The 72089-nt window shown below is 36.6% G+C and overlaps 1 protein-coding gene across 1 annotated transcript; it reads left to right on the top strand.

The window, feature by feature from the left end:
- Window positions 1-15837: 15837 nt before the first annotated feature.
- Ndfip2 (Nedd4 family interacting protein 2) lies at window positions 15838-65363 on the top strand. The gene is made up of 8 exons (XM_070002771.1): window positions 15838-16200; window positions 44473-44638; window positions 46476-46609; window positions 52963-53056; window positions 55511-55635; window positions 58727-58793; window positions 61626-61731; window positions 64374-65363. Exons 1-7 carry the CDS (start codon window positions 15853-15855, stop codon window positions 61727-61729), a joined length of 1038 nt encoding a protein of 345 aa, XP_069858872.1. The 5' UTR covers window positions 15838-15852; the 3' UTR covers window positions 61730-61731; window positions 64374-65363.
- Window positions 65364-72089: the final 6726 nt, after the last annotated feature.

Below are 72089 nucleotides of genomic sequence, written 5' to 3'. Positions count from 1 at the left end.
ATCCCAAGGTGGTTCCCTCACTAGATCTCACCAGTTCTTCGATGTCTCTGAACAACCTTTGCCTGTTTCAGCTTCTGAATGCCTACTATTTCTGCTTTGGTCCAGGCAAGCATGACTCCTTCCAGGAAAACTGGATTATCTCTAGTGTGCTATAAGACTATACTGTCCTGCAATACTCTTCCACCAGTCATTCAGATAGATTATGGTAAAGCCATATTTTATTTTGTCACATTTCTTTTTTTTTTTCATTTAATTTTATTTTATTTGTGAACATACTGTACAGAGGAGTTACAATTACATGGGCAGGATAATGCGTACATTTCTTACCAAGCATTGCAGCCTCCTCCTTTGTTTACCCTTCACATCCCTTCCCAGCCTCCCCCCTCCCCCCCAATCCCAATCCTTCTCCTTCGCCCCCTTCCCCCACCCCTGCACCGACGTTGTAAAGCTCGTTTTGGACATGACAACTTGTACTTCTCATTGTTGCAACAGGTCCACCTGTATCCTTAAACAACTGGTTTTTCCCCATCTCCTCCACAAGTTTTACTGACATCAAATATAGAGAAAGCAGGGGTTATACTGTGGGGGAGGGACATACAAAGCAACAAAGAGATAATCTTATAAATGCGTTAGAAACACATGCATGAAAAAAAACATTAAAATACATATCTAAGGGTTCATTTTCCTGACATCACATTATCTGACCTTTTCTGCTTGACTCATACATATACTGGATATTACAAATAAGGGAAACCATGGGACCTTTGTTTCTTTGGGCCTGGCTTACTTCACTTAATATAATTTTTTCCAAGTTTTTCCATTTCCTAACAAATGGGGCAATGTCATTCTTTCTGATGGAGGCATAGAATTCCATTGTGTATATATACCACATTTTCTTGATCCATTCATCTTCTGAGGGGCATCTGGGTTGGTTCCATATCTTAGCTATGGTAAATAATGCTGCAATAAACATAGTTGTGCTGGTAGCTTTAGTGTGGTCTTGTTTGTAAACATTTGGGTAAATGCCCAAAAGTGGGATTGCTGGGTCATAGGGGAGTTCTATGTGAAGTCTTTTGAGGAACCTCCATACTGCTTTCCAATGTGGTTGAACAAGTTTACATTCCCACCAACAATGAAGTAAGGTTCCTTTCTGTCCACATCCCCTCCAGCATCTGTTGTTGTTAGAGTTCTTGATTTTTGCCGTTCTAATTGGAGTGAGGTGATATCTCAATGTTGTTTTGATTTGCATTTCTTTTATGGCTAGGGATGTTGAACATTTCTTCATGTGTCTATTGGCCATCCTTCTTTCCTCTTCAGAGAAGTTTCTCTTTAAGTCTTTAGCCCACTTATTTATTTATTGGGCAGTTGTTTCTTTGAGGATTTGTTTTTGGGGGGTTTAATTTTTTGAGTTCCAAGTATATTTTAGATATCAGACCCTTGTCCGTTGTATGGCTAGTAAAGATCTTCTCCCAATCCGTGGGCTTTCTATTGATCTTGCTAGCTATGTCATTTGCCCTGCAGAAGCTCTGCAACTTTATGCAATCCCATTTGTCCAACCTTTCTTTGATTTGTTGTGCTTCCGGGTCTCTATTCAGAAAGTTTCGGCCTGAGCCAAGGAGACCTAGGGTTTCTCCTATTCCATCCTGTAATGTTTTCAGAGTGTCTGCTTTGACTTCAAGGTTTTTGATCCATTTGGAGTTGATTCTGGTGCAGGGTGATATATAAGTATCTAGCTTTAGTTTTCTACATGTAGTTAACCAATTTTGCCAGCACCATTTACTGAAGAGGCTGTCTTTCTTCCATTCTATTGTTTTAGCTCCCTTTTGGAAGATTAGATGGCTATAGGTCTGTAGGTTCATTTCTGGGTTTTCAATTCTATTCCATTGGTCCTGAGGTCTGTTCTTATGCCAATACCAAGCTGTTTTGATTACTATGGCTTTATAGTAGAGTTTGAAATTTGGTATTGATATTCCTCCAGCAGTGTTCTTTCCGTTGAGGAGCGTTTTTGCTATTCGGGGTCTTTTATTGTTCCATATGAATTTTTGGATTGCCTCTTCTATTTCCTTGAAGAATGAGGGTGGAATTTTGATAGGTATTGCGTTGAATTTGTATTGCCATTTTCACGATGTTAATCTTTCCAATCCAGGAGCATGGGAGGTTTTGCCATTTTTTAAGTTCTGTGTTGATTTCCTTTTTTAAGATTTTAAAGTTTTCATCATAGAGGTCCTTCACTTCTTTAGTTAAGTTAATTCCTAGGTATTTTATTTTTTGTGGGGCTATTACAAATGGAGTTGCTTTCCTAATTTCATCCACACTTTTCTCATTGTTGGCATACAGAAAAGCCATTGATTTTTGGGGGTTAATTTTATAACCTGCTACTTTGCCAACGTTTTGAATCAGCTTGAGTAATTTGGGAGTGGAGTCTATGGGATTCTTTAAATACAAGATCATGTCATCTGCAAAGAGGGAGAGTTTTATTTCTTCTTTCCCTATTTGGATCCCCTTTATGTCTGCATCTTGTCTTATTGCTGTAGCTAGGCATTCTAATACTAGATTGAAGAGAAGTGGAGAGAGTGGGCATCCTTGTCTTGTTCCTGAATTTTGTCACATTTCTAATTTGAGTTCTTAAACAATCTCTTCTTCTCTTCAGATTAAAATCCAAATTCCTTTGCACTCTCAATAGAGCTCTTAATTATGTTGAGTACTCCTAACCAAGAGGTTAAATCACTCATCATCACCCCCCACCCCCAGAACACTTAACACTTGTAATTCCTCCAGGCACTGCTCATTCTTGTTTCCCAAGTTGTATTTTGTGAACTTTGATGCTTCTACTAGGAACATCTTTGGCCTATCTCTTTACCTCACTCTTAATCCTTTAAAATGTAGGAATTAGTTGTAAGCCTGTCTGTCCTAGCCATTGATAATGAATTCCTTGAGGGCAGAAAGGGTATCAGATCCAATTATGTCTTGTTAGTTCAGGCTGCTATAACAAAGTACTACAGACCTGGTAGTATAAACAACAGAATTTTTCTTTTCACAAGTACTGGAGTCTGTAAACCCTAAACAAAAGAGCTAGTAAATGTGGATTCATGTGAGAGCATTCTTCCCCATTACACACTGTGAACTTCTTGTCTTGTCTAGGTGGGAAGAGAGCAAAAGAACTCTCTCTGGGGCCCCTTTTATAATACCATTCTTGATGGCTCCACCCTCATGACCCAATTATTTCTGAAAAGCTTACTTCCTAATAACATTATACAGTATTAGGTGTGATTGGTTTCAGTATAAGAATTCTGGAAGGACAAAAACAGTCTTTAACACAGACTGAAATATTTTACTGAAAAGAGCCTCAGACATTATATCTGAGATTTGTTTCAAAATGCAGTAATTCAGTGAAGGATGAGGGTTGAGAGCAGACAGGTTACAGATGAAAAAAGATAATTTTTCAAACTATGTGACATTTCATGAAAGTTTATTCTTTATTTCTAGTCTCTTTACATCTTAGTATGTTGTAACTTTTTATTCTGAAAAAGAGATGAAGGAACTAAATGGTGAATAAATTTGGATAAATACACCATAACTAAATAAATACACGATAACTATATAAGAAAACAGAATAAAGAATACCAATAAAAGCTCTTGATTAAGGGGAGGCTGGGTCTGTTGAAACTGTTTTAGGAAGAAGCATGAGAACATGGAAGGGTGAAGGGGAAGCAATTCTTGGGAACACATTGTATACCTACATAGAAATGTCACAATGAACCCTCCCTCTTGTAAGTTAAAGCTAAAAAAACGCTTGTTAAAACTAAATATTTGAAATGAATACACTGGTAAGTATGTTACATATTTTTCCATTTAATGCCCATAAAAAATAAGATAAGAGTGGCATGTTACAGTTAATTTATGTGATCGTTACTTCCTTCCTTCCTTCCTTCCTTTTTTCTTTTGCCAGTTTTGGGGCTTGAACTCAGGGCCTGAACACTGTCCCTGAGCTTCTTTTGCCTAAGGCTAGCACTCTACCATGTGAGCCACAGCACCACTTCTGGATTTTTCTGTTTATGTGTGCTACTAAGGACTCGAACCCAGGGCTTCATGCATATTAGGCAAGCACTGTACCACTAAGCCACATCCTTAGTCCAGCAATTCCCATATAAAATAATATTTAGTTTATCTCATACTAGAAACAACTTTAAGTATTGTATGAGACTTTAACATTTTAGAGAAAAATACTAACCTTGAATTGATGCATAATCAAAGCATGCCATTCTGTCTATACTCATAGTACATTTCTGTTCAATAAAACTTTCAGCAATAAGAGAAAAATTCTACACAGAGTCAATACAGTATGGCACCAGTAGCCACATATGGCTACTGAGATGAGTGCTCTGTGCAAACGGTCTCTGTTAAGTGTCTAATTACAAATAAAAGAATGAAAATTGAAATTTTATTAATCTTCATTTATGTGTTTAAGTACCTTTTAAAAATCAGAGAAATTATTTTTATTAAATATATATGTATTTATAAAATCAGTTTTTAAACAAAACAGAGGTTTAGTAGTTACAAAACTTGATCTTAGGGCTGGGAAGGTGGCTCAGTGGTAGAGCGCTTGCCTTGCATGCATGAGGCCCTGGGTTCGATTCCTCAGCACCACATAAGCAGAAAAAATAAAAAAGCAGGAAGTGGTACTGTGGCTCAAGTAAGTGGTAGAGTGCTAGCCTTGAGCTGAAGAGCTGAGGGACAGCGCCCAGGCCCAGAGTTCAGGCCCCACGACCAGACCCCAAAACAAACAAACAAACAAAAAACTTGATCTTAAACAGTTTAGACAATGCTAAAATTTAAACTGAGAAAACATAACAAGTTATCTATAAATAATTATATTAGAACAAAGGCTGTCACAACAAAATACCTCAGTCTAGGCAGTCTAAGCAACATAAATCTATTTTCTCACAGTTTTCTGGAGGTTAGAAATCCTAGATAACAAGTCTTTTTTGGTTGTTGTTGTTGGTCATGGGGCTTGAACTCTGGGCCTAGGCACTGTCCCTGAAATCGTCAGCTCAAGGCTAGCAGTCCACCACTTGAGGGACAGCGCCACTTCCTATTTTCTGAGTGGTTTATTTGGAGATGAGTCTCACGGACTTTTCCTGCCTAAACTGGCTTTCAACCGCAATCCTCAGATCTCAGCCTCCTGAGTAGGTAGGATTACAGGCGTGAGCCACCGGCCCCCGGCTCTAGATAACAAGTCTTTGGGTTGTATTTTCCTGAAGCCTTTCTTCCTGGCCTGTACATGGCTTCCTCCTTTATGTTTGTGAAAGTGACATTTCTACTTTGAGTGTGTGGGGACATAGCTTGAGTTTCTTCCTTTTCCTATGCCAAACCAATCTTATCAGATTAGTACCTAACACTTCTGACCTCACTGAACCTTCAGTATCTCCATTAAACATCTTAGCTTCCAGTACAATCACTTCCGAGTTAGGGCTTCAGCACAGGAATTTAGAGGAAGACACAGTTGAGTCAATGACAAGGTTTTAATGTAGTTAGTTAATTACTGTATCTATCTTTTATTAAGATTTCATTAGAATATCAAACCAAGGTTTTTAAGTAGCTAATAATAATAATAGCAGGTAAGAGTCATAAAGTGCCTCTCATATATCATGCATTATTCTAAGCATTACTTATAATAGACATATATCAATATTAATAATTTAGGTAGAAAGAAGACCAGACTTTGTATTAGTTTAGCACTTGATAAAGTAGGCACACCATTAATATTCCCATTTTTTTTTCAATAAAGAACCTGAAACATAGAGAACTAGCAACTAACCAAACAGGAGGCTGGAATTTGGACCCAAAAATTTGACTCAAGTCCATCATCTCTTTTAAAAATAATTGTCCTAGAAAAGATTAAAAGATAATGATTAATTACTTGTTAAAACGTGTTCATAAACGTTTCTCGACACTGGCTCAGTATTATGGGAGGTATTGACTTTTACAGTTAAACGAATACAAGAATGTTAGATTGAATACAGAAAATCATTGTTTTGCCTCATCCCCATTATGTTTAGAAAAAAAGACCATATTTTTAGTATCTTCAAAAATTTTTAAACAGATTTTTTTCTGTTAAAATGTACCTATCAATTAAAATTTCTTTATGACATATTAATATTTTATATTAAAAGCACTCTAAATTCAATTTGTCAACGCTCTTTCAAAGTTCTCCTGAAAGGGTTGACCACTTTTCCCAGATTCTCATCTTGAGATCTTACTTTCAGTTGGATCTGAACATGCTTTTATTTATTATTTTAAAATCCATATTTATTAGTTATTAAATTTGTGCTTCCTGAAAGACATGATGTTATTTTTCAGATAAACAAAGTGAAACATTTTTCCCTAAAAAGGAAAACCATTGATATTCCTGAAACTACATTTTTTTTTTATTGTGAAAATACTGTACAGAGGGGTTACAATTACATGGGCAAGATAATGAGTACATTTCTTATCAAGCATTGTAGCCTCCTCCTTTGTTTCCCCTTCCCATCCCTTCCTATCCTCCCTCCACCCCCCTACCTAATCCTCTCCCCCCCCGCCCCCACCCCACCAAAGTTGTAAAGTTCGTTTTTGACATAACGACTTGTACATCTCATTGTTGCAATGGGTCCACCTGTATCCCTATGTAAACGATTTGTTTTTCCCCTTTCCCTCCACAAATTATACTGACATCAAATACAGTGAAAGCAGGGGTTATACTGTGGTGCAGGGACATACAAAGCAACAAAGAAATAATCTCATAAATGTGTTAGAAACAATTGCATGAAAGAAAAAAAAACATTTGAATACATATCTTAGGGTTCATTTCCCTAACATCAACTTATCTGACCTTGTCTGCTTGACTCAGACATATATTAGATATTGCAAATAAGGGAAACCATGGGACCTATGTTTCTTTGGACCTGGCTTACTTCACTTAATATAAATTTTTCCAAGCCTTTCCATTTCCTAAAAAATGGGGCAATGTCATTCTTTCTGATGGAGGCATAGAATTCCATTGTGTATATATACCACATTTTCTTGATCTATTCATCTACTGAGGGACATCTGGGTTGGTTCCATATCTTAGCTATAGTAAATAATGCTGCAATAAACATAGTCGTGCTGGTAGCTTTAGAGTGGTCTTGTTTGTAAACATTTGGGTAAATGCCCAAAAGTGGGATTGCTGGGTCATAGGGGAGCTCTATGTGAAGTCTTTTGAGGAACCTCCATACTGCTTTCCAAAGTGGTTGAACAAGTTTACACTCCCACCAACAATGCAGTAGGATTCCCTTCTGTCCACAACCCCTCCAGCATCTGTTGTTATTAGAATTCTTGGTTTTAGCCATTCTAACTGGAGTGAGGTGGTATCTCAATGTTGTTTTGATTTGCATTTCTTTTATGGCTAGGGATGTTGAACATTTCTTCATGTGTCTATTGGCCATCCTTCTTTCCTCTTCAGAGAAGTTTCTCTTTAAGTCTTTAGCCCACTTATTTATTGGGCAGTTGTTTCTTTGAAGATTTGTTGTTGGGGGATTTAATTTGTTGAGTTCCAGGTATATTTTAGATATGAGACCCTTGTCCGTTGTATGGTTAGTGAAGATCTTCTCCCAATCCGTGGGCTTTCTATTGATCTTGCTAGCTATGTCCTTTGCCATGCAGAAGCTCTGAAATTTCATGCAATCCCATTTGTCCAACCTTTCTTTGATTTGTTGTTTCTGGATCTCTATTAAGAAAGTTTCAGCCTGAGCCAAGGAGATCTAGGGTTTCTCCTATTCCATCCTGTAATGTTTTCAGAGTGTCTGCTTTGACTTCAAGGTCTTTGATCCATTTGGAGTTGATTCTGGTGCAGGGTGATATATAAGGATCTAGCTTTAGTTTTCTACAAGTTGAAACTACATTTTTTGAATTGGTATTTTAATCTTGCTGAGTTTGGCAAACAGGTTGTGGGTGGAAGAAAAAGTACATGGCTCACAAATTACTCCTCTCTTCCTTCATTGATTTTAAAAGCTTAGAAGCCAAAAATATCTTTGGGATATGTCATATAGATTTGACCTAAGATGACTTTCCATAAAGCAAAAGACATATTGCATATATTAGTTTGAAATCTTATGAGATATATGAAACAAACTCTTTACTTGTCTGTTATCAATATTTCTAGCTGCCAGTTGCTAGTATACATTTGTATACTAAGTATCTCCTCATTTTAGCAAATCTTCATTCTAGTTCTGTGAGGTAGTTTATTTCTATTTTTGATTTAAAAAATACAAAAACATTCAACTTGGTTAGGGTCAGCTGGCTAAGTTATAAGAGACGGAACTTTAGAATTCAGTTTTGCCAGGGGCAGGATTTGAGAAACTAGTTGTTTCAAGGTGGACAAAAAAAAAACAATGTCTATTCATGGATGATCCGCTAAGGGAAATTTGGTATATAATTCAATTGAAAATTAGCCAATGAATAATCCAGATGCATACTATAATATGAAATTAAATTTTGACACATACTACAAACAAAAAACAATAAAATGACACATTATCACATGGAAGCATCTAGAGGACTTCATGCTAAGTGAAATAAGTCAAACACACACACACACACACACACACACACACACACACACACACACACACACAAATGGTGTATGGTTTTACTTACGTGAGGTATCTTAACAGTAAATATCAGAAAGAATGGTAGTTACCAAGGGTAAGAAAAGGAATTTAGAGTTTATGTTTAGAGGGTCTCAGTTTGGGATGCTGAAAAGGTTCTAGAGAGGAATGAATGATCTTAGTTGTGGAAAAGCAATGTGATTGTCTTTGATACCTTTAAACTGTATGTTGGAAACAGTGAATTTTGTGTTTTATAGATTTTATCACAATGAAAAGGCACTAATGAAAGCTTCAGTAGTATTTGTGTCCCCCGCATCCCACCCCAACCTAGATGACAATTTTCAGAATTTGACCTTGTTAGGGAACAGGGTTGTTGCAGATATTAATAGTTAAGTTGACGAGTAGTGTGGATCACTAATACACAATGAGCGGTGATCTTATAAAATGGACAAATGCGGGAACAGACATGACATGGAGAATAAAGGAGACAATGGAAGCAGAGACTGGGTTATACTTCCATAGGCCAGTGAGCACCAAAGATTGAATCACTGGAAATTGTGGAAGAGGCATGGAACAGATTCTTCCTTTGGGATTTTTGAAGGAGCCAACCCTGTTATACTGATCCCAGACTGAAAGCCTCCAGAACAGTAAGAGAATAAATTGCCGTTTCTTTTTTTTTTTTTTTAATTGCCGTTTCTTAAGTCACTTAGTTTGTAGTCCCGTGTGCTGACAATCCCAGAAAATGAATACAACAAAGCCCAAACTAGAAACAACCGAAATGCCTACCAGTCATATATATTCAGTAAAACTTGTAAATAAATAAATGGTATATTAAAGAAGTAGAATACTATCAGCAACTAAATGAACAAATGACAATCACATTTAACATGGATAGATCTTTTACTTAACATGAATAAATCTTAACAATATAAATTAAGCAAAAGATAATGTATGGTGTTGCAAGTCAACATAATTGGTATCCTTTATACAATTAGGATGGGGTGTCTTGAAGTTCTAGAAATTTTCTACATAAAGATTTATGTTGGGGGGGCCGGGGGAGGATGGAAAGCGATGGGAAGGGGAAACAAAGGAGGAGGCTACAATGTTTGATAAGAAATGTACTCATTATCTTGCCCATGTAATTGTAACCTCTCTGTACAGTATTTTTACAATAAAAAAAGATTTATTTTAATTTTAGCTTCATAGGTTCATTCAGTTTGTGAAAAACCATCAGACTGTACTCATTTACAAGTAGTCTAGTTTCCCCTGTTTAATATTGAAATGAAAAGTTGTTAAAGTGAAATATACCCATATACTTCTCTTCTTTCACTTGTTTTATGATTTCCAGTAAATTTCATTTCTTTTTTTTGAAAATTGTTTTTAATGAATTTCTTAAGACTTAAGTTTTCTTATATGTAAAATGCTAATAACAATAGTGCTCTCTCCATAATTCATTGTGAAAACATAGTGAGACAATACATATAGAGCAAAATCACCAGTGGCATTTGGCTTATGTTAGCTATTATTATCATAATTATGATTGACAAATATCCAGTTGTTTTTCCAGTAGTAAATATCTAGTTGTTTATCCAGTAGTAAAACTACTGACACATTTTTCTGTGGTTACATACACAGTAGTCTATTACTTATTCTATGATGAGTCAATAGAGCAAAGGCCCAGTCATTTATCCTGGAAAAGAATATGATGTGTTCTAACAATAGTTTTCTATGAGGTAGTCTCTATCTTCTCTAAATTATAATATTCATTTAGCATTGTAAGTGCAAAAGTTAATTTCTCCCTCTGTCAATTACTAAAAAATTAAAGGAAAAGGGTTGTTGGGAATAATTATCCTTTGTATTTGTATGGTTACATTTTTTTCCCACTTGACTTTCCTAACAACTTGTGAGACAACTTCTGATTGTAAAGATGAGGAAACCAGCTCTGGAGGGTAAGTCACTTATCCAGCTGCCACATTGCTAAGATATGTCTGAGTTGAAGCCAAGGCCATTACAAAATCATTTAGCTACTTCAGGACCTAAAGAAGGGAGATATTTTAAGATCCAATGAACCTTTCTGTGATACAAATGTTCTTTCTAAATCTGCAATGTCTGGTATGGTAGCCACTAGACTCTAGTAACAACTGAATACATGACATGTGATTATGGTGACTTTAAAAAAGGAAGTTTTTACATTATTTCATTGATGTGTAGATGGTCATATGTAGAAAGTCTACTGTGTTGGACAGTGTGACTATATGGTTACAGGAATCACATGGTCAGGTCCCATGATCACAGAGTAGAGGCTGGGCCAAGAGAGGTAGCATTTACTTTGTATGTTTTGGTTCTCTTGTAATGAACCTTATATAAGTGGATTTGTATAAATGATGTTGGGATAATTTAGTTTTTGAGTTTTAAAAAACTTTTTTATTGTTATTATAAAGGTGATATACAGAGGGGGGGTACAGTTTCATAAGTCAGGTAAAGAGTACATTTCTTTTTGGACAATGTTATTCCTTCCCTCCCTGTCTCCCAGTTGGGACTGTTTAGTTTTTAAGTCTGAATGCATACATAATATGGTGTTTGTTATCTGTTTACTCAAGGACTCTTTTTGTAGGGAACATAATTTGTTGTATCTTTTTTCTCTATTTGAATATTAAGACTAGGTTCTTAGTTCTGGAAAGGCAGCATCTGGTATGTCATTCAGTCTGATTACCATCATCATTTCCTCCTTCAGAAACTGAATGCCCTTTATCCTCAGTACTGAAGCCAACCAGCCTTGTTATAAGGGAACCTTATTGCTAATGTTGTGTTATGTTAATGATGGAGCAAATGAGGCCTTGCTTTTATTGTGGAAGAAAAAGAACCAATGTGGTCATATATGTTTATAAACTGACAGGAGACATTTTTCTCTCCTAATACTTTACACACACACACACACACACACACACACACACACACACACACACATACACACACACACACACAGAGGAGAGAGAGAGAGAGAGAGAGAGAGAGAGAGAGAGAGAGAGAGAGAGAGAAGGAGGAAGGGAAGAGAAGGACAGGGAGAGAGAGAGAATAGGGAATGTCTTTTTACATGAAGATCAGTTAACCCAGAGAAACCTGCTGTCAAAATAGTAGGCTTACTCCTGCTTTTTTGTGGCAGGGATGGGCCTGCAGAAAAAAAGGAGATAAAGTATCTAAAGCTCTCTTTTAGAAGAGCAAAGAACAGCATTTCATACTCATGGAAAAGCAAAGATCATGTTAATAATTTATGAGTTATATTATACAATTTCAAGTTTGAAATCCCAAAGGAAAAACAACTATTGATTTGCTTACAGTTGTTGTCGCTGAGCAAAGAAAAATGAAAATGCTAAATATAAATATTGTGAAGACTGAGACACAGCTGATCAGAATTTAAATCTTTTCTACTTGTTGCTTGATGTCTCCATATACAAACACATGTAACAATATATAATTATATGTTTGTATATATGAGATAAGGCTGATAGCAAACAACAAAGAAAATTATTTTAATGTATAACTTTTTAGTACTTTAGCTTGTTCTATTTTCTATGTATTCTTCCTCTTTATTATAAAAAGAGCAGTATACATTGATGAAAGTGAACTAAGCAACTATAGGGTGGTGATGGGAGGGAGGGAATGAAAGAGAAGGCGGGCACAGCTAATACTAAGCAAAAGGAATGAAATGTACATATCACCTGATATATGTAAAGTTAACCTTGCTGTATATCACCTCTAAAACAATAACAAAAAGAGAAAATGCAAAAAACCTGTATAGCTCACAATGTTTAAATAATCATGTGATGTCAGTTCTCTGTCAACACAGATTAGGTTATAGCCTCAATTATTGAGTCAAACACAACACTTCAGTTATGATATTTTATAGATGTAATTGAAGTCTCAAATCAACTGACTTTAAATGAAAATAATTCTCTATAAGTGGACCTGCTCCCGTCAGTTAAGTGTACTGAGAAGAACTGAGGCTTCCCTAAGGAAGAACAAATTCTGAGACAGAAGTTTTACCTCCTGCCAAAGATACAATGGTGTGAAATCTAGATTTGCACTTTCCTCAGCATCCTCTACTATTGCAGAAGCCAATTCCTTGTAATAAATTCTCAATATTTATTTTTTATTGATTCTATTTTACTTCTTGAATAGACTGATAAAAAAACATTAGGTATATTTTAGATATTGTTCCAGTATACTGGCAGAGAATAAAGAAAGAATTCATTAAATAAGAAACATGACATGAGCTGCCAGCTTTTAAATTTTTAAAAGATGAATATACACATATGAGAGATTAGAGACAAAACTTTAAAAAAAACTTTGGAGTGATAAATGTGCTAATTTTTATTTACATAGTAAAATGCAATAGCTTCTTGTATTTTCTAAAATATATTTTTAGAATTTAATGTTCAGGAAATAATGACTAGTGAATTTTCAGTAGATATAGACAGAAACCTTCAGATAGAAAAGTAAACAGAATGAACGTTCTTGAAAAGGAATCTTGGCAGTTTGTCTAATACTGCATAGTAAAAATTTGGGTGGTTGTATTTAGAGATGAAATGAAGTAGACTAGGATATGAAGTCAATTAAGTGCACTATAACCCTACAGTTTTACTTAAGGTAGCTTACATAAAGATTGCTCCCAGAGAGACAAGTCAGTGCCTTGGTTTGTGATGGTCTGTTAAATACAGGTCAATAGGCTTAGTTGAAATGGACAAAAAGTACTTCAGAAAGCCTCTTTGGGGGATAAAAAGAAAAGTATTTCATATAAACGAAGAAGGTAGAATATTTAAGGAAGTCAGATCGGCTCTGTGGTATCACTGTATACATCAGTTTTCTGTTGTTTTTGTTTTTTCTTCAGTGAGACTTTCATAGTAGTAGTGTCTAGGATAAGGAAAAATAAAGTTTCCTTTTTTTGTCATTTCTTTTTATGAGGTTGTATTACATAATATTGTCCTTAATAAAAGGGAAGCTCTGATATCTATCATCACTTATTGGTGGTTTGATCTTAGAACCATTCTGAGATTTACTCTACCTATGTTTTCTCATCTGTTAAATGACGGTTTTAATCATGGAATTATAAGAATAAAATTACATGATATCTTCTCCATTAAGAAAAGCTCAGTACTTGAATGAATACTGTTGTTCTATTACTGTCTCCTCTTTTTCTTACTCCTCCTCTTTGAAGTTGTTAGATTAGCAAAATGTCCAGAGAACTTAGGAGGAGGGCAAAATTGAAAGAATCCATTATACTAACAGGATTCAGGATTCCCCCTGGTTTTATTCAGTGCTGTGCTAGTTGGAAAAAAATGATATCTTCTCTGAGTAGTAGTTTATTTCAGAAACAAATGAGCATACAAATGGTTAATGAAAACATGAGCCTATACAAAATTCAGTTCTACACCAACTTTATCGAGGATGAATGATACAGGATTCTAATTTTATTTTGCTAATACTGGCTGTTCTTTTGGCCACTGAGAGACAATTCCTTCGGGATGACATTGTGAAGGTTATTTATACCAATAAAATAGTTTATGTTTATTGTCTTGGGATCCAAAATACATTGTGCTAGATCACAGGAAAGCAAGTTTAAGTCAAATGAAGTATAGTGAAACTATTGCCTTTTATTATTGCTAGTTGAGTAATCCTTTGATATGGCAAAAAAAAAAATGAGCTGACTGCTTTGAATAAAATGTCAAGAAGGCTAGTTGGAAATCTAATTTCTAGTTTGTAATCTCTCAATCAATTTCCATTTTTATTTTTTCTTGTTATTTAAACCAGCTGGTCATGCTTGTTCAATGGCCTCCTTCATTCCAGGTATCTCCTTTGCACATTTAAGGACCTACACTGGGTGGGGTTTCAGGTGCTTTTCTTCCTTCCCTTGGGGCTATCCACTGTAGGACTTTAGGGAAGAAGGTTCAGACTATTTTTTTTAAAAAAGATACTTGGGCTGATCCTGTGGGATCACAGTCTTCAGGGTACAAAAGAAAAAAAGAAAAGAAAAGAAAATCAGGTATTTGTAGTAAAAGGTACTTTCGTTGAAACTTGCTTCGCATACTCCGCTACTTGCTGGAGAAACATGCATTGTGCCTGAGATGAACACAGGTCAAGTGTATTAAAACACTGAGATAGTATTACAATGCTCCACACACAATAATTCCTGTGTGTGTGTGTGTGTGTGTGTGTGTGTGTGTGTGTGTGTGTGTGTGCGCGCGCATGGGAATTCTATCCACGAGGAAGTGGTGTTCTGTTTTTCTTCTCAGGCCTAGCACTCCACTCTTTGAGCCACAGATCCACTCCCAAACATTGTTTTTGTTTGTTTGTTTTTATTTAATACGAGAGAGGAGTCTCACGAATTTTCCTTCCACGGGGCTGGCTTCGAACAGCCAAGCTTTTACTCTTAAACGCTGGAAAATAGTCCTACCTCATTTATTTCCCTACCCTTCTCGCATTCCAGACGCCTGGGACACAGACTTCCCTTGGAAGTCACCTGAGTAAGTCTCCAGTCTGTTTAGATTCTTAAGCTTCCATCAAGAAGGGGAGAGACAAATACACACACGATTTTCAGGGCAGAGCAAATATTTTGTATGCTCTTACAATCGTGCAACTATCCTGTGTTTGCTAAAACCTCCAGGATGCCTAACGCCGCAGGAATACACAAAGCAAACTGCGCGCCCCGAGTGACCATGGAGTGTCCACGGAACAAAATGTTCCGCTCCCCGCGGGGCGGGCTCAGCGTGGGAGGAAGGGCAAAGGTCAAGGACGGGAGTTCTCGGGTGCTTCCATTTCTCTGTGAGCCTGAAACTGCTGGAAAGACAGATAGACAGACAGACAGACAGACAGACAGACAGACAGACAGACAGATAGATAGATAGATAGATCCATCCATCCTTTACCTCCCTGCGGATTTTGAGAGCGCGCGCTAGAAAGGCGTCATGGGAGCGCTTTAGGCGGGTGCGCAGTAAGCGCAGCCACCTGTCCCCACGGATCCAGGAAGGCGTCCCCTCTTCCCCCTGTGCCCAACCCGCGCACCCGGAAAATAAAACCAATCGAGGACAGCTATTTCAATCTCTTCTTTTTTTTTTTCCTTGCCACCGCCCACTCCCGACAGGCTGACAACCTAGTCCTCACCCCCGGACTCGCCTGCCTTTCCCACCACCTTCCTCCTACCGGGCGGGAGCACGCAGCCGCGGCGCGGATGGGGCAGCGAAGGAACCAGGGAGCATGCGCGGCTTCCCCGAGCATGCGCAGTCGCGCACCAGGCGTTTCTGAGCACCGCGGAGGAGACGAGGGCGACGCGGAGATTTCCGCGGCCTCTGAGGGAGCGACAGGAAGTGAAGCGATCCCGCCGGTGGGCCGCGGCGGCGGCAGCAGCAGCCGAGGCGGAAGGGGCGCTGCGGCGACGACGTCGTCGTTGTCGTCGTCGTCGTCGTCGACGGGGGAGGCCGAGGGAGCCGAGCGCGGCGGTGACCGGCCCGCTCGGAAGCGGGATCCCGAGCCGGGCAGGATGGACCATCACCAGCTGGGGACTGGCCGCTACCAGGTGGTGAGTTCCCGGCCGCCCGGGCCGCCCCCGCCGCGGCCCCGGGACCCCCGTCCTCGGGTGGCCCCGGGGGTGGGGTGGGGGGACGTGCTGGCTGATGACTGCGTCTAGACGGAGCTGCTTCCCTCAGGTCTCGGGTCGGACCTCCGCTGGGACCCGCCGTGACCCCTCTGTCGCCCCTCCCCCTGCCCCCGCGGCCACCGCGCTCCCACCCACCCGAAAACCTGCCCACGGTTGACTTCGCCCCTGATCATTTCCGCGATCCCCGACTCGGTCTCTCCGGAAACATTCCCAACTATCCTCCCCCCCCCCCCCCAAGTGCAGATAGGAAAATAGGACTGAATTAACATGCCGGTCCGGGAAGGTAGTTTGCCGTCGTCATAAATGGGGTGGGTGGCGAGGAGGTGTAAGCACCACGTAGGGTAGGATGTGGATCTTTTGGAAACGTAGAGAATAGCTGGAGGGCTCATCTTGCCTCTGCTGTGGTTAACCTTGTCATTTTGTCCTTTTTCATTCATCCTTCCTCAATTCCAACGTATGAGATGTGTGTATATATATATATATATAAAATATACACACATATACACATATACACAGATGTGTGTATACATATGTATATACATGAATGCGTGTATATACACAGATGTGTATTTTTGTATTAGAGGTATATGTATACAGGCATATACACAAACGTACAGGTGGGAAGAGAGCCTTATTAGAAAAAAGCCTTGGTTGAAAAATAGTTTTTATTCAATGTAAGGTTTTTCCAGCTTAACCATATAAACTTCTGTAACTGTTTAAATGAGTGAGACATGTTCTGTATTCTATTGTGTGTCTATTCTGTGTGTTGTTTGTCCTTTTTTCCTACTGTTTTTTTTTTCTTTGTGCATGAATCCCAGTGGTGTCACTGGAGATTCCTCTTTGGAAATCCCATTCAACAATGAACTTGGAAATAGTTGACTGCTGTGTTGCAGCTAGGTAGTGTGTTAATTTGTAAACTTTCAGTTGAATTTAGTTAAACCTGTTTACTAGGGAAGAGGAGAAAAACTGTATTGCTGATGGTGCAACTCATGGTTTATACAGTTTTACAAATATCCATATGTTTGTCCCATAATTCACACTTTGGACCTATTTGTATACATGTTGTAAACTAATTCCTGATAATAAAGTTATAACTATAAGGATACTGAAAGATGAGGTCCCAATGTGTACAGTTTTTCATTTTTCTAAGGTAGTAGATCATGATACTATTGTCATTGGCTTACAGTATGTAAAACCTCCAAAAGATTCATATTTTAGATTTTCTGAAAATTGTCAGTATTTTCACAGTGGTTTGGAAAATAATTGTTTTCAGTATAGAAGTTCTTTTATACATTTTTTTCAGTGGGCTTTTAAGAGTTTTATTTTTGTAAATGTTAGCAAAAAATAAAATGCAGGGCTGGGAAGGTGGCTCAGTGGTAGAGCGCTTGCCTTGCATGCCTGAGGCCCTGGGTTCGATTCCTCAGCACCACATAAGCAAAAAAGAAAAAAGCCAGAAGTGGCGCTGTGGCTCAAGTGGTAGAGCGCGAGCCTTGAGCTGAAGAGCTGAGGGACAGCACCCAGGCCCAGAGTTCAGGCCCCACGACTGGACCTAAAAAAACAAAAAATAAAATAAAATGCAGTAGATAGCTATATATATCGGCATAATTGTTTCATTTTTCTATTCTTTTTAAAATTTTTAAACTTGGGGCTGGGAAGGTGGCTCAGTGGTAGAGCGCTTGCCTTGCATGCTCGAGGCCCTGGGTTCGATTCCTCAGCACCACATAAGCAAAAAGAAAAAAGCCGGAAGTGATACTGTGGCTCAAGTGGTACAGTGCTAGCCTTGAGCTGAAGAGCTGAGGGACAGCGCCCAGGCCCACAGTTCAGGCCCCACAACTGGACCAAAAAAAAAAAAAAAATTTAAACTTTTAGTTAGTCATTATAAAGGTGACGTACAGAAGAGTTACAGTTTCATTTTTCTATTCTTTCCTATTTGTTTTTCTTAGTATATGAGCTGATTTAAAATCTTTGACATAGACTTTTGCTTATGGGACTTTGATACACAAGTCACACTACTCAAAATATGTGTGTGTGTGTGTGTGTGTGTGTGTGTGTGTGTGTGTGTGTGTGTGTGTGTAGCAGGGTTTGAATGCAGGGCCTCCTACTCTTATCAGGCTTTCTTGCTTACAACTAACACTACTACTTGAGCCATGCCTACAGTCCAGCGTTCTTGTTGGTTAATTGGAGATGGAATCTGACTTTTCTACTCCAGTTTGCTTCAAACAGAGATTCTCCAGGTATCAGCCTCCTGAGTAGCCAAGATTTCAATAAGGGAGCCATTGGTGCCTGGTGCAAAATATTTTTAACCAATATAACTCTTCTTTAAATAATTTATTATTGTCTCATTTGCTTTCAATAGATACCACTAGTTTGAGACTATTTAAATTCCTCCCATAAAAACACTGGAATTTTCTTCTTCCGTTTTAAGAGATTTTCTGTACAATTTCTTTTAAAATAAAGTAAATATCACATTTTTTTGCTTTTTCCTCCCTCCCCTCCCACCAGCTGAGGCTGAGTGCTGTTTAGACTTTGAATGGAGTGAGGCATTCCTTGAGAGCAGAGGGCAAAAATCATTCTAAAGATATAGGAACTGTTTGTTTTCCTTGTAAGTCAGAGCTTTATAAAATTTTAGCATCATTTAAGTTTGTGATTGATTTTTTTTTTTACTGTCTAATTGCATAGTCATTAATCCATGTAGACTTCATTAGCTTCATTGAGAATTCACTGATTCATAACTATATCTAGGTGTATGGTATAGGAACACCTGCATTTAAGTTCTGAGTAGATGTTGTACCTAGTTATCAATCTACAGTTCTGGCTTATATGATAAACACAACTGTTTTATGGCTGTCCTTAGCTCAGCTCTTTTTAAAAACAAACCAGAATGATTAATAAACTGGAGCAATATAAGCGTATTTGGTTATTGAGGGTTAAAATATAATTGAGTCAGGAGATGGGCAAATATACTTAGGGTGAAATGGAATGCTGTGTAAGTTTATTACTTAAGTTAAAAGTTATTTTTCCAGATTAGTAATATATAGGATCATCAGAATGACAATGACATGCTACCATAAACCAATGTACTTGCTTTATCTGACTGCTGCTATCTCTCTCTATTGGTGTCCCCTCCCTCCCACCCCCATGCTGGAGATCCAACCCAGTCACAACATGTTTGGCAATTATTCTTGTTTATGTTAAGCAGTTTCTCTACACTGAAATACAACCTTCACCTCCCTTCCCCCTACTCTTGTCTTTCTGAGTTGATGGACTACAGGTTTGCCTTACTGTGCTGGCTATAAAAACTCAGCAGCTGCTGGTGGTGGTGCTGCTGTTTAATCTCTTAGGGATGCAAAATTTGTTAAGTAAACCAAAAGTTATTAGTATAACCACAGTATAGAGCTACAGTATTGTTTATTACTCTTCTAATTTCATAAAGAAACAGGTATGATATATAATTTCATTGTATTTTAAGTTATAAATTTGGTTTTGGTTGATAGGAAAAGAGCAATGTTGCCATACCGTTAAGTAGTTGACTCGAAGCAGTTGGACCACTTTGATGTTCTCTATTTTATAGGCTCATAGATCTAAATCAAACTGACTAAAATTAAATATATTGTGTATAAAAATTAAATAAGCAGCGTTCATTGTAGCAATAGTATCCCAGAGTGTATTTCAGAATGATGATAATAAGTGTTGAATAATATAATATTAATAAAACTACAAGAAATTCTCTTATAAAGACAATGGTTTAGATTTGGTTATCCTAGATCTTCCTTTGATCTTAGTGTTCTTTTTTCTTTCAAAATTGTTAACATTTTCAAAATGTTAAGTTTCTATGAAACATAATTCAAAGTATTCATACTGTGAAGATCTGAATTTTCTGCTCTTGTATCTAGAGAATTAAAGTTATCTTTAATATTAATCAGCTAGGAAGGAGGCAGCTTAACAATTTATGGTTAAAAATAAGGTTGGGGCTGTCGTGGTAGAGCACTTGCCTAGAAAGTGTACCTTCAAGGCCGTGGCTTTCATCCTGAGCACTCAAAAACAAAACAAAAATGAAACATGCATTAAAGTCATCTGGATTTATATGTAGGTTGTACTAGGTGCAATTTTGAAATGTTGACTTAGTCACTTCACATCTTGAAGACTCAGTTTCCTCATATTAGCATGTCAATATTTTGAGAATTAGGCACTGTAATATATGTAAAATTAGAGACTGATTCATGATAAATAAGTACCTTACATACAGCTAGTAAATTAGTCTGTTAATGTTTTGTGGTTGCTGGCAGAAAACAGGGCATTGCCAAGTGAGAGACAAACAGCTTTGCTCATAATACGCCAAACTGAACACTAGCACATTTGACTACTTTTCCTTGCTACCAAGTCCCAGGAGGGTAGTGGGTTCGTATAGATACAACATTAGGTGTGCAGTCATTGCTGAGGAACTGGGAGCCAAGTGTCCAACACATTTTAGTTACAAGCAGCAAACATTGTAACAAACCACAAGTATGTTAATATGTCCCTACTAGAGAGGGCAGTTAACTTGAGCTGCTAACCTTAATCTTCTTGGTTGTCTATGTAACTTATCACACAACAAACAGTTCTGTAGTTTGGATGGAAAGCTCTGCAAATGATGGGAACTCTCAGCCAGACCTGCAGGAACAATAAAGCCCTGGCAGATGGCTTCTCCCAATAGTACAGGTGTTTTCTTTTCATTTTTTCTATTTTCAAGAAGTATTGTGCCTCTTTAGGTTGTTCTAGATTCCCTTGATTGAATTTATTAATACACTTTATCTGGTTTATAGTCTTAACACACCTCTTTTTACATAATCAGTGTTACCTAGTTACATAATTGAATATTTTCTCATTCTTGTCTTGCTTTAATTCTCTGTTACATTACCACTGAACTTTGTTCTTTGGGTTCTCCTATTCTTGGTATCAAAAAGTGATCCTTCTCTTGGTGTCACTGGCTTTTTTTTTTTATTATAATGAACATTTTTTGGTACTCAAATCCTGTCCATGTCATTAAATAGCTATTACTATTTTCTTCCTCATCTGACCGTCTTTCAGTTTGTTTGCACAGCCTTACATATTTGTAGAATATAAATATGATTATTTCTTTGCTCAAAAAATAAAAAATTTCAAATATACAGAGGAGTTGAAAGAATTCTGCAATTATAAATTGTAGTTAACAGTTCATTGAATTTGTGGTTTTGTATATCTTTATTTCATTTTTGATACTTTAGCTACAGATAACCAGTGTACTTCCTTGAAAATAGGCCTTTTTTTCCCTTTGGATTAAAATGAGCATATAAGTTAGAAGAACTTTGACAAACGTATATACCTTTCTAACTCCATACTGTTTTTAAGATAACAGGGTAGGGATCAGTAGGATACAGTCCTATTCCTGTTTTTGTAAATAATGTTTTGTTGGGAGTAGGAATATCCATTTACAGTGATAGCATTGATTATTTGTGACAAAACCTACAAAATCTGAAATATTTACCTTCTGGCTGTCTTAGTTAACTTGGGCTGTCATAACAAGTACTGTAGACAAACAGGAATTTATTTCTCACGTTATTGAGGTTCAGAAATTCAATATCAAGAATGCTAGCTGATTTGGTTTCCGACTGAGTCCTTGCTTATAGATAATGGCCACTTGAATATGTGTCCTCATTTGGTGGAGTCCTCCTCTCCCTCTTCTGAGTGTGTGTGCTTGCGTGTGTGCTCATGTGCGCACGCGCACACACACACACACACACACACACACACACACACACACACACACACACACACACACACACACACACACACACACACACACACACACACACACACACACACGTGCTCTAATGTATGCATGCTTACTGAAACCAGACCTTAGATTCATGGCCTTGTGATCTCACTCAGCTTTCTTATTCATGGCTGGTGCTCTACACTTGAGCCATATCTCAAGCATTTTTCTGGTTAATTAGACATGGCCTCCCTTGAACTTTTCTGCTAGGCTGGTTTTGAACCATGATCCAAGTTTTTAGGAGCCACTGGTTCCTGGCTTTCTTACTCTTCTTTTAAATGACAGTCCATCACAGGGTCTCTACTCTTAGGTCCTTTTCTAAACCTGATAACTCCCAAATATTTTAACTTTGGAAGTTGCAGCCTCAACATGTGAATTTGGGGGGAAAAGCCATTTTTACCATTGCTCTTTTTAAGCTTCCTGATGTGAGAGGGTATTTCCAGCACCCTGTAGAGTCCCCTCATGACTTTTTACCAGGTTCTATCCCCCAGGTGATTGGTCTAAATAATACATGTACTCTACGAAACTTCAGTTGACAAATGTCAGGATAGGTTGGGACCTCCATCTACTCTGTTTTTTGTTGGTCATAGGGCTTGAACTCTAGGCCTGAGCGCTGTCCCTCAGCTCTTCAGCTCAAGGCTAGTGCTCTACCACTTGAGCTATATCGCCACTTCCAGTTTTCTGGTGGTTTATTGGAGATCAGAGTCTCATGGCCTTTCCTGCCTGGGCTGGTTTTAAACTTCGATCCTTAGATCTCAGCCTCCTGAATAGCTAGGATTACAGGTGTGAGCCACTGGCACCCGGCCTCCATCTACTCTGAAGGAGTAGTAGTCCTTGGTTGAATGTGCAGATCTTGTCCTAGTTGAGAATTATTTCAGGTATGATAATGGCCCGTAGTAGAAATAAATAAATATGTTGGTTTAAGAAATAGGAAGAAAGCTATGTGGCTGCAGCAAGGTTAAATGAATGGCTTACATTTGAATGGAACAAAACAGAATGTGTGTGCTGAAAACTGACAGAATCATTTGTAACCCCAGTTTATAATTTTTGTTTCACGAAAGCAATTAAGTCCAGTTATATAATATACAAGATCCAGTGCCAAAGGAAAATGTGAGACTCTGGCCTAAGGTGGTGAAGTCAATTTCCTCTTGCAGTAGTCTGCTCTCCCAGCTCATGGCAGGAAGCAAGCATCCAAGGAATTGCCATCCATGCTTGTACATGCTCATTACCAGAATCAGCAATAACCAGCAGGCTCTGATATGTCAGCTGAATTTTCTGTGGTGCCAGCCTGGGATAGAGACAGCCAAGTAGTGTGTAACTAAGAACCGTTCTTGGGGTGGCAAACTATGAGCTAAGGCTCAGGCACATGCTTTATCAAAGTTGTATTTGAGTTCACTTATAAAACTCAGATTCAGGGGCTGGGAAGGTGGCTCAGTGGTAGAGTGCTTGCCTTGCATTCCTGAGGCCCTGGGTTCAATTCCTCAGCACCACATAAGCAAAAAGAAAAAAGCCGGAAGTGGTGCTGTGGCTCAAGTGGTAGAGCGCTAGCCTTGAGCTGAAGAGCTGAGGGACAGCGCCCAGGCCCAGAGTTCAGGCCCCACGACCGGACCCAAAAACAAAAACAAAAAACTCAGATTCAAAACTTATTAAGAATTTTAAGACAGTGGAAACAAAGTATTAAACCCCAATCTCAGATGGCTAAGGTACATGCCTATAATCCCTAACACTTGGGAGGAAACTCCAATCTGAGCTACATAGTGATGTTAAGGCCAGCCTGGGCTAATTTTAAGACAAAGAGGTATCCTACCTTTAGAAAACAAACTGAAACTCTCCTCTAACCAAACTAAACAGATGAAAACAACACCATCAATCAAGAGGCCTATCTGGGGTGGGATCCTCTGCGACCGCAGTAATCACTTGCTCATTGAAAGGCCCTTAAAGTGGTCACACTGAGGCTGGTGGTTTTAGTAGTGGTGATTCTATAGAGTGGGAAAATAGTGGTGATTCTATAGAGTGGGAATTTGTAAAGAGCCAAGTGTATTTTAGGCTTACCAAACCATGTGACTCTATCCCAGCTACTTATATCTTCCATTGTAGTGTAACAGTATCTATATCAAAATTGAAAATGAATGAATATGGCTACATTCCATAAGCTTTATTTCAAAAACCTGATATATTTGATCTGCAGGATACAGTTCGCCCATTCTAGTGTAGATGTACTTTGTATAAGCCTGTTGAACCTTTGACCCACTGAAGGATATCTTTTGGAAATTATTTTTTAGTTTTGCTTAGGCTCTAAGTACATCCTAAGCAATACAACAGGTTGTTTTATATCCATTACTTCTACCTGGTAATCAGGCAAGTACTTAGTCTGTCACTAGAATGGGTAATAGGATAGAGTAAAAAAACTTTCTGTGAGCATGGCAAAGACAAGAGTTTCTCAAGTCTAGTAGCATCTTTATTCTGTTTGAACCCTCAGACTGTTGTTGATCTCACTATTAAAATCACCATACCCCTTCAGAGTACTTCCTATCTCAATTCTCTGTATTGTGAATACTTTGATTACCCATCCTCCTCTCCCCAGTTAAGCCTCATGATGGAAAAGAAAAGTTGTCTATTTTTTTTTTGGTCCGGTCGTGGGGCCTGAACTCTGGGCCTGGGCACTGTCCCTCAGCTCTTCAGCTCAAGGCTAGCACTCTACCACTTGAGCCACAGCGCCACTTCCGGCTTTTTTCTTTTTGCTTATGTGGGGCTGAGGAATCGAACCCAGGGCCTCGAGCATGCAAGGTAAGCGCTCTACCACTGAGCCACCTTCCCAGCCCCAAGTTGTCTTTTATTTTTCACTGCTGTATCCTTTTGTGTCTGGTATATGGTAATCACTCAATACTTGATTTGACTTTATGGGTAAATGAATTTTGTACCTTGGGATCTTGCTTCTGTTACACACACACACTCTCTCTCTCTCTCTCTCTCTCTCTCTCTCTCACACACACACACACACACACATATGTAGATATAGATATAGATATTCATATTTTATCTTTTCTACCAAGACTTGTATTCTCTAAGGTGTGATAGCTTTTTGTAGTCTCTTGTTGCTTAACATATTGTCAGGTGCTCTCAACATTACCTCCCTCCTCTGAAATGGTTTCTCCTAGAGTTGTTCGTTAAGTAATGTATGAAACCATAATGCAGTAATCCTGCCTCCTTTTCAAATTAAATGTGAAGCTGTGAGTACTGCTTTGATTTTCCTCATCTATTTTATATTGATTAATTAGCAACAGTGTTAGTTTTATTCTATCCTTAATCTAAAATACTGTTTAATTGTATGTGTAGCAATAATATAATTCTATTTGTAGACTATATGTGTAGTCCTATGGAGTATGTTCCTCTGACATCTATTAAGTATAAGTTTACTGGCCAGAGCATTGTAATTAAGGCTGACCTGCCCACCACATAGTGGTAAGCCCTCACATGTTTCATGTCTGCGTTTTCAAGCCATGTTGTTATAGGTTTTTTCAAAAGTTTAATCACTTAGCTGGAATTAAGGTGTGGGTAAAATTCTTGTTAAAGACGTGCCAAATGCAAGTTGAGAAATGCTGCAGTAGTTGAAGATTTACTATCAGATTATTTCAAGGTTTTGACTTGCTTACTTTTAAGATTTGTTTGAACATGTACAGTTTAATAATTTAGAAGTTCAGGAATGTGCTGTGCTTGTCTATGATGTTTCTCCAGAATTACATATAATATATATAAGGAAATTGTGCTATTTTGATAGAGGCCTAGAGAATAGGGAATTAAGCCAGAGTACCGTGTAAATAAATCTTTTAATGGGGTGATACTAACTTTTTAAAAATTACTTTTGGGGTCTTAGGACACCAGTTGAATATTGGATAAAGAAATCTAATAATGACATTTTCTATTTGTGCTCTTTGCTTTGGGAGAACTTTCATTCTATCATATGGCATTTTATGTGACATCTCCCCAAAGGGAAGAATCTTGAAATAACACTTGAGAATTTTAAGTCTTTGTTTGTAACCTTGAGAACAGCATGAGCACTACCTACCTATTCATTGCTTAGTTTATTATTGCATTACATACTTCTGTCATTTTTGGAGTAATAATTATCTTACTTTCTGTTCTCTAACCATTTCCCCAAACCATGCTCTTTTGCTTTCCGACTTTCAGCTTTTTCTTTTTCTTTTTTGTCTTTTTGAAAGCTGAGGACTGAACTTGGGTCCAGGCAAGTGCTCTTCCACCACGCTAAGTCCCCAACCCCGCTTCTGACTTTAAATATAATGTTTCTCCTTCTGCTTTTCTCCTTCATACCTTTGGGACTAATGTCTATTCTTTATTCATATCTATGTGTATATGTTGTTTTCTTCAGAAAACCTTCCCTCACCTTCTGCTTCTCCATTGCCTTTTGTTAGTCTGTACTTTGAAGTTCTGTGTTTTCTTAACACAGTGCACTCATAACTGTTTTAGCCTTTATTTTATTGTGTTTGTTTCCCCTTAGTAGGACTAAGATCTGAGTAGATCTTAATCTGTCTTGTTTATATATATATATATTTTTTTTCATTTTTTTTTTTTGGGCCCGGTCGTGAGGCCTGAACTCTGGGCCTGGGCACTGTCCCTCAGCTCTTCATCTCAAGGCTAGCACTCTACCACTTGAGCCACAGCGCCACTTCTGGCTTTTTTCTTTTTGCTTATGTGGTGCTGAGGAATCGAACCCAGGGCCTCATGCATGCAAGGCAATCACTCTACCACTGAGCCACCTTCCCAGCCCCTGTCTTGTTTATATTAGTAAGCCACATTGTTCTGGGCTTCTCTCTTGTAGGTGCAAAATAAATACTTAAGAAATAAATGTCTTTTCTGAATGATTACAAGTATATGCTAGGAGATATGGCTGTATTTTATTATAAAGCAAAAAAAATTTACACAGTTCTGTGCTAGAAAAGTGATAATGTAGTATATAGACTATGTAGTTTGATATTGCCAGTTCATAATTAGAGCATACATTTTGCTTTAATATTTTAGGTAGATTCTGATGTTTTTACATAATTATTCTTCTGATCACTCGCATTTGCAATATGATAACCTTGGTTAGATGATTTGTTCTACCCCTGGGAAGGAGAAAAGGCATTTCTAGATACTGTGGAAGTAGAGGAGTGAATATTTTCTTCAACGTTCTCATGTGATAGAAGACTGTATGTAGGACATTCTGTTTCAAAGTTATGTACCTCCTCCTTAGAGAGGAGTGGAAATTTCTTAGGTTTCCCCTCTATTTCCTGTGTTTAACTTTACTCCTAGTATTTTTGTTTAATTTTCTTTTCATATTGGCATTCTTATTTTAATACTTTACCTCTTGTATCCCCTTATTTTAGAAGTTTTCTTTAAATTTCAATAATACTAAAAAAAAAAAAAATTTCAATAATACTTCTGTGCCTGTTCCTTGCCTCTTAACTGTTTATATTGTGGACTTGTTGATCTGTGTGTTTGAGAGTTATATCATTTTTCTGGTAAGCTAACTTTTTCTTTGAGGAATTTCCAAATGTCAAGATCTGCCATTTAGTTATGAAGCTATAGCAATAGTTTAGATGAGGTATAAGGAAAGGTGGATTGATAGGCCAGCAGGTACAAAGTTAGAGTTAAATAGAAAGAAGGTCTGATATTTTATTGTAGTAAGGTAACTATAATTAAAGAAGATATGTTTAAATGTTTACTACAGCGGAATGATTAATGTTTAAGGTGATGAAAAATATGCAAGTAGTCCTGGAAAAATATAGTGACTTTTATTAGGGTAGTGGCAATGAAGCAGCTAGATAGATTTGAAAGAGTTGAAGGCATGTGTGTGTGTGGGGTGGCACTTGTGTGTATGTTCATGCTCATGTGTGCATCTGTATGTATTTAAATAATTATTACAAAACTCCTGGAAGTCAGTTTCTGGAGAGAATGATAGTTGCTGAGAACTTTTTGTTGAAGTCATTTGAAAGAGCCTGAATTTACAGATATTAGAACCAGAGTTTGAATCTTGACTTTCTGCCTCTGCCTAGATGTGCCAGTTCAATTCTTTAAAATTTATTTCATCATCTATAATAAGTTATATAATAGTAAAAGCATATCCTATGAACTAGAAACATTGAAGGGTTGGATGGTAGGGAGAGGGATGGAGGAGAATAATGAAAAGGGTGACATAGTTCACGATGCAGTGTACTTATAAACTGGTTTATTGAATGGTAGCTCCTTTGTACAGCTATTTAAAGATAATAAAGGTATAATTAAAACATGTGAAAAGGGCAAGATGCCTTTGTTCTGATTATTTTGAATATTTATGAATAGGGTAATGTTTTTACTATCAAACATTTTCCTATTTATAATAAAAAATATCTGTAATCCTCACACTACTATAAGAAAATGGTTTCCATTTTATAATTGATAACAGTGAATCACAAAGTCACACAGTTAATTAGGAAGTGCTGAAGCCTGAATTTATGTCTAGGAAATTTGATTGCAGTCTATGTACTTAAACAGTGTACTTATTCTTATCCCAGTATTTGTGATTGAGAGTTGAAGTAAGAATAGTTTGTGCCAGAAGTTATTTCAATATCTGTACTTACTATATTCCTTCATAGTGTTTTTAATTGTCCAAGTTAAAACAAAAGTACTATATAATCAAGTATTTTCAGCTCTTTTCATCATTAAATTTTAGTTATTTAACTAAAAGTTACATTTTGAAGCAGAACTACTTTTCAAAAAACACATTTCACAATTTAGACAACCAGTTTTTTTCTCTCCAAAACTGTTGGAGGAAATATGTACTATTATATGTGCTGATAGAAATTTGTTGACAGCTGCAATTCCAATACCATAAAGAGCCACCTACTCATTTTTTCTCTGAATAGCATTTTTCCTCTGGTTTCTGCAAAGGCACATTGTAATATTGTGCTGTCTTGTGTATCTTTGGTCCAAATGAATGCAGTCATGAAATCTAAGTGCGTATTTTTTTCTAGACGGTATTTTTCTATAGCTTAATTTCATGATGTCCTACTTAAGGTTGTATTAGAAGCTATATGCTTGTCCAGAGAATAAATTAGCTAAACATACACTGCAGTAAAATTATCTTTTAAAAAACAAGTAGGGACTGAAGTCCTATCAAGACGTAATAGATTAAGAAGGCCTCCCCCGAACCATTTTATCAAGCTAAAGAAACTGGTCTGCTTTGGCAGAGGTAGCCAAGTTCTGTGCTTTGTTTTCTTTGTCTTTTATTTTCTAAACTTCAAAGGTTGTACAAGGGGGTTGCAATTTGACATGTCCCTGAAAATGTCCAGTGCTTCCTGATGAGTCATTCCTTTCATTATCTCCCCCTCTCATCTGTCCCCCCCAGACTCATTTCACCTTCTAGAAAAAAAATGATGTTGATCAGTTCCGTTTTTTTTTCTTAAAAAAAAAAACAAGGTTAGCAGTATTCTTTATGTTGATTAGCACTTTAAGAAGTTTGACAACATTGTAAAAAAAAAGTATTATATAAGAAAAAGAAGCCTGAACTTTCTAAAGCAGAAAGCACTAGTTCTAGGTGGTTTTACTGGTGAGGTCTACCAATATTTTTAAGAAAAAAAAATCACTCTAGCTCTTTTGTTCTTTTTACAGAGATTGGGGAATGTACTTGCAAAGTCATTCTTTGAGGCCAGCATTATCCTATTACCAAAGCTACTAGCAAAAGCATTACAAAAAAATCCATACATCAATATTTCTTGGGAATATAAATGTAAAGGTCTTCCACAAAATATTAACAAATAGAATCCAGCAAAGTATAAAACTGTAGCAAAGTGTGAGCTATGATAGGAAGTTCACCATTAAAAAAATCATTTAATTCAATCTGTCACATCAAGAAAATCATAAAATAGGTGCAGGAAAAGCATTTGGTAAAATCTAACACCCACATACAATAATACTGTTACCAATTTAGAAATATTAGAAGGGAAGAGCTACCAGAAACTATCAGATATTTTATTTAGCTCTGAGACATTTTCAGCTTTTTCATTGAGAGTGAAAATAAAGCTAGGATGACCCCTGTCACACAGTCTTTTCAGCTAGTAGTCTTAGCTAGTGCAACATGACAACAAAGGAAGTCAAAGGTATAGATTGGGAAAGAAAAGTATTCTTGTTGGCAGAGGACACGATTATTTATGTAAATCTAAAAGATCAATGAAAAAAAGCCAAAACACTCATGGAACTAATAGGTGATTATAGCACAACAAATACATTAATATTCAAAAGTCAGTTGTTTCCCTGTATACTAGCAGGGAATAATGAAATTTGAAATTTAAAACATAGTACCAACTAGTATATATGTCTGAGACAAGCAGAAAAGGACCCTAAGATAAGTATTCAAATGTTTTTTCTTTCATGCAATTGTTTCTAACATATTTATAAGATGATTTCTTTTTTGCTTTGTATATCCCTCCCCGTTTTCACTGTATTTGATGTTGGTATAATTTGTGGAGGGGAAGGGAAAAAACAAATCGTTTAAATAGGATACAGGTGGATCCATTGCAGCAATGAAATGTACAAGTTGTTATGTTGAAACAAACTTTATGGGAAGGGATAACAAAGGAGGAGGCAACAATGCTTGATAAGAAATGTACTCATGGGGCTGGGAAGGTGGCTCAGTGGTAGAGCGCTTGCCTTGCATGCTCGAGGCCCTGGGTTCGATTCCTCAGCCCCACATAAGCAAAAAGAAAAAAGCCGGAAGTGGCGCTGTGGCTCAAGTGGTAGAGTGCTAGCCTTGAGCTGAAGAGCTGAAGGACAGCGCCCAGGCCCAGAGTTCAGGCCCCACGACCGGACCAAAAAAAAAAAAAAAAAAAAAGAAATGTACTCATTATCTTGCCCATGTAATTGTAACCCCTCTATATGGTATTTTCACAGTTTAAAAAAAACAAAAAAAACCCAGCACCATTTATACTAGTACCCCTCACAAAGAAATATTTAGATAAAATATATAAACAAAGTTACAAAACTGAAGAAAGCAAAGAAATGGAAAGATATTTCATTGCTTTCTTCAAAGTTTTGTAACCTAATATTACAAAGTGCCAGTTCTTCACACATAGATTTGTAGATTTGATCAAGTCCCAGTTCAGTCCCAGTAAGTTATTTTGTGACTGATCTAAATTGTATATGAAAAGGCATAAGATTCAGAGTAGTACTGATAATAAGATTCCAGCATAGTATTGATGGGGACAAAGAAGTTGGAGACTAATAGTACCTGACTTCAGACCCAGGTACTGTCCCTGAGATTTTTCTTGTTCAAGGCTAGTGCTTTATTATTTGAGCCACAGCTCTATTTCTGGCTTTTTTTGGTGTTTAATTGTAGATAGGAGTCTCACAGACTTGCTGCCCAGGCTGATTTCTGACTTTAATCCTCAGATCTGTCTCCTGAGGAGCTAGGATTATAGGTTTGAGCCACTGGTGCTGGCCTAGTTTGGTGGTTTCTTTTTTTGGGGGGAGGGGAGTCTGGTCATGGGGCCTGAACTCTGGGCCTGGGCGCTGTCCCTCAGCTCTTCAGCTCAAGGTTAGCACTCTACCACTTCAGCCACAGGGCCACTTCCGGCTTTTTTCTTTTTGCTTATGTGGTGCTGAGGAATCGAACCCAGGACCTCAGGCTTGCAAGGCAAGCGCTCTACCACTGAGCCACATTCCCAGCCCCCCAGTTTGGTGGTTTCTTAAAACTACATTTTCTTTTACTATACAATCTAGCAGTCACTCCTTGGTATTTATCTTAAGAAACTGAATACTTATGGCTTATAAAACCATACACATGTTTATAGCATCTGTTTATACATTACCAAACTGAAGCAACCAAGATGACTTTTAGTAGATAATTGTGCTATATATAGATACTATAGTAATTCAAAACTTGACATCAAAAAACACAAAATAAAAATTTGTATTACTGAGGGAACAAAGCCAGTTTGACAAGCTTATACATGATATAATTTCATCTTTATTCAAGGTAAAACTATTCTGGCAGGTTAAAACTATGGAGACAATAAAAAGGCCAGTGGAGGGGCTGGAGTGGCTCAGTGGTAGAGTGCTTGCCTTGCATGCATAAGGCCCTGGGTTCCATTCCTCAGCACCACATAAGCAGAAAAAGCTGGAAGTGGCGCTTTGGCTTAAGTGGTAGAGCAGTAGCCTTAAGCTGAAGAGCTGAGGGATAGCGCCCAGGCCCAGAGTTCAGGCTCCACAACCGACAAAAAAAAAAAAAAAAAAAAAAAAAAAAAGGCCCATGGATGCTATGTGTTAGTGGGAAGGAGGGATAAATAGAGAAAGCACAGAAGAATATTAGGGCAGAGAAGCTGCTCTATATCTGCACTGTATCTTGTCATTATTCATGTGCCAAAAGCCATCAGCCACCGAGAGTGAACTCTGTACTACACTCTGTAGTTAACTATGGGCTTTAAATAGTAACAAAGTAGGTTTATCAGCTACAAATAAATGTACCATGGGTGGGAGCCATTGATAATGGGTTATTTTTTGCATGTATGGGGTTACATGGAAAGTCTCTGTACCTTAGGCCGACTTTGCTGTGAAAATCTAAAAAATAAAGTTTTAATAAAAATAGTGATATAGTGAATCAGTATAGAGGTACATTTCTAACTTCCAGAGAAAGAACAAAAAGTGGGCAAGTAAATGGTTATATGTGTTTGTCTTCTGACATAGGAGCCAAGTTTTGGGGGTTAATGCTTTGGCTTGTAACACTGATGACCATCCCTCTATTTTCTATAATGGTGTCTTGACACTTGGGGATTCCTGAGGAATCAACAACCACCCTTATCTCTTAGTATACTACTAAAGTCACTGTAGTTAGTTTTGTTGAAGGATTCTGTTCTTAGCTTTTGTATGTTTTCTGAAGGAAAAATAAAACTTGTAGTGGAAAGTGAATGTGTGGCTCAAGTAGTAGAGTGACAGCCTTGAGCAGAAAAGCCATGAATCCTTCAGTTTGAGCCCAAATGCTAGCACATACAAAAATACATTTAAAGCAGGCTTTTTGGCTCATGCCTGTAATCCTAGCTCCTAAGAAAGCCAAGATCTGAGGATTATAGTTTGAAGTCAGCCTAGGCAGGTAAGTCTATGAGACTCTTATCTCCACTAAACATTCACACAAAGCCAGAGTGGAGTTGTGGCTCTTATGGTACAATGCTAGCCTTGAGCAAAAAAAAAAAAAAAAAAAAGCTCAAGGATAGCGGCCAGGCCTTCAGTTCAAGCCTTAGAAAAAGCACACAAAAAAAGATTAAAACCAAAAGCAAATCTCCCCTCCACCCAAAAAAAACCCAACCATTTATTTAAAGAAAGTTGATCTTTCAGGCATGGTTCTTGTTGATTGAACATGTTAATTCTTGCTTTCCTAGTCATACTATATTATGGTCTTTCCTTAGAACTTCTTGTTATTAGGAGCTGCAAGCTCCCAAGTATTGATGAGATTAGATTTGTACCATAAGTGTTAATATTGAGTGACTGATGAGAAATTGACTGACTGGAAATGCATGAATGACAGAATGAAAATGAAGCTCAAACAGGTTAGTAACTTGAAGTTACCCTAGTAGTAGGTCTGTATCTTAAATTTAGATCTTTTGGCACCAAATCATGGTGGTGTGTTTTTCCTTTTGTATATTTATTTAGCAACTAGCTGATACTCTAAAAGAACATGATATCAAATAGGACAGAACAGCATGCTAATTTTTAAAATGACAAATGAATTCTAGTAAGAGTAACTTTAACAAAATTACAGGGCTGGGAAGGTGGCTCAGTGGTAGAGCACTTGCCTTGCATACTCGAGGCCCTGGGTTCGATTCCTCAGCACCACATAAGCAGAAAAAGCCAGAAGTGGTGTGGTAGCTCAAGTAGTAGAGTGCTAGCCTTGAGCTGAAGAGCTGAGGGACAATGCCCAGGCCCAGAGTTCAGGCCCCATGACCAGACCAAAAAAAAAAAAAACCAAAAAGACAAAATTACATAGTTGTTTTAATGACCTTCCAAATGAAACCTAAACCAAATAACCAAGTTATACACCATTTAGGTGTATCCAATTCCTTTGTGTGAGAAACAGTATCAATTGCTGTGAATTCAGTTTCTGCTAAGTGTTTAAATTAGCCAAAGGAGAATAAAGACCCTACAGAAAAAAGCACAATGAATGGTCAAAGGTAGGAGGAACACCAGAAAGGACTCATTGTCTGGAAGCTATAGAAAACCTAGTTCAGATTGTGGTCAAGTGTGTTGAAGAGATTGGAGATTTAGCTAAGCTGAGGATTGAAAATAAGCTTTTGAACTTAACTATCAAAAGGGCAACAATTTTTTTATTGTTGTTTTAGAGGTGATATACAGTGGGGTTACCTTTACATATATCTGGTGATATGCATATTGCTTTCCTTTTTCTTTTTTTTAAACGTTTTTTATTGTAAAAATGCTGTACAGTGGGGTTACAGTTACATGAGCAAGGTAATGAGTACATTTCCTTTTTCTTAGTATCAGCTGCTCCCTCCTTCTCTTTCATTCCCTTCCTCCCATCACCACCTGTGAGTTGCTTAGTTCATTTTCGTCAATGTCTAGTGCAGCTGATGGGCCACTCTGCTATACTTTTTCACCTGCTTTCCACTGAAGGGCAGAATTTTTAACACTAGGTGTTTGAGTGAAAGTTTAATGGATTAGGGAGGAAATGAGAATTAGAAGTTCAGAGAAGAGACATTTTATTGTTTTTTTTTTCCAGCATATTTGAAAAAAGAGGCAGAAATTGTTCATAAAGCAGGGGAAAGTATTTTTAGTTGGAGCAGGGTTTTTCCTTATTAAAATGTGCCAAGACTAAAATATATATGTGGGTACAAAGAAGTTTCCGCTGTTAAAAAGGAAGGAGAGATACAATTTAAAGGAAAGATTCTCTAGGAGGCAAGATCTTGGTGTATTTGTCTGGCGTTTGGAAGTGAGGAATATGAGTTGGGATGGATGCCATAATGCTAAGTTTAGAGCTGCAGATGAGAGAAGTGGAAGGAGCTTTTTTTTTTTTTTTTTTTCCTCCCACTGTGAAGTAGGAAGCAAAGATTTTTGTCTCCAAGTTCTGTAGTTAGAAGTGGAAGAGAAAAGAATGGCAGAGTTGAAGCACCTGTCATAGTGACCACTAATTGTGACAGCCTTGCTGGAATTGGAAACTCAATTGGTGACATCAGTCTACCCAGTTGTCCGATTTGTTTTTGTTCCTCCATTGGAAGGCAATAGGCTCACCACAGTTTATGTCTTGATGGGGTAGTTGTGGCTGAGGATAAGAGGACTAGGGAATTGGGGATGCTGGTGAGTCTCATTCAGGCTATTCATTTTACTGCCTGGGCTACATAGAAGGCAGTGAAAGGAACAAACTTAGTTTAGGCAGTGAGAAAGGCAAAAGCCTAGAAGTTGTGATCAGAAATCAAGATGTTTAAGTTTAACATTTTTTAGAAGCACTTCTAAATGATAACCTGTTCAGGAAGTCTGCTAAGGGAGTAGAGAACTGAAGCAGTTGCTGATTGCTTAATTCAAGATACCATTACTTCATGTTTTGTAGTCTTGTATTAAAGTAGAATTTAAGATTAGGAAAAGATTAGATGGGAATGCGATGGAGGAGCTGGCCTACTACTACTAGGAGTTATTTGGAGTCTTGTGAGTACTATTAACAAGAACAGGATGAAAAATGTCTGACAGACTGGATGGATAGGTAGCATGAACTTGAAAAGTGATTTTGATGTGAAATCGCACTATCCTAAACAACTTTTGTTCATCTTATTCCTCGATAAGGGATTAGGAGTAGGAGGAATGCCATTCCTACTTGAAAGGGATAGAGTGCCATCTAGGGAATGTTGGATTTCCGTTCCATCTTTTAAAGCAGAGAGTCCATTTTGTATAGTGGCTGGGTATGTGTTATAGGAGTTAATGATCTTTTAGGGTTCCTAGAGAGAAGAGTGGAAATTTGTAGGAAGTGAATTGTGGAGTTTTAAGTTAATGTATTGATTTTTACATACCATATTGTTATCTACTTCCAAAAAAGGACTTCATTTTAACCTAATTTTAGACTCAGAAATGTGTGATTAAAAACCCTCCAGAGTTCCTGTGTACCATTCACCCAAGTGGTAACATTTTACATTTTGCTCTGTTAGTCTCTTTATATGTATATAGGCACATGCACATATTTATTCCCAAAACATTGAAAGTAACTGGTGTGATGTCTCTTTACATCTAAATATGTGTGTGCTTTTTTCTAAAAATTCTTACATAGCTATATTGTGATTATGCAAATGTACAACACTAACCTTGTTGTAATATATAAACATTTCACCACTTTCCCACTATAGAAAGAGAAAGATTTTGATTTTTTTAAAAAAATTGGGATCTAATTACAATTAAACAATATGTTTAATTATTCAGGCAGACTTTTTTTTTTGGTTGGTCATGGGGCTTGAACTCTGTCCCTGAGCTCTTCAGCTCAAGGCAAGTGCTCTACCACTTGAGCCTTCTAGTTTTCTGGTAGTTAATTGGAGATAAGAGTCTCATAGACTTTCTTGCCCGTACTGGCTTTGAACCCTGATCCTCAGATCTCAGCCTCCTGAGTAGTTAGGATTACAGGTGTGAGCTACCCGCTAGTGTATTTTTATCTGGAATTGTTTTCTGGTCTTTTTTGCTTTTTTTTATGGCAAAGTTTTGGGAAGTTCAGGTCGATGGTTGTATTCCTTGAACATGCCTTTTTTTTGTTTTGTTTTTTTGTTTTACTTTAATTAGATGTTTTTGGTAAATCTTTTTTTTTCCTTCCTTTCTTTTCTTTTCTTTCCCCCAACCAATAGTAGATATTTAATTGGGTGGATTGTTTCTTTTCTTTTCTTTTTTTTCATATATATATATTTTATTGTAAAAATATTGTACAGAGGCTGGGCACCAGTGGCTCATGCCTGTAATTCTAGCTACTCAGGAGGCTGAGATCTGAGAAGCAGGGTTCAAAGCCAGCCTGGGCAGGAAAGTCTGTGAGACTGATCTCCATTAAACCACCAGAAAACCAGAAGTTGCACTGTGGCTCAAGTGGTAGAATGCTAACCTTGAGCTGAAGAGCTGACAGCGCCCAGGCCCAGAGTTCAATCCCCATGACCTACCCCCCCAAAAAAAATACATATATATATATATATATATATACACATACACTGTACAGAGGGGTTACATTTACATGAGTAGGGTAATGAGTACATTTCCTATAGAGCATTGTTACTTCCTCCTTTGTTTTTCTCCTACCATCCTTCCCTCCCTGTCTCCTCAATTCCCCTTGCCCCAAGTTGTAAAGTTAATTTTCAACTTACTATCTTGTTGTTACAATGGGTCAACCTGTATCCTTTTTTCAGCATTTTGTTATTTCCCTTCTCCTCCCCAAGTTAGAAGATGCAGAGCATAAGATGCAGGGCATTGGAATAAAATACAGTGAAAACAGGTTATACCATAGGAGAAGAACACGAAAGAAACAAAAAAAAAAAACACATGGTACATTATAAATACATTAAAAACAACAGCAAGAAGGATAAAGGCACTTGTGTCTCTATCTTTGGGTTCATTTCACTTAGCGTCATCTTATATGGTCACATGTACATAGCTTTTGAGCTTTTCAGCCTGTCCTCCCACTTTGTTTTTTTTTTTTTTGGTCGGTCATGGGGCTTGAACTCTGGACTTGGGTGTTATCCCTTAGCTCTTCCGCTCAAGGCCAGTGCTCTACCACTTGAGCCACAGCACCACTTCCGTGTCCTACCACTTTGGAAGTCAGTATGGAGGGTCCTCAAAAGACTCCACATAGAGCTCCCCTATGACCCAGCACTCCCACTTTTGGGCATTTACCCAAACGATCACAAACAAGGTCACACCAAAGCTACCAGACAACTATGTTTATTGCAGTATTATTCACCATAGCTAAGATATGGAACCAACCCAGATGCCCCTCACTAGATGAATGGATCAAGAAAATGTGGTATGTATACATAATGGATTTCTGTGCCTCCATCAGAAAGAATGACATCACCCCATTTGTTAGGAAATGGAAAGACTTGGAAAAAATTTTCCTAAGTTAAGTAAGCCAGGCCCAAAGAAACATAGGTCCCATGGTTTCCCTTACTTCCTTTTCTTGATGTACTAGGGTTTGACCTCAAGACCTCATACTTGCTAGGTAAGCAATATACCACTTCAGTCACACCCTCAGCATTTTTGGTAATTCTTGCCTGATACAGTAACTGACTATAGTGGCCAATGGTGATTTCCTCATCCCACTATTTTCTTTATCCACTATGGGATAATAGATGTTAGCATTTTGCTGTTTATTTTGTTTTAGAACATTTCTTTTTAAAAGAGAAGCTAAAGCCATCCATTCCATTTTATCTTCTTCCTTTTCCCCAACTTCTTCCACCTTTAAGAATTGAGTGATCAACAAGCTGTTAATAATCTGCGCTAAGATCATATTAACCAATTGATTTTAAAAAAGGAATGATTATGGGACATATTTGTATATACATATTTTCTTAGGAAAATCCAAGTGAGAGTTTTAGAAGTTATAATGAGTGTATGCTTATATGTATTAATCACTTTCATTCTTAACATTTGCACACATGTAAATATCCTTCTTTGATTGTATTTACCTTCCCTCTATCTTTCCTTAAGCAACTCACTCTCCTAGAGTTTGTGGAGTATCTCTTTGCTTATATTTTATGTAAAATTTTAAGGAAAATACGTTGTTTAATTAAAGGATTGAAGCCAATCAATAAGTGTGCCATACAGAATGCATTGTAATCTAGGAGGGAATCGTAGGATTTAGGATATTTATGAAGCAGTTTTAGTTTATAAACAGAAACTTAACTAGAGGTGTAATTCTTTTGAAAGTACAGATTTATGTAAGATTTTTTCCCTCGCTATTTGGTTTCTTTGTTCCTTGGAAGTCTTTGAGATGGAATTGTCCCCAACAAATGTTTTAAAACTTCCTGAGGAAAGTAATAACTAGCTGGGCGAGACTTCAAAGTAAGATTAGCAAGGTTATCCTCTCTCAGGGCCTTCCTTATGCCTTTAGTGACTGGTGACCTATATATATTTCATTTTTTTTTGTACTTTTAACCAAAGTTGACTCAGAATTTTTTTGCAAGAGAGCTTTTATTTTCACATCGTCCAACAAGACTGAAACAAACCCCCACTTTTGAAGATCATTTAGTTTAGCTGGGAAAACAGATTATAAGTGAATGACTACATTTAAAAATGGTATTGTGATAAGTGCCCTGAGAAACAGATCTAAGGCTCAGATTATGTGACAGAGACCTACTTTTGGGAGACTAAAGGCTTTCTTGAGAATTTGCTTTTAAGCTGAGTGCTGAACAATATATAGAATTAGCTGAGCACTGAAAAAAGGGATAAAAAGAATTAGATACAAACCCAGAGCTTTTTTTTTTGTGATTTTTTGGTGTCATAAAAAGTGATAGGGAGGAGGAAGTTAAAGAATGGATATCCAGATCTGAAGCTCAGAAAGCTCTAGGATGGCAATAAAATATCTTGAAGGGTTTTAAAAATTCAGTTTCCATTCAAAATTCCTTCCTTTTTAAAGTGTCCATCTTAAAAAATGGATACTATTTCTTATTTGCATTGTTTAGATACATTTTTGTTTAGGTACAGTTCTAGATTGTACTAAAAAATTGCATGTGATAAAGCTAAGGGAGCTGTTTTAATAAATGTTATAGTTGGTGGTGGTAGAGATGAAGAGCCTAGATTCTTACTGTTTCCAAAGTGGTAAAGTGAGGCGTTTAATAGAAAGTATACCATTAAAATAAATGGCAGGCCCATGCTAGGAGGCCCAAGAGCAAACACATGGTTAAAAAAATTTCTGCTTACTAACATTTGTGGAGTATAGAGAAATTAATAGTAATGATACTGGCCTGATCTTAGGGAAATGAGGGATACGGATTTAGCAGATGTTTGGAAGGGATCTAAACATATTATAAGGTTTCCATCCCTTTATTTTCAAGTATATGTATGAAATGCAACTACATGTCTGGAGCCCTGAGTAGGAGTTTATTGAACAAAAGTCAAACTAAAGACAGAAAGGTCAGGCTAAGGGTACATACCTTCTGCCACAGAGGTGCCTCAGTTGGGTTAGAACTGGCCAATGCTTTTCCACCTCTAGGAAGACGTGGTCGCTGTAAACTGACCACAAATCACCACTGAGTGGTGCTTTGAGGAGATTGGACTTCCGAGGGTTTTGTAGGATGCAGCTAGGAGAAGGGGTTGATTTCAGTATTCTTTCCCTAGAGCTAACCTGCCTCAATAATTCTTTTCCTTATTTTGAGAAAGCATTTTATCAAAGGACATAGTGTATGCCTATTTTGGCTTCTGAGACATGGAAAACCAGAAATTAGAGGTTTCATATTACATTTTGATTTTATTTATTAAAAATTTGGGCTTAGTGGGGAAAGTATTTGGAAAAGAAACCTGAATTTGGGGGGGGGGGAAAGTTATTTATTTGCTTAATGAGTTACATATGAGAAAACCTGAAATTTAGTTAGTTTTTTTTTTTATGGAAAGTCTAGGTCTGGCTAAGCAGCATGGTTCAGTGAGAATCTTCTGAACTCCTGGTTCAGAACAGTATTGATCTGCCAGAGTTTAAGACCTGTGTTACCTAACCACCTTATACAGATGAGGTGAGCTCACTGTCTTGTGCAACTGATGTACAGCTTGACTCAGCTCTTTGATTTTATTGCAACTGCAATCTGTTTTCTTCCCTAAATTAGGTATTAAATAGAGCAAGATCGGATAACAGGTTTTTATTATCAGGATCTTAAAAATTAGAAGACTTGATTACCTTCTCCTTCATAGCCTTATGGAGGAGACCAGAATTCCATAATATGTAGTTGGATCACTTAATTATCAAACTTGAGTACTTTTTTTCTTTTTTGGGTGCTGGTCCTTGGGCTTGGACTCAGGGTCTGGGTACTGTTTCTGATCCTTGATCCTCTTCTCTGAGCCTCCTGAGTGCCACCAGCACCTGGCCTCTATACAGTATTTTTACAGTATAAAAAAAATGGGAAAAAAAGAAAAAATATAATCCACCAAATTAAATATCCACTATTGATTGGAAAAACAAAAGAAAGGAAGGTAAAAAAAGATTTACCAAAGATTTACTGTTCTTCCCTCTGATACTAAGTATAACATAATTTGGCAGTACACAAAATACATCATGTCTTTGGGTATTGCTTCATCTGAAAACTTTAAAAAGTGAATTACGTTTTTCCTTTAGCAAGGTCATAAATTTTCGTTTATAGTAACAAAACATGCCCAAACAAAAAAGTAAAGAAATGAATTAAGACAATTAGAGGTCAGGGAGTGAGACTGTACTGCTGCTGGCCTATGCAGGGCACTGTGATGCATCCACATCACTTCATAGCACATCTCTGCCTTCTCTTCATGGTGCTGTGTGCTAGGAAACCTCCTGCCTTCACTAAAGCAACACATCTGAATCTGCCTTCATATTTCATCACTCTTAGGTTAAGAGTTGTACTGTAGGAGACAAGCCAGTTTGAAGAAATAGTACTTTGTTTACTTTGTATAGCAGTACTTTGTTTACTATAAGGCTGGACTTCCAATTAGTTTATTTTAGTGCTTATAGTTTCCTAGTCATTAAATACACATTTATTATATACACATTTATTATATATACATTTATAGAGAGTATATTCAATATACATTTTTAGAGAGTAGCTACTTTTAATTCAGCCTTCATCTTTTTTTTTTTAAATCATGTTTCATTCAGTATGTAGCTTTTCAAACCCTCTCTCTTGCTTTCTGAAGAGAAATGTTAGCTTTCATGTGCCATACTGTATTATCTACATGTTTTCTAGAGGCTCATGAGTGTGGATAAGGCACAGGAAGTTGGGGTCAGCATTGTTTACAAGTTGCCCTCCACTGTACCCTCCTGGTTTCTGTTTTTGCTGTTTAGGTAATTGCTAAAGAATGTAAAATAAAAATCTTTAGAAAGAAATGATTTTCCTGAATGACGTTTTCTAATTTGATGAACATATACTTTGATTTGAATCCTTGTGTAGATTCACTTAAAAGGCAGTCACAGTAGATTGGTTTATAGAAGCAATTTCATTGCCTGCAAAGATGTAAAATTGCAGTGTTATACTTAAATTGAAAGTTACATGCAACCATGGATAGAGCTTCTTGACTGAGTTATTTGGTTTTACTGTTGATGCACAGTAAATCTTTTCTGAACATCATAATCTTGTAAAATAAAAAGTAGGGGTTAGGTAAGTTGCTCGAAATAAACTAGGATATGTTATATAATGTTCCAATGCTTTATTTCTGAGTCATATGTGAAAGTTCCTATAGCTATTCTTTTCATTGTAATTATTTAAGTAAACTTGACAGGTTTCAAAAATGGCATAGTCATTGTGGAGAGCACATTTGTATACCATATTTAATATTATGTGTTTATATAAGAGTAGAATTAAATAACTATTTTGTTATAAAGTTCTTTTCCTTAGTATAAAGTTATATCTGACATTTGTGATTTTAATATCAGGTATGGAAAAATGATTTTTTTCCTTTTTCATAACTTTGCTGCTACTTAGTGTAATTGAAACTTCCGGGTAAATACATGTATTTCACTTACATTTGTCTTATGTGGCCAATGTAACATTTTTGTTCCGTAAGTCCAGTAAGTAAAGATGACTGGTCTTAGAGGATTCCCTTGGATAGATTGTAATAGGACAGCATAGGCAGGGCTCTGAGCTGCAGCTACAAGATGTTGCCAATTAAGAGGTGGTAATTTAGGGCCTGCTTGGTAAAGTTCTACAAGTAACTATAATGCACATACAAAATTCACATTATCATTACTTGAACCAAGAGTGTAGAGAGTGATGTGAGTAGAAAGAGTTGCCTTACTAATGTGAGAAATTGAAAAACCGTTTACAACACATAATCTAGTTTACAAAGATGTCTTGTGCTAGAATACTTTTTAAAAAGTATTTTTGAATAGTATTAAAATTGCTTTCTTTTTCCCAGCAAATACCTGACCAACTTGTTTCTGCTTTAATAAATCTTTGGAAAAACTAAAAAAAAAGTGAGAAATTATTTGTTATATTTATGATAGTTCTTAAAATGTTTTCATAGTATCACTTGCTAAAGTATATTAAATCAGCATTGTAATAAATTACCTCCCACTTGATTTTGTTTATGTCATTTTTATATTTTAGAGACATTAGTAGCTACTTAATGGACTGAGAGAGACTACTTCATAATTTCTGTTTCTACTTCATGAATTGGAGTGGGGAGACATGTATTTATTAAATGCCTTCTCCGTGCTAGTGGCTATGCCATGTTATCCAACAACCATTTTATAACTCTGAAGATTCTGGCTGCATTCAGAACCTATAGGTGAATGCTGAGGCACAGAAAGCCAACTTTAGCAAAGTTCCTGAGGGGCATATGGGAATGCTATTCTTATTGAAATCAGGAAACCATGGTAGTCTTGCTACATTACAACATTCAAAATAGCATTTATTGTAGTAATATGACATTTCTTTGGAGGAGTGTTTTTTTTAACATTGTATTTCTTAAGGGAATGAATGAATGAAGAGTAATACTGAAAACCCATAGTTTCTTTTCAAAACTGAGATTCTAGTTTAAAAGTTCTTAAAATGTTTTAATAAGTACTCTTCTCAATACATTAGGGATAAATTATAGTCTCTCCTTGATCATCACTTCATGGTATTATGCCGTCGTTTTACCTCATAGTAGTTTGCTTGCATATTAATGATTGTTTCAAAGTCATCATAAATGCCTAAACCCACTACTTAGTTTTCTTAGCTGTTGTGATATTTGGGAAGTTATATTAAGTCTCTGTACTTTAATGATTCCCTACCACCACCTCTGTTTTGTCACTGGGGATAAAGACAGTATCTCATAGATTTATTGTGAGGATTCAATAAGTTAAGTGGTTTAAAATTTTAATATGTTATTCCTACTGCCTGAACTATTGATAAATTAAGATGAAGAAAAAATTTTTAGGATGTACATTGACTCATTTTACATTTTTCTATACTTCGGAAAACTTAAGAATATTGTACATTTTTAGATGGTTTCTACATTATTATATTTCCACTTACAGATTCAAGTGTAATAAAGATGGTATTGTGTTTGAGTTCACAGGAGGTTTGCCTTTCTTTGCAGTACAAGTGTAGTAGATGCACAATGATACATACTTAATACTTACTATATATAGGCTTATGCAAATTTGAATCTATTTTGAATTATAAAATCTTTACAAATTTGTAAATAAAAATACAATAAGCACCATTGCATTGACTCTTCTTCCTTTGTCTTCTTAGCTTTACAATGAAGAGGATAATTCTGAATCATCTGCTTCAGAGCAGCCGTCCACTTCAAACTCAATACCACAGGCTGTACTGACTGCCCCTTCTGTGCTGGCACCTGAGACAGATTCCTCTCCTCCACCATATAGTAGTATTACCGTGGAAGTACCAACAACTTCAGGTGTGAAACTGCTTGCTCCTAGTTGATTTTGTTGACATTATGGTTTTATGTGATTATAGGTCTGTTAATGTGCTTTTAAATATATCCACACAATACACATGCACATACAGTAAACAGATACATACACATGTGTATGTATATATGCTTGTAGAAGATAACATTAATAATGATGAAAGTGGTGGGACATTGTGGGTCGGTGTGGCTGGAGGGGCAAGTGTGCTTTCAAATATATGTGATAATTCTTGAATGCAGTGATTATTGCTTGCTGCTTTTTTCTTCATTCAGGCCTTTATAGAGAGATAATTTCAGTTCCTTTTTCAACAATTTTAGTTAATATGTTGATGTATATACTATTATAATTTTTGTATACTATTTGATTTGTATCATTTTGAATACTATTACAATGTTTCCAAGTCTGATAACTTCTAAGTAATGTATAAATCACATTTCTAAATATTTTATATATGTGTATTATGAATCATTTAAAAATCAGATATTAAAACAATTTAGCTAAAATAAAATTTCCACTAGAATATTTCATCTTTCATGTTTCTTATTCTATAATTAATGCCATTTACATCTCCAACTCATGCCAGCTTTCTCTGGTATTTATTTACTTAGTTAGTTAGTTGGTTGGTAGTGGGGCTTGAAGTCAGATCCTGGGCATTGTTCCTAAGCTCTTTTTGCTCAGCGCTAGGGTTCTATCACTTTGAGCTACAGTGCCACTTCTGATTTCTGGTGTTAATTGTAGATAAGAATCTCATGGACTTTCCTATCTGGGCTGGCTTTGAACTGTGATTCTCAGCTAAGATTACAGGCATGAGTCACCAGTGCGCAGTGTGGTTACCATTTTTAAATGTGTGGAAAAATCCAGTATTTCTTCATCAAGTTCATTTTTTTAATGCAGTTGCTGAAAATCATGTTCTCCATGAAAGTGTCTTTACTAATAACATTAACAAATGTATATTTGTTTTATTTGTATATAACGTTTATTTGATCATTGTGCTTGTTTAATACCAGTTTTATATGCAATTGTTTCCAGTTGCTTTGGGTTTTTTTCTTGTTGTTGTTGTTGTTTTATTGGTTCTGGGAATGGTACCCAGAGCTTCATGTATGCTTGGCAAGCACTCTACCACTACCTGTAGTCCCTCAAGCAGTTTATTTGTTGGTTTCCATGAATTCTATTTATTTAAACTTCATTGAAGATTATTAAACTTTATTCTGAATTTTCATCAGTATTTTCAAGTTTCTGGAAGAAAGGATAATGAATTTGCTACCCTAGCTTGGTCTAGCTTTTTTCCTTTCTCTCCCTCCCCCTTTCTCTTCTTTCAAAGTGTGCCGCATACCGGTTATTCAGTACCTTGCAAGTCACTTAATTTTCCTGAACCAGGAGGGTTGCTCAAATGAATATATAGAAGAATGGTATATTAAATGTTTAGCATTATATAAATATTACTTTTCCTGATATAATTTTTGTGACTATGAAATAATAAGAAAAAAAATTAAGAAAAGTTAATTTCTTTGTGCATACTAGTAAGTATATAGATAGGGCTCATGTTTTGTGAGATTTTTACTTTCCTCCTCTTTAACCTCCTTTTCCAAATCTTCTTGAGACCCTTTTTTAGTGTATTAGTGTTTAGATGGTACTTATCAACCTTTCTGTTTATAATAAATAAATGATTAAGGTACAGTATTTGGTAGTAATAGTATTTTATGTGATATAAAGAGCTTAAGAAACAGTAGTCTTTAGTGTCCCATTGAAAAAGAATATGGTCATGACTATAAAATTCTATGCAACTATTTTTAATATTTATCCTTAAAAATTCTTTTTGCTCAGATACAGAAGTTTACAGTGAGTTTTACCCTGTGCCACCTCCCTACAGCGTTGCTACCTCTCTTCCTACATATGATGAAGCTGAGAAGGCCAAGGCTGCTGCCATGGCAGCTGCCGCTGCAGAAACATCTCAAAGAGTAAGACACTGATCATTTTAACATTATTGGCTTTGTTATTTTATTATGTGTTATCAAAAGGAGTTCTCTGTGCGTAAGAGCATGCATCTTCGCTGTGCATCAATACATGTCAGTTTTGGTGAGACTGGTGCTCTTTCTAGTTATTCTTTAGGTTCCTCATTTCCACTGGCCTCCCCTCTACTCCACCTCAGCTTGTGTTACTTCAGGTCTTGTTTGTTACCCACATCTTATCATTTCTTAAATTGTGAGCCCAGACATCCAAGTACTAGCTGCCCATTCTAACTCACTCCACCTGGCTATCACTACCACTAGGTAGTGATACTACCTGGACTTCACTCCCACTTCCCTTAACTGCCCATATATTTACTTTTCCTCCTTTACATAGTTTAGATTTCATCATGGTCTATCACTGTGAATCATCTTTTTATCTTTGATAGTACTTTGCCAGTTCTTTAGGAAAAATTCCAACTAAACAAAATAGTCTACGGAAATAAGATATAAGGGTGCTGGTGGCTCATGGCTGTAATCCTAACTACTCAGGAGGCAGAGATCTGAGCATCATGTTTCAAAGCCAACCCCAGTCAGGAAAGTCCATGACTCTAACCTCCAAAATTAACCATCAGAAAACCGAAAGTGGCACTGTGGCTCAAAGTGGTAGGGTGCTAGGCTTGAGCAAAATATCTCAAGGATAGTACCTAGGCCCAAGTTAAAGCCCCATAATGAACAACAACAAAAAAAGATATAAGGGCTTCATAGTTTTCTTCATCTACCTTTTAACATATCTCATCCTAGAAATTTGGAATGATGATCAAAGATTTCGCCTTCTCTTTCTTTTTCATTAATGCATGCTTGTTCTGGCTGTCTGAATAATGTAGAGATAATAGGATGCATGTATGCTGTTCTGTTGCCAAGTAAAAGGCAGACATTATTTATAATTTAGTCTGCCTGCAAGTTTTTGCCTTTGTTGTTTAATTGTGTGCTTCTACCGACTTTAGAAGTCTAGTTTCAGGTTTCTAGATTCATCTCAGTTTTTTCAGAAAAAGAAAAAACAAAAAACAAATGCTTACCTGGGAAAGTTAGGATGAAGTAAGAAAGGGAGAGGGAAGTGCTTCCATGTCTTTCTCTTGTTCACTGTAATCATCCATGCGAGGCCTCATGCTGTCACTCTTATATATCATGCATGTTCCTGTCTTAGGACGCTAGCACTTTCTGTGAGATATATACATAGCCAGCTATTTCACCTTTGAAGTCTTTGTTGAAGTTTTACCTCAGTGGAGTTTGAACTTGGGACTCTGACGCACTTGGCTTGCTTGCTCTGCAGGTGCTTTACCACCTGACCCATACCTCTAGCCTAGCTTTTTCCTGATTATTTAAGAAATGAGGTCTCAGTGTCTTCTGCAATCCTCCAAATTGCAGCCTCTTCAGTAATTAGGATTATAGGTGTGAACCACTTGTGTTCAGCTTTGTCTTATTTAAAATTCCATTAACTATATTGCATTCACAAACTTTCTTCCCTTTTTATGCCTTCTTCTCTGCTCTCCTTCCCATTTTCCCTTCCTATCCCATCTTCTCCCTTCTCCCTTCCCCTCCTCCTCCCTCTTTCTAACCTTTTATTTCTTCCCTATGTCTCTCCTCTCCCCTCTGCCCATTCCCTTCTTCCTCCTCTTTCCCTCCCTTCCTTTCCTACTCCTTCTCCATTTTCCTTTTCCTCCCTTTCCCTTCCACTCCTCTCCCTTTCCCATTCATTTTCCCTGTCAATCTTCCCTCCCTCCCTCCCTCCCTTCCTTCCTTCCTTCCTTCCTTCCTTCCTTCCTTCCTTCCATATGTAGACCTTTCAGTAATTATAAAAAGTAACTCATTATCATGCCTTTGTTTATTGACCAACTCCTCTGACTATAAGATAGGCTCCAGAAGGGCATGCATACTTGTTTTATGGACATTGACCTATCCTGAGGACCAGGAAGCAATCCTGGTCTTCAGAAACAGAATGACTATTTCAGTAATATTTATTAAAAATTGGAAGCAATCAATGAAATCAGGTTTATATATACTTTCAGAGAAGTTCTTTATACCTACAAGCAAATACATTAATAAGTTATTTTTTACTGTACTGGGATTTGAAATTAGACCTTACACTTACTAGGAAGGTGTTCTGCCACTTGAGCCATGCCCTAGCCCCTTTAGGTTTATTTTTAGGGTCTTAATGCTTTTATGTGGGTTGGCATTATAGACATGCACCCATAGACATGCACCACACACCCATCTTGTGTTTTGAGAGGGAGTCTTCCCAAATTTTTACCTTGGCTGGTTCCCAAAATATGATCCTCCTAATTTCTACCTGTAGAGTAGCTATTACTAACAGCACAAATGATTTATATTTAATATTTTTGGTGATTATTACTAGAATATTAATAGAATATAGTAGAATATTAAGGATGTAAATGCTTTTTCCTAAACACACACACCCACACCCACATACACACACACACACACACACCCACCCCAGTTCCTGGGGCTTAAACTCAGGGATTGAGTGCTATCCCAGAGCTTCTTTTAATATCATGGCTAGCGCCTTATCACTTGAGCCACAGCTCCATTTCTGGCTTTTTTTGTAGTTTATTATAGTTAAGAATCTCATGGTCTTCACTGCCCAGGATGGCTTCAAACTGTGATCCTTAGATCTCAGCATCCTGAGTAGCTAGGGTTACAGATGTGAGCCATTGGTATCAAGTTTATACTTTTTAAAGTTCACTGGCTAGATATATGCAATAATTTACCTCACTAGCCTATAACAGTCTGTCAGCAGTCCAAGTTTTTACTGAGCTTACAAACTAACTGATTAATAGTTTCTTAGATGCTGGTAAAAGGCATACTGCTTGAATAAGAAACAAAGACTTCATTATTCACAGCAGTTGTAGATTATTAGCATTTTATTGTACCAGTTTTTTGAGCCTGAGTTCCACAGGCAACACAAAGAGGGCTAAGTGATTCTCTCCACATGCAGTGGTATATTGATAGAAGAACCCTCAGCCTAGGGATCTTGACAGTAGCTAAGAATGCCAACACCTTTGCTCTGAAGAGAAATGCACTTTCTTTTTGGGGCTCTCACCAGATAAGTATTTAGGAAAAGGTGGCCAATTCCTTTTTCTGGAAGCCATGTAGAAGCACGAGAGAGGTCTATAGAGACTGACTTTTTAACACAGTCCTCTACTGATGGACATTTAGATTGTATCTAATCTTTTGTGCTTATTAACATTGCTGTAATTATCTTTAATAGTTCACTTCTTTCGTGTGTGTGTGTGTGTGTGTGTGTATGTGTGTATGTGTGTATGTATATGTGTTGTGGTACTGAGATCTTGTGCTTACTAGTCAAGTGGTCTGTGACTTGAATCATGCTCTAAGTCATTTGTGCTTTTATTTTCAGATAGTCTTCTGCTTTTTGCCCTAGTTGATTCTCCTATCTATACCTCTCATGTAGTGACAATTACCACCATAATTGATTGGTATGTTGAGATGGAGTTTTGCTAAATTTTTTCCTGGACTTATCTTTGGACCCTGATCCCTCTGTGTCTACTTTCTGAGCAGCTGGACTTACAAGTCTGAGCTACTAGGCCTTGCCAGTACTTTATCTCTTTTAAGTAGGATTTGCATATAGAAATTTGTATAATACATTGTAAAAACTGAAATTGCCGGACCAGAGGATGATTTTTAAAAGAGGAGAAGTATTTGTTTTACTTTCTGGTTTTTCAGGGTTCAGACCAGGATCTCTTGCCTCTGTGATACTGTATATCATCGTGGTATGAGCACGTTCAGCCAAAAGCTGGTTGAAGTAGTTCACTGTATGGCAGACAGCATGGGGAGTGGTGGTGGTGGTGGTGGATAGAGCCATAGCAAGATATGTCCTCTAATTCCTTTATACAACTACTTAAATGTAATTACACTTAAAAAATAAAGATATGCCCTCAACAACACATTCTATAACCCCACCAGCTGGGGACATAACCCCAGCAAAGGAGCTTTGGGGATGCATACCTTATATCCAAACCACAGTATTCCATCTCAGTGCCTAGTAAGTTCACAACCATTTCAGTACAAAACTAGGCCATGGCCTAGACTTCTTGCGGTATTAACAGTTCTATCTTGTTCAAAACTATAAGCTAAATGTTTCTACTGAGATTGAAAACAATCTCTTAGTTATAAACCTCTGTTAAAACAAAAATAACAACAAAAAACAGTCACTTCTAACACACAATCACAGAATAAAGCAAGGGAAGAACAGAGGTATAGAAAGGGGAATGGAATGAAGAGCAAGCTCTATAAGGCAAACATTAAATACTGTTTGTTGCTTCATGTTCAGCACTTAGGGCATGTGGTGTCATTATGTGAGCTCCAGTGGGCTTTAGCAACCCAATGTTGTGGCCTTGCCATTTGCTAACTCTGTTGAGCCAACTTTACTGTGCCTGCAGCTTTCCAGAAGATGTTCCATATTCCTGGCATCTCCAACATCCTGGGGTCTCCATTGCAGCTTATTCTTCACCCTCACATCTCTATACATCACTCTCTCATAGGCTACTTTCAGGGAATATGACCTTGTTATAAATTGCCTGGCCTCTGGACTTTCCTTTAAAAGTTGAGTGTTGCCGGGTGCCGGTGCCTTACGCCTGTAATCCTAGCTACTCAGGAGGCTGAGATCTGAGGATCACGGTTCAAAGCCAGCCTGGGCAGGAAAGTCTGTGAAACTTTTTTTTTTCCCAAGTAGATTTTTTTTTTTGTCAGTCATGGGGCTTGAACTCTGGGCCTGAACGCTGTCCTTGCACTCTTCAGCTCAAGGCAAGCGTTCTACCACTTGAGCCACAGCACCACTTTTTCTGTGAAACTCTTATCTCCAACACAAAACTGGAAGTGGTGCTGTGGCTCAAGTGGTAGAGCTCTAGCCTTGAGCTGAAGAGTGCAGGGACAGCGTTCAAGCCCCACAACCAACAACAACAAAAAAGTTGAGTGGTCTTTCATGACTCAAGTCCCTTGCTTTCTATACTCCTGAAAAAACAGCGTCACATAGATGACACCAAAAACCACTAACAACTCATGCAGTAGGTATGGATGCAGTAGCCTCCAGTCAGTTGATCACTGTGAAATGAATCCTGAGGAGAAAACTTCCTTGTCTACTCTGTAAGAACAGGGAGACCTGCAGATACTTTGTCCTCAAGAGAAAGTCTTTCTAATCACTTTATTCTTCCATACTGTTGAGCTAGCAGATAGGTGGATGCATGGCTAGTTTCCGTCTGGCCAATTCCTGAGACGCTGTGAAAGCATCTTTCCTGTTTTCCAGATGCAACATGTTTTTTTACTTGATGTCAATCTCTTCAGAAACTATGCTTTCCTTGGCTCCAATTTAACACTTTCATGATACATGTGCAAGTTTTTCAAGTGTTTCTGCTCTTCTTTTTGCTCCAGATTGTACTATAAACATGGCTGAAAGCCGTCAGTAATAACTATGCAGCTGCTTAGATGCTATGCTGTCTTGAATTTCCTCTACCAAGTAGCCCATTACTTTTAAATACAACCTCATGTGATGTCCGAGGATACAGACAAAATATACACAGATTTTTTTCCCAGAATATAACATGAATGGCTTCTAGCCCAATTCCTAATGGACTCCTAATTCCTCATTTCTCCCTGAACCTTACTAATACAACTTTACTGTCTGTATTTTTCTCTACATTTGGTCTTCTGAGCTTCTACCAGAATTGCCTATTTAAGTTCTGCTTAAAGTATAGTAGTTTTCCCAGCATACTTTCCTAACAGATTCTTGTTTACCTCCTGGTGACGAGGAAACAGATTGAAGAGGGGGAAGAGGGATTTACATTAGGGGGATGGGAAGAAAAAGTATTTTTTATTTTTGATAAATATTGCCAAATTATAAACAAGAGATTGTGCTAGTTTGTGTTCCACCACTGATTATGAAATGTCCTATTTTTTCCAGTTGACATTAAGGCAGCAGTGTGAAACTGCTGTCTAGTATCATTTTTCATTCAGCTTTTGCATGTTTACTTTTAACCTTTTCAGAGGTGCCCATGAAAAAGTCATATTTGCTGCAGATGTTTCATTCATTTCATTCATCTGTACAACAAATTGAGAGCATTAGCTTTTTTTTTTTAGCTTTTTTTTTTAACTATTATTTGATACAAGGTCTCACTGTGTAGCCCAGACTGGCCTATAACTTGGTGCCTCAGCCTCCTAAATACAAGGATTTCTATATGTGCACCATTTTACTGAAGTGTTCCTACTCTTAAGTTTAAGATGACAAGATTATAATTACTTTAGCGAGGTGTCTTGATTTATATGATTTATAGAATCCGGAGGAAGAGTGTCCACAAAGAGATGACTTCAGCGATGCAGACCAGCTTAGAGTGGGTAATGATGGCATTTTCATGCTGGCGTTTTTCAGTAAGTAATCTTTCCAAGCTGCTTTAAAAAAAAAATGTTGCCTGTGTTTTTATAGCAATATTGATAAAGAAAACAAAACATTGCTAGCATGTATTTACCTCATTTAAAATGAAGATTTTTCCTGATAGTGAACTAATAATGAAGACAGATGTTAGAATCTTAAAGCACTTAACTGCAAAATCAGAGCCATTACGTATATGCTGATCATGTAAAGGTATGTAAGTATATTTAAGCTAAATAAGTTAAATAAGATTAAGAAAAATGCTGCAATGTAGATTCAAGCCGTAGGAATACACAGACATACACATATCTCTTCCTGTTTTACAAATATTTACCAATATTATATCAATGAAATTGTGTAAAGTAAAAGTACTTTCATTTCCTGTTATAGTTCCCTGCCCCTGTAGGTTGCAGGCTTAGAACTTATTTTGATAAGTATAGGTTTGTAATTACTACCCTCTAGTGGCTATTTTTCAAATTGCAACTTGTTTTATTTTTTGTGCTATTAACATGCTATCAAATAATAGCTATTTTTAGTTACAAAAAGGTCTGGAAATATATGTTCCTCAATATAGTTTATAAGATAAGCGTTTTAGGTTATACTCATGCAAATAAAATAGCAATAATTAATTGTATTCCAATTAAAACCTTTCATACATTTAGTTCTTTTGTTTTGTGTTTTGTGCTTGTCTCTTACCTCATGTAACTCTAAAAAGTTTACATTTAAATTTGGCAATATTACAGAAAGAAATGTATTTATATATTTTTCATGATCCTTTAAAGTGCTACCACAAAATGTCTCACATACGTGCTTATTCTGAGTATCTCTCATACTGCTTTTTATGAAATTTTTAGAAAATGGGATAGACTCTAGTTCATCAGTTAATTAAACTCTAGTAATTATAATTTGGTTCAATGGATAATTGACAGCCTGTGGAAATGAGCTTGAACTCTAGTGCTTTAAAATGTAATGGACTATTCGGCTCTATTTAGAAAATGTTTCTCCTAACACTCAGCCTTTTCTATTTACAAGGTGTGACAGTCCTATCTCAGAATGTATTATTCTTGCTTTAGACATGAGGAAAGAATTATTAAAGAGAAATTAAGTTATCCCTAACTTAAAAATTAGGAAAGTATTTTGAAAAATGAATTCTGAATTGTAAGAAATTGTAAAACTGTTCTTCCAAAGCAACTACCAGTCTTCATTAGCACCAACAGTAAATGAGAGTTCTTGTCTCTGTGTTTCCTTACCAGCAATTCGTATGGACTTTTTTTTTTTTGTCAGTCCTGAGGCTTGAACTCAGGATCTGGGCACCATCCCTGAGCCTCTTTGTACTCAAGATTAGCACTCTACCACTTGAGCCATAGTACTACTTCTGGCTTTTTCTAAGGGTTTATTGAAGATAAGAGTCTCATGGACTCTTAGACTGCTTAGACTGGCTTTGAACCAGGATCCTCAGATCTCAGCCTTCTGAGTAGCTAAGATTACAGATATGAACCACCCATGCCTGGCTTGGACATACTTATTTTAGATATTATAGTTTTGTGTATGGTGGATCTAATTTGCATTTTGAGCATCTTTAGTCCAGGAATTCAAGAACCTTCCATATATGTGAAAAGTAAATAATTATTCTAATGTAAAACTCTTTAGTGTAGCTTTTAGATAGGGGTGCAATTTGTTAATGAAACTAGAAAAGTAATGAATCCAGGAAAGTACAGTATAACTATACCTTAAGCTATTTGCGAAAAAAATTGCATGTCATTGTTTTATCTTTTTTTAAAAAAAAATCCAAAAAAGCCACTGTAGGCTGATCAGTTAGGATTGGAAACTACATTATGGTCTAGTTTGTAGCTGGTTTAAATTATTACTGGCACTGATGGCTCATGTCTGTGATGATTCTACTTATTCAGGAGACCCAATGGACAGATTGTGGTTCTGTGCAAAAGGTTTACAAGACCCCTTCTCAACTAAGTGGGACTGGGTACTATGATATGTGCCTGTCACCCCCACTGTTTTAGGAAGTGTAAGTAGGAAAATTGTGGTCCGGTTGAATCCAGGTACATAGGGAGACCCTAATTAGAGCAAAGGGGCTTCAGGTGTGGCTAAAGTTGTAGATCTCTTGCCTAGAAAGGCAGAGCTCCAAATTCAAACCTTAGTATTAAAAAAAGAAGAAAAGTAGTGTCACCCACCAGCAGTAAGCTTCAGAGAATTGATTCCTCCTGACCAAACTGACAGGAAACTAAGCTTCTCCACTTATTGACATATAGCAAATAACTTGGAGAAGGTAAGTTGTAGGAGTCTAAAAAGCAGTACACTTGGTAGAGTTAAAACAAAAGGAATTTGGTAGAGTTAAAACAAAAGGAATTGTTTTGTCACTTGAACAATGAAGTGTTATATCTTTGTTACTTTGTTTCCAACTTGACACTTAAAAGAACTGTTTCTGTTGCTTTTAGTGGCATTTATTTTCAACTGGCTTGGATTTTGTTTATCCTTCTGTATCACCAATACCATAGCTGGAAGGTATGGTGCTATCTGTGGATTTGGCCTTTCATTGATTAAATGGATCCTTATTGTCCGGGTAAGTGTCTTGAAAGCGTTCACCTCCCTTATCAGAGATGAAAAAGTGAAATTTTCTATGTGGGTTGTAAATGTTCACTTTATGCACATGTATTCAACCAATTACAGACTCCCACTTCTACATTTAAAGTAGTTCTTGTGGTATGAGCATTTTATAACTTACGTTTAGGAAAGTATTAGTATAGCAGGAAAAAAAAAACCCTTCATAATCAAGAAGTTTGAGTTTGTCTCACCTTTTTTCTCTCTGTGTTTCACCTTAAGTTACTTTATTGTTCCAAGTTTTGGGTTTTCCAATAGCTGTCTCACAGTGTTTTATGACATATGGGAAGTAAAGCATATTGCCCTGTTACAGCAATGTACCTAGCAAATCATGGACTCTACTACTGTGATATAATTCAGGGATTCCTAAAATCAAATGAAAAAAAAAAACCTCTTGTATTTAGTAAATTATTATGAACTTAAGTAACATTTAGGTCTCAAAAGGAAAGGCCTGTAAAGTAGCTAAACTTATCCCTGTTCTTCTACGTTCCTTCTGCCTTTCTTGCTGCTGTTAGAAATTACCTGTGCCCTCTTCTTACTAATTACAAGATAATGAGCAGGGGGACAATGAAGTGACCTTTATTTTTCTTTGTCTCAGCAACTTTTCTAGCTCTGAAATTGTTTTCTGGAACAATGGTAAGGAATGAGTACCCTTAATATAGTCATCCCCTACCTTTTGAAGGTCTCTTTTAGGCTGTTGCTTTTTTTTTTTTTTTTTAATTTCCTCCTTCCATTCCTCCCCCTTTTCCTCCCTCCTTTCCTTTTTAAAAATCAGGGTCTCTCTATGTAACCCAGGCTGTCCTTGAACTCTTGATTCTTCTGCCTTTGCATAGTACCACAATTCCAGGCTTGGGCTTCTTTTTACAAACTTTTCTTCCTTGTTTCTGTTTGTTTGTTTGTTTGCCTTTTGTTTGTTTTTGTTTGTTTTTGTTTGTTTTTTGGTTTGCCTTTTGTTTGCTTGTTTTTTTAATGTAAGACCTAGGAGAATGATTGAGTTTATTGTTTTAATAGGTCTTCTGAAAAGTTATATATGCATTTTATAAATGCTATTTATATAATTAATAAGTTACAATGCATAGAATCTACAAATTACATCTAAACATTGATTTCTATTGAAATCAGTTAATTCCTTGCAAACTTTTTCCAAGAATGGTAAGTCTAACAATGTTTCAACTTCTCAAAAATGCTTCAAATGCTTTGGTAATTCATTTGTATTATAAATTCACTAAAATGATTCATATATTAATAAACAAATATTAATAGTTTGGGAATGATACATTTATTTACTCTCTTAAATTTTAGAACTTCCAGGCTGGGAAGGTGGCTTAATGGTAGAGTGCTTGCCTTGCATGCATGAGGCCCTGGGTTTAATTCCTCAGCACCACATAAACAGAAAAAGTTGTGGCACTATTGTTCAAGTGGTAGAGCGCTAGCCTTGAGCTGAAAAGCTGAGAGACAGTACCCAGGACCAGAGTTCAAACCCCATGCCTGACCAAAAAAAAAAAAAAAATAGAACTTCCCAGGGTTTCAGTAGTTTTATCAGAACCTTTTACTAGTTCAGACCATGTTACAGGTTTTGGTTATCAATTAATTGATTCTTGGTTGATATTTGTACACAGATTTTTTTAATCTGAGTAATTATAAGAAATGCCCTCAGAGTAGCCTCTCATTTGAATTTTATTTAAAAATTAGATGTATAATGAATTTTCACAAGAGTAAATCTGCTAAAGAAAAAAATCAGCCGGGCGCCGGTGGCTCACGCCTGTAATCCTAGCTACTCAGGAGGCTGAGATCTGAGGATCGCGGTTCAAAGCCAGCCCGGGCAGGAGAGACTGTGAGACTCCTATCTCCAATAAACCACCAGAAAACCGGAAGTGGTGCTGTAGCTCAAGTGGTAGAGCGCTCGCCTTGAGCTGAAGAGCTGAAGGACAGCGCCCAGGCCCAGAGTTCAAGCCCCACGACCGACAAAAAAAAAAAAAAAAAAAAATCACAAATATTAGCATTATGTAAATGCTTTAAATAGTAAGCATTTCTGTTATTATTAAAATGATAAATTTTTCATCTTTTATGGAAATTCTTAAGAATTTTAAAATAAATTATTTCAGATTCAAGTGCAAACCTACATTTAATAAAATCATTTTTAGCTAAATGATTCAATACGAACATCAGTAGAAACAATTCTATAAGCTTTTAGTAGTTGTAGAGGAGGTTATATGAAACACTTAAAAAGTAATTATTTGGGACATTTTTTAGGTGCTGAGTAAGTAGGGAAGAAATAGGAAAAAAAATACCAGAAATAACTGAAGAAAACGAGACTAATTTTTTCAAAAACCTTTTCAAATGAATAAAAGTGCAATATCTGGAGTCTAACCAAGGAAAAGATACTGTGTCCTATGCCATCAGACTCTGTCTTCCATGGGCCTGTTCATTTCCTATATCACACAGAATTCAAGACTGTCTGCCATGGCCACTAATAGGAAGTGTTGAAATCCCACTTCAAGGTTCATTTAGCTGTTGTCAGCTCACTTGTTGGGAACTGAATGCTAAGGCATCTAGTTTGAAAATAAAGAGACTCTAATGAGTTGGGGGTCTTTATGTTTCTAATATTTTTGGCAGTGGTTAACAGTAGGGGGTGTACAGAAGGTCAAAAGCTCTTCTTTTCATAGGTCACCACAACATCCCCATCTGGTAAGATTAAACTAATGTGGCTTTTGGTGTTAATATCCAAAGCAGCAGGTTGCTGTAGCGTATTTGGGATAATAGTTGTGGCTTTGAGAGATTAAAAAAAAGACTGATATGAACTCTTTGAGAAAATGCTTGTTACTGATACATAGCATTTACTTTGCTTTCTTGTAAGCAGTTAAAAACTTTTTGTTTATAAACCATTTTACATATGTTTGCTATTGCATACAGATTTTTCTCAGTTACACATGCGCATCATTATTTCTTATTTTTCCTTTGTGCTGTTTTTAAATAATAGAGATTATTTGAGGTAGATTATAATTCTCAGTTAGGCATACACATTTGAATAACTATTTATGTTTACTTCATAGTTTTCTGATTATTTTACTGGATATTTCAATGGACAATACTGGCTTTGGTGGATATTTCTGATACTTGGTAAGTTTATTGTAGTGCATTTCAGTTTAATTTAACTTTGGTATTTCCTAAAATTATAAAATATAAATAGTTTGTTAGAACTTGGTGGAAATAACTTTTCTGCTATGATATTCCTATATTCAAATATCTGTCTTGGTTTTTCAATTAATTCTGTGTAGCCCCCCAGATTTCTTTGATTCAAAATCCAGAGATGGTAAATATAAAGAATCTGTGGTTCATGTTTCATTTTTACAATGATCCTAGAAAATGGGAGAAAAGGGTAGTTTAAGTGTTTTATCTGTTCTCTTTTATTTTTGAATCTTGGAAGCATGCTTTATACTTTGGAAATGTGCCTGATGTTAATCATTAATCAGTCAGCATAGGGAAGGCTTCAGACCTAATGGTCATTGTACTTCTATTTAGTTGTCTTTTCATTAACATGGATGAACTTGATGGATTTTTAGTAAGTACATATAATAACTAATTTAAAAATCACATACTTTGACTCCATAGTTCAATTCTGGTTCATGTATTCATGATTCCACTAAAAATCATAACATTTCAGTAGGTGGCACTGTTCTCTGAGTTTTTATTTACTCATACTATTGGATCTTTAGGACTTTGGGGAAGTAAATTATTAGAAGTCAGTTAAGGTGACTAAATTCTTTAATAATTACAGTGAACTGTGAGATATTTGAGGAAGCAGTCTTAAATAAAGGTTAATTTAAGCCAATTTTATATTGTTGTGTTCTGGCTGCCTAAATAGTGTATTGTCTTTGAGTTTCTTACTTGAAGTGAAAAAATATGATGATGTACATGTTTAAGTGTAGTGAGTATATTTGCTTATGTGTACATTGTTTATAGACTGGAGAAATCTTAAGGAAGGTAACTATGGGCAGAGTAGAATGCAGGGGACAAGTCCCAATTCCCAGAGTCACAATCTTGGTAGCATTTATGTAGGAAGGTTTGAAAATTTAATCAGTTGTAAGAATGTTTCAAATGCTTAGAAGAAGGCTGAGCACATTGTAAATTGTTGAGAAGCAATGGACCCTGAGTAATTAGGTTTAGATATGAAATTGGCTTCTTTTAGAAAATTCCTGAGCAGAACAAAATGTCTTAGAAACAGCAGCCTCACAGACAAAAGAAGAATCTCACAAATACTTTTGGCTTACATTTTTCAACAATATTTCTGCGTTTAGAAAACACTGTTATCTCTGAACAGCATCTGGCAGGAAAGAAGGGTAGAAGTCAAAGATAGCAATAAATAAAAGGAGTTGGGATATGGAAAATACACGGGATGGGATTTAGCTTCAGTTTAGGCCCTTGGTTCAATTATTTGCATATTTCTCTGTCTTACCTCTCTAGTCTATTACACACATGCTTTCTTTAAGTCTTGGCATTTCTTGTCTTGTAGTGTGGGTGGGGGGCAAATTTGGTATTGGATATTGTATTTTAAATTCATTAATACTTTCATTTTTAGTGAAAGAAAGTACACTCACTTATCTTCTGTCCCTATCCCCTCATTTTCTAGTTATAAATTTACTGGAGTTAATGTTTCTTGAGTATTTTAAATGTTAATGATTTTTTAATCACCTAGTTTTTTTTAATCTGCAGCTTTGAAGTATTTCACAGGCATTGCTTTTGTGATTATTAAAAATGCCTGTTATATAAGCTGGGTGCTGGTGGCTCACACCTGTAATCCTAGCTACTCAGGAGGCTGAGAGCCGAGGATCACTGTGGCGTTGTGGCTCAAGTGGTAGGACACTAGCCTTGAGCTGAAGAGCTGAAGGACAGTGCCTAGGCCCAGAGTTCAAGCCCTACAACCACCACCACCAACAAAAATGGATATTCTTTAAAACAAAGTTTTAAATTGTCTTATTGTATAAGAAATCACAGTCTTCTAAGTTTTCCTTCCTGAGTCTGTCTCCATTTTTATCATATATTATTCTTTCATTATTACTTAAAATAATTCATAGTAAAAATCTGTATAATACATATATCTTCAAATACAGATGAAACATACTTAATAGTGCTAGTCAGATTTATTGATTTTTTTCCTTCATCTTAACAACTATATACGTACATTCACTAGATTTTTGGGGGGGGGGGTGGTCCAGTCGTGGGTCCTGAACTCTGGGCCTGAGTACTGTCCCTCAGCTCTTCAGCTCAAGGCTAGCGCTCTACCACTTGAGCCACAGAGCCACTTCTGGCTTTTTTTTTCTTTTTGCTTATGTGGTGCTGAGGAATCGAACCCAGGGCCTCAGGCATGCAAGGCAAGAACTCTACCACTGAGCCACCTTCCCAGCCCTTCACTAGAATTTTTTTATAAATAATATCCTTTATTTGCTCAGTAGTTATATTAAAAAGTTTGATAAAAATAAAGTAATTTTTTTGGATTCAAACTCAGACACTTTTGCTCATTGGCTAGTGCTTTACCAACTGAACAATGCCTCCAACCCCAAAGGATTGGTTATTTCTTCTTTTTCTTTTTTCCTTTTTAATTTTTTTTGATTAAAATGATTTCTATGAGTGGATCAGTTTACAAGCATTGATAACTTTGCTACTTAAAGTGACATAACAAATTGTATTTTGATATGATTTTTGATTTTCAAAGCTGAATTTAATTTTGGTACATGTAACATTAAGAAATTAAATGGATGTGACCAGTAACATTTAATTTTATTATACCTTATATTTTATTTATTTTATATATTACATTATTATATTTCCTTATGATAGATTAACTATAATGAGAAAGGATCAAAAGTGCTTTACCTATAAATTTCTACTTTAAGGTACTCATGATCTCTTTGTGTAAGATATAATATATCTGTATTATTTGAATTTTCTCAGGACTACTTCTTTTCTTCAGAGGATTTGTTAATTATTTAAAAGTTAGAAACATGTCTGAAAGTATGGCAGCTGCTCATAGAACAAGATACTTCTTCTTATTATAGAGGTAAGAAAATATTCACTTATTGTCTGCTTATTCCTTTATGTATTCCCATTTACTAGATTTATGTTAAATGTTTAAAATATACATTTTACTCAGTGTATTTATTTTGTATTAGTAATAGCTTGTTGAAATTTAATAATTCTCAAGCTCTTTAGATACTTTTTAGATCTTTAAAGCAGAGTTTCATTAATTTTTACAATGCATAATGAACTATTATTTTTTGTTTTTATTTTCGAAATATTTAAGATTGAACCCAGAGTCTTGCATGTGTTAGGCAGACACTCTACCACTGAGCTGTATCCTTAGTTCTTGATTTTGTGAGATAAGGGTCTAGTTTATAGAGCTAATAACTCTGGCTTCTTTTGAACTCAGTATCCTTCTGTCTCTTCCTCTATAGTGCTGGATTACACATGTGTACTACCATACTCTGCTATGACTTTAAATCATAAAGTTTCTTTAGAAGACTTGGTCACAGGATATATTTGATGTAATCACTAGCACAAAATTTGAAGACACTGAAGAACTAACAAAGTATCCTACTTACAGAGAAGGGATGAGGGGCTTTTTTTGTTTATTTTTTGTTTTTGTGTTTTGGTGCTAGTTCTGGGGCTTGAACTCAGGGCCCAGGCACTGTCCCTGAGCAGTTTTGCTCAAGAGTAGCACTCTGCCACTTGAGCCACAGCTCCACTTTGAGCATTTTGCTGGTTCATTGGAGATAAGAGTCTCATGGATTTCCTCCCAGGCCTGTCTTTGAACCAGGATCCTTAGATTGCAGCATCTTGAGTAGCTAGGATTACAAGTGTAAGCCACCAGTACCCAGGTTGGGATAAGTTATTTCCTTTTTTTTTTTTTTGCAAAAATCTGTTTGATATCCAGTTCTAGATATCTGGTGAATAAACCCACAGTGCTAGGCATGGTGACACATATCTGTGATCCCAGAGACTTGGAAGTAAAGAACATTATGGTCCAAGACAGGCCTAGGTAAAAGTGAGACCCTATCTGAAAAAATGCTTTCAAAAGGAAAGAAAAGAAAAACTGAGAAATGGCAAGACAAAAGTTTGAGTGGGTGGGATAACTAAAGTGGTACCACTTACCTAATAGAAAGCACAAGGCCCTGACTTTAGCTCTAGTACTGTACTTAAATATAACAAATGCACAACAAACAAAACAAAACTCCATAAAGTATGTGATTGGAAAGCAGTTTGCAATCATTTTAACAATCTAGTTGGAGTAACATTTGTAGGAAGAAAATAGTACCATATTGTTTTTTCTAATTTGTGTCATATTGTCACATTTTTGTTTCCTTAATGTTTGTCATAAAGAAATAAGTAGGGGCTGGGAAGGTGGCTTAGTGGTAGAGTGCTTGCCTTGCATACATGAGGCCCTGGGTTCTATTCCTCAGCACCAGCTAAGCAGAAAAAGCCGAAAGTGGTACTATGGCTCAGGTGGTAGAGCGCAAGCCTTGAGCTGAAGAGCTGTCCCTCAGCCCAAATTTCAGGCCCAACGACCGACAAAAAAAAAAAAAAAGAATTATAATAATCACCACCTTGTACTATTAATGTATGTTAATAAACTACTGAAACCGCTAAAGAAATAAACTGTAGTTTCTGTGTACAGTCATTATAGCACTCAGGAGTACCTCACAGAGACCACATATCTGTACTCTGTTCTGAATTAAAAGCAAGAAACTTCATATATAGAAATGACTATTAAAGTATTTGAACTCATATGCAAAATGTCTACATTTAATTTTTGAGTGTAGAACTAAAATGACAAGGTGTTACGATATATCAGGGCTAAGTATAATCAGCACTCTTGTTTTTGTGAGTTCTGTGTCCATGTTAACCAACCATGTGTTGAAGAATATTTGAAAAAGCAAATTACAGACATACTGCCATTATTTCCTAAACAATACATTATTACAGCCCTTTACATAGCATTTAAATTATATTATTTAATAGAGATAATTTAAAGTGTACAGTATGTACAGTAGGATGAGTTGGTTATATGCAGATTCAATAAATTTTTATATTAGACTCTTATCAGTCATGGCATTTGGCCTCTGAGGAAAGTCCAGGAACAATCCCTTATGAGTACTGACAGATAATTGTTTTCTATAAACAAATTATGTAGCTTGTGATTTGAGTACTTAAACTTTATAACTTATATGTCTTATTGATAAGCATATATAGTTTACTTGTTTTTGTTGACTAGCACAATGAGTACAATTGCATTTCCAGATTGTATTAAAGCAGAGTCTGAGGAGGAAAAAATGTTTAAATATTCCATAAAATCATCCCAGAAGATGTTACTTTTTTTAATCCATAAAATGTCCCTTCAAGCAGTGGCCTTAAAAGTTTGTGTTAGTGATAAAATGCAAAATAATATTAATAATTTGAATAGTATTCTGTGAGTAGTGTGATTGATTTCTTTATATGCATTTTAAAGACTCCATCTAAAATACAATGTAAATATTTTCTAGATGACTTCTATAGAAGCTTTATGATTTAGAATATATTCTGATATATGCTATTCATTATATGAAAACATTACATATCTAGCATAATGCTGTAATAAAATGCTTTTACTATGATTTATAAATGCAACTAAATACATTTTAAGACTAATTCTTCCTTTGTCTCTAGACTACATCAACCCAACATTCCTTTCTTATGCCAATGTGAAATTTCCATATCATCTGTAAACCTACAACTTTAATAGGATAGAAGACTACTACTAATAAAAGAAAAATTAGTGAAGAAAAGATGGAGCTTCAAAATTGAATGGCAGGGTGGTTTTTTGTTTACAAGCCATTTCTGTTCATTCCTTTGTATTTCATTTGTTTTGCACATTTGCATATGTGCCTATTTAAAATATTTGCATATACTTGAAAGAAATCGTAAAGTTGTAGCAGTAAAGTCCAGTCACATTTGGTTAATCAGTGTTTGCGATAATTGAAAGAGCTGATTGATAAACAGTCTTCCAGCATGTAAATGCCAATGGCTTCTGACTTGATGGTTAGTATAATAAAAGCAACATTATTAATCTTGTCATATGCTTTAGTTTCCAGCTCTTAGATTCATCTAATAATTCTATATATGAATTATCCTTTGATATATATAAAGTTTATTAATACCTGCAGTGCTGATTATTAGAATGGATTTGTCATATTTTTGAACATGATGTTATTTAGTCAGGTTCTTTGTGTAAATAACCATGCATAAATTCCTTTTTACATCGTTTTCTTAGAAATTGTGTCTAGATATCTGTTCATTAATTTTAAATTAAGTGAACTAATATGTACAGAAACTTTGAGTGTTATTCAAATTTTAAGTGGGAAAATTTTAAGATGTGGATATAACAAATGTCCTTTATTAAATATAAAAAGATTTAAGGGGCATATTAGTTTTAGGGAAGCTTGGTTGTTAGTATTACTCATTTTAAAGATTCAGGAAGGTATTGAATTTGATATTTATTTCATTTAAGACAGTTTAAAAAAATTAATTATCCAAATAAGATATTCTAAGTTACATTTGTCTTTTAAAAAGCCAATAAAAATATCTTTCAATGCCACTGTAATTTTTTCTTTAGATACTTAATTTGTTAAGCTTAGCAAATAAAGTCTTGTTCTGTTACTTTATGATTGTCGAATTAATTTGTAAAAGTCATAACCTGAATTTGAGATGCGACACACCTCTTTTTAGATTATGGCAACATCTCTGTGGAATTTGGGGACAGTGGCTGTGTGTGCATGCATAAGCACGCGTGTGCGTGCGTGTGTGTGTGTGTGTGTGTGTGTGTGTGTGTGTGCGTGCGTGTGCAGAGAATTCATAACTATTCCAGCTGGAATCTGCTTATATTCATAAGCTGTTACATCGTGCACATCATTTTAAATCTCATACATTTGACTTCAATATTGTCTTTGCTTTTGATTGTCAACATTAAAAATAATAGAAATTACGTTACTGTTTAAACTTATTTAATATGCTATACAGTAAAACAAAATTGTTTACTAGACACTGATTACCACTAAATGGTACATTCAGGGCCGTTTTTTCATTTTTAAAAAATAAAATATTATGCTTTGTTATCTCTTTTGTATTTATATTTTCTATTTTCAGTGTCTCTGATGAACAAAACAGTTTTGTTTGCTAGTAGAGTCTTCTGTATTTTGCTTTTAATTTGCTATCCTACTTAGAATTTTTGTTGTTGATTGAAGTATCTTTTTTACATTATTTGAAGTAAAGCATGCAGTAAAGAAAGCAAAATATTAAATTTAACTGCCTATTAATAGCAAGAATTTCATCCTGCTAACATATACAAACTACTGCTGGTCTTTTTCTGTTTCTTGTTCATTTTCTGTAGACTTCTACTTTGTTCATTTATTTTTACATGAGATGAAGCCTTGATATATGGTAATTTAAACTAAGATGAAAAACTCACCTATCAAACATCAGTTTATTAATATTTCATTTTCGTTTTTATAGCATTTATACTTGGTCTGAATATAAATGTGCCAGTTTTGATCCAGCACTAAAACTTTACAGTTCGGTTTTTGTTGACTTTCCTTTGTAAGTCTCTGAGGTTCAAGTATACCTGTTATATAAACCTCTTTAACTAGGATAGCTCAGTAGTAACCTTAAATATCATCATGCAAGCAGAGGCACCAAAATGTTACTTTCAAAATTTAGCATTCTTTTTTTAGACTTATCTAATCTCTGCTTATTTCATTTCCTGTTAACTTGTGGTAAGCCTAATCACCTTTGCATTCTGACTTAAAGCTTGAAAATCAAAACACATATTGGGCTGTCTAAACCTTTTTGAGTAAATGTGAACTAGGACTTGGAAGTTAATGTAAAAGAATATTATGTAATTCTATTGTATTTAAGCTAATCATGGCAAAGAATCTATTTTATGTAGTTTCACAGTAAACTTTTAATTTTTTATTTTTGATGCAGGTCCTGGGGCTTGAACTCACAGGGCCCGGGCTGTGGCTGTCCCTGAGCTTCTTTTGCTCAAGGTTAGCTCTCTACCACTTGACCACAGCTTCTCTTCCAGCTTTTTTGGTAGTTTGGAGATAAGGGTCTCACAGACTTTCCTGTCTGGAACCTTGATCCTCAGATCACAGCCTCAACTAGCTGGGATTACAGGCATGAGCCACCAGTACTGGGCTGTACAATAAACTTTTATGGCAGAAATGTATTTTTCTATTTAGTGAATTCAGGATGGATTTTACAAATTTATTTAAAATAGAAATTCTATTACAGTTAGTTAAATTGAATCTCCTAGCTTAATAATAATTTAATAACTTAATCCCTAGCCACCAGCCTATTATTTCTACCCTATAATGTATATCCCAGTTTTGTCATGTCTCTGATTGAAATACTTTATAAACATCATTTTCAACCAAATCTTATTATAGAAAAGTATTGTCTAGAATATCCAATTTAATCTAGGATATCCAATCCAAAATTGACTTTAGACTTTTCTTTTGTCCTACCAGTATTAACTGTTTGGAAAAAGCAAAAAAGACATGACACTTAATCTGATACCTTGCTTAGGCAGGTGGCCATATATCTTGAGTTTGCATACTATAGTCTTGTTTTTTCCTACTTTCTCAGCTTAGTGTTTCTTCTCACTCTAAGTGATCTCCTAACTTGGAGGACAAGTTATTTGATCACCCTAAATTTAATTGTTCACTGTGCTGAGAAGTGGCTATCTTACCTCACTATTCTTAAAAGAAGAAACTGGAATCCTTAACTAGCAGGAGCCAGTTACTGTTGTCACATTCTTTGCTAGCTAATAATTTGTAAAAGAGTCATGGCAATTTATTTTTTGTTGGTCATGGGGCCTGAACTCTGGGTCTGTGCGCTGTCCCTCAACTCTTGAGCTCAAGGCTAGCACTCTACCACTTGAATCACAGTGCCACTTCCAGTTTTGTCTGCTTAGGTGGTGCTGAGGAATTGAACCCAGGGCCTCATGCATGCAAGGCAAGCACTCTACCACTGAACCACTTTCCCAGCCCAAATTTTGAAGAATCTTTCACTTCAGTGATTTCAGCTGGTGCTTAGGAAACAGTGGAGTTTTGGTGGTGTGTTTTTTTTTTTTTTTTGGTTGGCTATAGAACTTGAACTCAGAACCTGGGCTCTGTCCCTGGGCTCTTTTGCTCAAGGCTATAGTGCTCTACCACATGGAGCCACAATGGCTTTTCTGGTATTTTGGTGGTTAATTGGTGAAGAGTTTCACAGATTTTTCTTGCCAGGCTGGCTTGGAACTGGGATCCACAGATCCCAGCCTTCTGAGTAGCTAGAATTACAGGCATGAGCCACCAACACCTGCCTAACAGTGGTTTTTTTTTTTTTTATGTTTTGACTGCTTTGAGATATAATTTTAATTGCTTCTTATTTTATTCAAATAGTCTTGTGAAGTATTAGTACATGATTATTTTTAATATCTTATTCTTGATCAAGGTTCAATTATTAAATGATAATATGTCAGTAATATCCTATTATTTTAGGAAGGCCCTTGCCCATATATAAAACATGCTGGTATATATGTTACTTAGTGAAATTGAATAGATGTGGAAATATCAAGATGTGATGCATTCTTTTGAAAATCAGTTTAATAGGGGTGAAGAAAATCAGTACATTGTATACACGAGTGTGTGAATAATGTTTTTATTAGAAGATACATTTCAGTTTCATTTTAATAAATGTAAAAAAAAAGACAGGTTTTTAAAAATGTGTTCAATTCCTCCTTTGCAGAGGATCAATGGTCACTTGTTATACCTGACTATGGGCTTTTGTTTTGGGGATAGATGAGCTAAAGTACAGAACCTGGAAGTAAATGTTTCATCATTCTCAGAAAGAAAGGTTAATTTTTGATTCAGTATATATTTTGCTTTGTTTTCAGATTAAACCTCATTGTTTTTGCTTTTGCTTCTATAAATATTGACCTGATTTTTAAATTGTGAAAATAATATACAGAGGGGTTACAATTACATGGGCAAGATAATGAGTACATTTCTTATCAAGCATTGTAGCCTCCTCCTTTGTTTCCCCTTCCCATCCCTTCCCATCCTCCCCCCACCCCTCCATCCAGCCCTCCTCCCCCCCACCAAAATTGTAAAGTTCATTTTCGACATAACGACCTGTACATCTCATTGTTGCAATGGGTCCACCTGTATTCCTATTTAAATGATTTGGTTTTCCCCTTCCCCTCCACAAATTATACCAACATCAAATACAGTGAAAGCGCAGGGGTTATACGGTGGGGGAGGGACATACAAAGCAACAAAGAAATAATCTTATAAATGTGTTAGAAACAATCGCATGAAAGAAAAAAGACATTTGAATATATATTGACCTGATTTTTTATGAAAACCATTAAAAAATCCAATAACTAAATAGTGAAGACAAAATATTACTCCTTAACCACTAAGATGCCAGCAAGCCAAAATACACTTCCAGTTCACTAAATGCTACACTAAATGCTCCTGTCTCTCTTCACACTTGCAAAGAACCACTTTATCAATGTCCCACTCCTTTTGTGTGTATTCATTTTAATTAAATCAGTACTTTATATCAGTGACTCAAAAGAGAGATAGTTTCTTCCCTTTAAAAGTGTTAGTAGAGTACAGTGAATTCAGCAAGTAAATCAGAAGCTTATCCAAAGCTGGCTGGAATGTGGAGGATAGCCATTGCCTTCAGGATATAGAAAGTTAGAAAGTACAATCAGCATATGTGTACATTCCTAGTGTGGACATATACAGTATTTTTTCCATCAAATTTAGGTTTTTCAGCCATCTTCTGGCAAAATGGTTTAGCTATATGACCTTTATGATTTGGGCTGTAAATTTTAGTTTCCACATTATTCATTTAGAGAGGTGACCTACATATACTACCAAGCTCTCTATTAGAGGGAGAGGGAAAGAAGATATTAGAAGAGGAAGATGGGAAAAGAAATAAGTGAGATTTTTATTCTAGATCTTATCAATGGATAGGATGGTGCTTACCCATGTGAGTTGGGGTGGGCCTTTTATCCAGCCTACTGATTGAAATGCTAACCCCTTTGGAAGTATCCCTAAAAACACAATTTAGAATGATTTTGGAGCACCTAGACATTCTTTAGTTCAGTCAAATCAAAAATAACCCTCAAGCCGGTCTCCGGTGGCTCATGCCTGTCATCCTAGTTACTCAGGAGGCTGAGAGCTGAGGATCATGGTTTAGAGCCAGCCTCGGCAGGAAAGTCCATGAAACTCATCTCCAATAAACCACCAGAAACCAGAAGTGGTGCTGTAGCTCAAGTGGTAGAGTGCTAGCCTTGAGCTGAAGAGCTGAAAGACAGTGCTCAGGCCCAGAGTTCAAGCCCCACGACCTAAAAAAAAAAAGAAAAACTACTCAAATCCCCCCTTCCTAAATTCTTCCCAAGTTCAAGAGTCTTGACATCTGAAGCTGCAGCAGGACTTCAATAAATGTGTGTTATGTATGGGAGATGTGTATTGTGAGCTTGTTCTGAGGTTGCTTTTAACATTCTGACACCTCACATCTGCAGTAGCAAAATGTGGCTCACAATGACATGGAGAATCTTTGACTTTAAGTATCAAAGGTTCTTATAATAATACTTTTTTCCTTAGAAGTGACAGCCTAGATATTTCAAGCCATTGGAAGCCACCATCATGAAGGAACCAGTCTGCTGGGCACCAGTGGCTCACACCCACGAACCCTAGATACTCAAGAGACTGAGATCTTGTGGTTCAAAGGAAGCCTAGGTCAGAAAAGTCCTGAGATTCCCTAATAGCCAGCAAATAGCAGGACTAGAGGCATGACTCAAATGGGAGAGCACCAGCCAAGCAAGCAAGCTGAGCAAACATGAGGCCTGCGTTCAAACCCAGGTACCAGGGGGGAAAAAAAGTCCCAAGTCAAACTCTTTGCACTTGTTTTATGGGCAATGAACTATGGTGGTAGGGTGTAAGTAGTGAGTAAGTAAGTAGTGACACCATTCATTCTCTTTATTTAACAGTTGTGAGTCACACAGAGACTTAAGTTCCTGATTGTTTCTGGGCTTAGTGGCAATGTCAGAAAGCTGACAGAAATGCTATGCGCCCTGATCACCAATAGCTCTGTCAAGGGAAGTATGTGCCATTGTCAATTCTTTGCTTAGCATAACAAGAAAGGAGCAAGGTCAGGTACAAGAGGCTTTCCCTTTTCCAACAATCCAGCACCCAAATGCATCATTTCGTTTTTTTATTTTCAAAAATGAACTTAAACTTGCTTATTTTGAACTAGGGAGAGTTCTGGGTAAGGACCTTGCTATTCCTAGCCACTGGAATCTCCCAGTCTACTTCCACCTGTCCCAAGTCTTGCCCTATGGCCTTGAGACAAGGGGAAAGTCTTGCACCAATACTTCCCTGGACTGCATTTGTAATGATCATCACAACTTGTGTGCTGCTCAACCCTCTGAGTATGACTTAGAGATACATTTCCCTCACTCCAAACTCTAGTCCCTCAAAGACTGTTTTTGCTCAGAGAAGAATCAAAGAAGGAAAATATAGTAAGTAGGTAATAGGCAGGTAGATGGATGGATAGGTAGATGATAGACAAATTGATACCTGTTAGGGTTCCAGATGTTTGATGCTGTTCTGAACACAAGGGAGCTATATGCGAAAAGCATGTTACTATTTGCATCTACTTATTAAAACTAATTAACTCTTCTTGGTTTCTTATTTCTCTCTTCCTTTTTCATTTTCCTTTGTGCTTTTATTTCCCTTACTGCTCTTCCTTTTCATTCCCTCTCTAGATCTCTTTCTCATCTTCCATTTTCCATTGTGTTCTTATTTCTCTTACAGCTCTTCCTTCATATTCTCTGTCTGTCTTTGTCCTTGTCTTTCTCCTCCCCTCCTCTCCCTTTCCTCCAGTTCCTTCTCCTTACATCTTTCACCAGTTTTTGCTAATATAATTTTACTCTATCATTATGTGAAGTCAGGAGTGCAGTGCAAATAAAATGTATTCTAGAGAATTTAGTCATGTCACATTGGCACATCTCTGGGAAATGTTTCTCATCTCAGGTGTCTGTGAAGTAGAGCTCTTCCTTTCCCCTTTCCTTTCCTTTCCTTTCCTTTGCTTTCCTTTCCTTTGCTTTCCTTTGCTTTCCTTTCCTTTCCTTTCCTTTGCTTTCCTTTCCCTTTCCCTTTCCTTTCCTTTCCTTTCCTTTCCTTTGCTTTCCTTTCCTTTCCTTTCCTTTCCTTTCCTTTCCTTTCCTTTCCTTTCCTTTCCTTTCCTTTCTTCTCTTTTTAAAGTTTTAATGTACTGTTGGAATAGGATGGGAAGTTTCTCCCCCACTTTTGATGTTTCTTCAATGTG

The sequence above is a fragment of the Dipodomys merriami genome, unplaced genomic scaffold (genome assembly GCF_024711535.1).
Source record: "Dipodomys merriami isolate MVZ:Mamm:240054 unplaced genomic scaffold, mDipMer1.0.p SCAF_6, whole genome shotgun sequence".
NCBI lineage: Eukaryota > Metazoa > Chordata > Mammalia > Rodentia > Heteromyidae > Dipodomys > Dipodomys merriami.
Note: the sequence above shows the minus strand (reverse complement) of the source record. Positions and strands in the feature narration are given on the sequence as shown.

What these genes read in the sequence shown, in the direction of transcription:
- Ndfip2 (XM_070002771.1), top strand. Translation starts at nt 15,853, where the DNA reads ATGGGGCAGCGAAGGAACCAGGGAGCATGCGCGGCTTCCCCGAGCATG. An exon ending in AATGGATCCTTATTGTCCGG is followed by an intron (nt 55,636 to 58,726) that starts GTAAGTGTCTTG and finishes TTTACTTCATAG; the next exon opens with TTTTCTGATTATTTTACTGG. An exon ending in GTGGATATTTCTGATACTTG is followed by an intron (nt 58,794 to 61,625) that starts GTAAGTTTATTG and finishes GAATTTTCTCAG; the next exon opens with GACTACTTCTTTTCTTCAGA.